General features: G+C 38.1%; 2 protein-coding genes and 2 long non-coding RNA genes across 13 annotated transcripts; 1 reads left to right on the top strand and 3 right to left on the bottom strand.

The window, feature by feature from the left end:
• Positions 1-21,087: 21,087 nt before the first annotated feature.
• LOC113313344 lies at positions 21,088-22,884 on the bottom strand. Of its 2 annotated transcripts, none has more exons than XR_003341796.1 (3): positions 22,767-22,884; positions 22,591-22,647; positions 21,088-21,352 (listed from the first exon to the last, which is right to left on the bottom strand). It is a non-coding gene; the product is annotated as an uncharacterized LOC113313344 (long non-coding RNA). The 2 variants fall into 2 exon arrangements; XR_003341797.1 differs by having other exon boundaries at positions 22,595-22,647.
• Positions 22,885-33,261: 10,377 nt separating this feature from the next.
• Positions 33,262-39,934, bottom strand: LOC113309398 (inner membrane protein PPF-1, chloroplastic-like). 9 transcript variants are annotated; one of them, XR_003340570.1, is made up of 14 exons: positions 39,447-39,934; positions 38,576-38,686; positions 38,365-38,439; positions 37,831-37,891; positions 37,578-37,651; positions 37,277-37,381; positions 36,902-37,009; positions 36,704-36,807; positions 36,373-36,522; positions 36,169-36,292; positions 35,915-36,052; positions 34,992-35,061; positions 33,579-33,689; positions 33,262-33,371 (listed from the first exon to the last, which is right to left on the bottom strand). XR_003340570.1 is itself a non-coding variant. In XM_026557822.1 (12 exons), the coding sequence occupies exons 1-11, from the start codon at positions 39,792-39,794 to the stop codon at positions 35,951-35,953; spliced, it is 1,362 nt and encodes a 453-aa protein (XP_026413607.1). In that variant the 5' UTR covers positions 39,795-39,934; the 3' UTR covers positions 33,661-33,689; positions 35,915-35,950. The 9 variants fall into 9 exon arrangements, 6 of the variants coding, with proteins under 6 accessions (XP_026413607.1, XP_026413612.1, XP_026413608.1 ...); XR_003340572.1 differs by lacking the exon at positions 34,992-35,061 and having other exon boundaries at positions 33,579-33,686; XR_003340571.1 differs by lacking the exons at positions 33,262-33,371; positions 33,579-33,689 and adding an exon at positions 34,360-34,696.
• Positions 35,110-35,616, top strand: LOC113309399. Its single transcript, XR_003340573.1, has 2 exons — positions 35,110-35,247; positions 35,328-35,616. It is a non-coding gene; the product is annotated as an uncharacterized LOC113309399 (long non-coding RNA).
• A 13,911-nt stretch (positions 39,935-53,845) lies between the features above and the next one.
• Positions 53,846-54,592, bottom strand: LOC113312677 (uncharacterized mitochondrial protein AtMg00310-like). Its single transcript, XM_026561412.1, has one exon. It carries the CDS (start codon positions 54,590-54,592, stop codon positions 53,846-53,848), a length of 747 nt encoding a protein of 248 aa, XP_026417197.1.
• Between the last annotated feature and the right edge of the window lie 17,497 nt (positions 54,593-72,089).

Genomic DNA, 72,089 nt, shown 5'->3' with positions numbered 1-72,089 from the left:
CAGTATTGGGGTTTAGCTACTCATAATAATCATGTTCTCAAAATACATACTTGATGCTCAAAATATGATTAAAAGAGTAAAAAATATAATACAGTGAAACTACGACCCTCTTTAAGTGTCCAGAGAAGAACGATACTTTAGCGCTGCTGTTGAATAACGACGCAAGTCTGCTGCTGCTAGCACTGTTGAAGAACGACGGCCCTGGAGGGTCCGTTCTTCATCTTCTTCTTCCTCAACCCCAAGAAATCCCGCAAAATCTTCTCTTTTTTTCCTTGCTTCCAAGTTACGTAACTTCCCTGCAGTTTGAGAGAAAATCTCTCCTGTTGATTTTTGTACGCGTCTTCTAGCTATTTTCTTGTCACCAAACTCTCCAGGACTTGAACCATACTAGATAGACGTCTATCCAGTGTGAGACTCTCCCAAAAAATCTCACAAAATATTTGAACATGAACAGAAAGAGGACGTACTCTGTTTGGAATTTGATTGCTTCCTCCGACTTGTCCAACCCAATTGGTTGGATCTAAACAATCCCGTAGACCCTGTTAAGCTCTAAGAAGACAAGCCCAACCAAATTTAGCTATTGAATCTCCATGAAAATCGTTCAAATCTTCAATCCAAAATCAACAGTGTCTGCATGCATTTTTCCCGCCAAAAACCATTATTTGAAATTTGAAGAAGACCTCCCCCTATCCAGTTCAGGGGTACGAATAGTAAGTTGGGCTGAAATATAATTCCTGGGGTGGAAATAAACAAATCTTGGGTGCCTTTAGTAATTTTTCTGGGATGTTTTCGGGACTTTTTCGGGCTTCCTCCGGGGTATTTATGGGGTACTTCCGGTATACTGTCAACGGAGCTCCAAACGCCATATTTTAGCCAATTTCGCCGCAAAATCTTATTTCTCCAAAAACACCTACAAAGACATAAAATAACCAAATAAGTACAAAATCGAGCACTAACAATATATACAATTGGGACAAATTAGACGCATAAATGCGTCTATCAAATACCCCCAAACTTATTATTTGCTAGTCCCGAGCAAATCAAAACTACAAAATAAAATCCTAACTCACTGTCGCAGGCATCGTCGATTGCATTTAGCGTATGCAATAAGCCTTTAAACCCCTAGGTGTCCCTAGTGGCCGAGTTATAGTCTCGGGAGGGCTTACTAGAGATATACCCACAAAACCTTAATACTCCAAACCCTAGCTATCTACAACGAACCTTGGAAGGCACTAAAGAATCTCCTTGGTTGGCATACTTATTGACTACAAGAGGAAGTACTCTGATGCGAAATTCCAATTGATGTACACGAGTTTGCACTCAAGCATACTAAAATTCATATAAAGTGACAGATCTCTACTCAGATAGTCGCACTATGGACATCAATATCCGGAGTCAAAACTAATCACATGGATAGATTAAGAGATGGATATAGAAAAACATAGATGGTTTTGATGTTTACTAAGTGAACGGCGTTTCCCATATCTGTCTGAAGGCCTCCGCCAAAATGAACCTATCCTAATGGATTGAGATACTAGTCTGACTAATATCAACACACTGGCATATACAAGGGTACCAGTGGTCGATAACCTAACTCTAGGTCAACACAACTGGCATATACAAGGGTACTAGTGGTCGACTTTATTGAATTTATTCCTTTTGGTCGAATGGTCTGGTCTCAAAAAAAAATTTTCAACTTTTTTTTTAACCTTTTTTTTGGTAACTCAATCACTCTAATTCATCCTAGCATTGGTAACAACTTGAATCGTGGGCCCCACCTATCACTTAAAGAAACATGGTTTAAAAACAAAATAAAATAAAATAAAAATAGAAGTGAAAAGGACTCAACGAGATATGGTGAAACTATCATGTTATTTCTAACACCTGAGCTCTGTGCTTTTATGAATAGACTCTTTAGATGTTTCCATCTATTCAGATTGGTTCCTCAACTTCTACAACCAAAATGCTTCCATCCACTTAGATTGGTTAGTGCCATCCTAAATACGCATAAATTTCTAGGCTATGGAGTTTATTTATTCATACTGCAACTAAAAAGTTTCTCCCATACCCCCAAACTTAAATCTAACATTGTCCTCAATGTTCTAAAGATGAAATTAAAAGCATGAACAAGGAAAAACTGTTACCAATGAAGCAAAAGAGATAAGGAAAGATATTACCGTGTTGCATGAGCATGGGATACCTCCCAAGAAGTACTAAGTTTAAAGTCTTCATCCAGACTTAGGAAAGGATTAGTCAACTCGAACCATAAAATAACAGTCGAAATAACTGTGGATCTTCAAAACTAAATAGAGCTGACCAAAGGAAACTGCAATGAACCAAGAAAGTTAACAAGACTAGCATGCCCTTACTTAGTTTCCTGATTAAGAAATTTATATATAATTGTGGTTCAGGTTCAGGTTCTATGAAAGGGTTTAAATAGAAAATTTTCATTGGCTGCGTTTCTTCGTAGGTGGGATCCGAATCATTAGGTCCTAAAGTCTGGAAAAACTCAAATATGATCTTAGAAGCGCACAATAATAACCTAAATAACTGAGAATCCTCTAAATCAATAAGATTTTACTTACATAATTGACCAAAATGAGAGTAGTGTCATTCTTAAGCAAATGTGTCGATTCTAATTTCCTAAAGCATTTAGGTTTAGTCTCAGAACTTAATATTCGACTCATTTGAAACGTTCCCACAGTTGGAAGAAAACTATTTGGTGGGAAAACAAAGTCAATCTGGGTATCATAGCCTGGGTTAACCACATCAACCAGAGGATGGGTTTCTAACAACTGAGCTTCTCTCTGGACATCATTAGGTTCAGGTAAAAGTGTACGAAGATAATCTTGTAAGATGGTTGAGGCACAAATGTCAAGTCCTACACGAGGGAACTTTCTAAGAGTAAAGAACCCGGATACTGATAATCACCCCCAAACTTAGAGTTTTCTGTGTCTCTAGAAAGACTAGTCACAACTTCCCTAATTTCTAGGTCATCGGATTCCTGAAAATGGTCAATTGATTCTTCTAAGTCGGGTTCATCCTCACTCATTTCTACGAGTTCATTTTCTTTTTCTAAGTCTAATGTTTCTAAATTTCTAGACTCTAAAACAATATTCTCCGAATAAACTCGTTCCTCAAAACTATCATCGGCTTCGTAGACAGGAAATACTACATCGTCTAAAACGAGGGTAGCTCTAGTCAAATCCTTGTCCTTTTGAATAGGTGAATAATTATTAAAATTATTTGGATTTGAAATAGAAATAATATTATCATTGTAAAGCTCAATTGGAGTATCCATTTCCTGATCACTATTCCTACATAAGTATGATTCTCCATCAACACTATCCTCATCATAATAACATGAAAAAGATCGAACCTCATCAAAACAAGTAGTGCTACTAATTCTAACCTTGTTATCTTGATTATGTAAATAACTATCTTCATTCTCAAGGGTATTATTGGATACACTATATTGGCAATTCAAGTAATTTCGAGCAATTTTTTCGTTCATCTCAGCTATCCGCTTGAGGTGGTCTTCTAAAGAAGGTTCACTCATTATTGTAGTTCTTTCGTCTATAATTATATTATTCATCTCAGCTAACTTACGCGTCGACTCAGCTAACTTACGTGTTGACTCTAGTAAAGAGGAATTATCAGAAGGATCATAAAAAGGACTACTTTTCAATAGTTTGATTGTATCCTCTAGAGACGAAGAACTAGTACTATAATCTTCTTGCTCGTAAGACTGATGCATGTGTGGATAGTAATTGGGCTCACCAGGGTATGACCCATATCCTTCCAAAGGATGGCGTTCCCAACCACTATTCCCAACATGGTCATAAAAATGATGATGTTCATATTCAAATTCAGATCGATACTCATTGTATTGGCTTCTGTCATACCATTTCGACATTCTTAATTGCAAGGGAATTCTACACAATCACAAACAAGGATGACTCGACCAAATCAAACCTACAGAATATAGCAAACAAAAAGCATGATGGCTCCACTTAGATTGTTTTCTAGACCAGCTTCTATTCCTTCGAAAAGGAATTCGTTACAATTTGAGCACACCCCTCTGGAATCAATCCGAGATAATGTAAGTTGAATCGAGGCGAGGGAAGCTCGGTGGAGCTTTGATACCCAAGGCCTCACCGCTATCACAAGGAGGCGCAGTCACGCATTCAACTCACAGAAACTATCATGAACTTCGAAGTATGCTAAAAGAGTAACCAATATTTTTCGAAAGATTTTCTTACCAAGCTCGTTACCTTATCGGTCTCGTTCTAATCAAATTTTAAGCTTGGGTTCGCGTTAGGTTTCGTTTACCTAAGGCGGGAAAGAAGGGAACGGTGATGAAATCCGAACCCTTATCTTGTATTGGCCAAGCCTTGCCCTTTACTAGGAATTTAAAAACAGTCCAAATTCGTCCTCAATCAATGAATCACCTTAAGGAATACAGTAAACCCGCTGACAGGGGATTCGCGAGTGTTTCGATGGACTTACCTCCCGTACCAGACGGGGGATGAACCGTTGAAGTCGACTCGGGCCACGACTCCTATGTCATGTACGAACCCGAGGGGCCGAGACGATATTGTAATCATCGTCCTTCCCTGCAAACAGTTTATATTTAATTTTTTTTTATATAACCCTTCCGTAGGGTTTAAAATTAAAATAAATTGTCCAAAGTCCAAATAAAAAGTCCAAAAATTACAAAGATTATGACAAATAAAGCCTATTTACAAATTCTAAAAAATAAATAAATAAAAGCTATATACAAAAAAAATAATAATTATAAAAATTAAATCCTAAAGAAATTATGTCTTTTTTTTTCTTCTCTTTTAGCTTTTAGCTTTAAGCTTTTTGTTCCCAAGTCCTTACTATTCCACTTCGAACCTGTAAATCAAAGACACAAAAAGAAACGTAAAAAGGAACAAATAATAATAAATAAATAAAAAATTAAACCCAAAAACAAATCTATATACAAGTCCGTGTCGGCGGCGCCATTTAGTTGTAGTATTTCGATTGCGGTAAATAAGGATTCGTTGCTCGGACTTGAAAAGATTTTTAAAACAAAAATATATACAAAATTTGTCACAGGATCAAGAGATACTAGGACTCAGGATTCCACCAATTCTTATACTCATGCGAAACAACTATTAATTCTAGACAATTATAGCTTATAATGATAACAAATATCGACTCTTTTCTTTGCGAAAAATAGATTTTATAAAGTATTAGATGTAAATCATAAGCATGATGCATCAAGAGTTCCTAGACTAAGCATACATCATCATATAAAATCACAAATTATCAAGAAAAATCATAAATCAACTTATAATAGTGCAAATAGTCATAAAAGAATTAAATAGAATTACTCATGCATAAAGAATGATTTCCTTCATCATCCCAGTATTGGGGTTTAGCTACTCATAATAATCATGTTCTCAAAATACATACTTGATGCTCAAAATATGATTAAAAGAGTGAAAAATATAATACAGTGAAACTACGACCCTCTTTAAGCGTCCAGAGAAGAACGATACTTTAGCGTTGTTGTTGAATAACGACGCAAGTCTGCTGCTGCTAGCACTGTTGAAGAACGACGGCCCTGGAGGGTCCGTTCTTCGTCTTCTTCTTCCTCCTCGAGCAGCAGCAGCAACAGCAGGAAACTTTTCCTGCAACTCCTGTTCTTCGCTCCTCCGGTCTCTCTCTGGTCCCTGCTCGACCCCAAACACTTGATAAACCTTATCTCAATTCTCAACACCTCTTATATACTTCACAACCCCAAGAAATCCCGCAAAATCTTCTCTTTTTTTCCTTGCTTCCAAGTTACGTAACTTCCCTGCAGTTTGAGAGAAAATCTCTCCTGTTGATTTTTGTACGCGTCTTCTAGCTATTTTCTTGTCACCAAACTCTCCCAGGACTTGAACCATACTAGATAGACGTCTATCCAGCGTGAGACTCTCCCAAAAAATCTCACAAAATATTTGAACATGAACAGAAAGAGGACGTACTCTGTTTGGACTTTGATTGCTTCCTCCGACTTGTCCAACCCAATTGGTTGGATCTAAACAATCCCATAGACCCTGTTAAGCTCTAAGAAGACAAGCCCAACCAAATTTAGCTATTGAATCTCCATGAAAATCGTTCAAATCTTCAATCCAAAATCAACAGTGTCTGCATGCATTTTTCCCGCCAAAAACCATTATTTGAAATTTGAAGAAGACCTCCCCCTATCCAGTTCAGGGGTATGAATAGTAAGTTGGGCTGAAATATAATTCCTGGGGTGGAAATAAACAAATCTTGGGTGCCTTTAGTAATTTTTCTGGGATGTTTTCCGGACTTTTCGGGCTTCCTCCGGGGTATTTATGGGGTACTTCCGGTATACTGTCAACGGAGCTCCAAACGCCATATTTTAGCCAATTTCGCCGCAAAAGCTTATTTCTCCAAAAATACCTACAAAGACATAAAATAACCAAATAAGTACAAAATCGAGCACTAACAATATATACAATTGGGACAAATAAGACACATAAATGCGTCTATCAGGCATAGCCGGCCGGTTGGTGCTCGGTCCCGTGAGACCTTTCCCTAATTTTATTATTTTCTTGACATAAGTAAATATCATGAGATTAGAGAATTTCCTTGAATCGAAGGAGATTTACTCGAACGAGATAATTTTCATGAGATAAGAAAAAATAATAAAATATGAAAAAAATATAAAATTGGGCGTGGGACTAGTCACGGCATGACCGGCCGGCTGGTGAGCCCAGTCCCCGGCGCCTTTGCTAATATTTTTATCATTATTATTTTTCCTTCCTATTTTGCATAGGTTCATCGTTCATTCGTATTTTTGAAATGCTCGTTTTCACATTCAAATGCTGGTCTGTGCATTATTGCTAAGTACACTTGCACCATTTTAGTCAGGGCTTATTCGATGCTCAGATGCCTGTTTCGTTGAATATTTATCACTAACCCGTGGAATTTTGCTGGGAATAACCACGAATTGAAGTGACGAAACATAACGAAGAATCGTAGAATATTGCTGGAATTTCAGGCGATTAGAGATAATTAACTGATGGCTCTATACTAGCAGGGCTTCCTATCTAAGATCATTAATTATCTGAGAGTTGAGCAATATGAACTTGCTGGAGTATCATATTTCTCCTATATAGTCAGGGAAAACCTGGTTGCATCCTGAAGACTTTGTCGCTCTATACTAGCAGGCATGCTGTCTAGGAGCCTCCCAATCTTTCGATTCTATATAGAAATAATTACTGAAATTGCTCAGTATTCATGAGATGTGTCGTGGTCTCAGCTGGGATACTACACATTTACAGATACTCTGAGAGACAGCCTTCTCAGTCAGAAGTTTTATGGCATGAGCTTTCATGCTTTATTGAGAGACATGAGTCTCAATACTCTTCCAATTGCCGGATCCGGAGCATAAATAATTACTGAAATTGCTCAGTATTCATGAGATGTGTTGTGGCCTCAGCTGGGAGACTACACATCTACATATACTCTGAGAGACAGCCTTCTCATTCAGAGGTTTTATGGCATAAGCTTTCATGCTTTATTGAGAGACATGAGTCTCAATACTCATCCAATTTCCGGATCCGGAGTATAAATAGTTAGGATTTTACAATTTTACCCTTGTCGAAAATCCACCATCTACAAACATTTAAACTTAAACATAGTATGCGTACTTGCGTGTGTTGATCCAAGATCGGTGTAGTATGCATACCCATGTTCGTACCGGCAAGGTCAGGTGAAGTCCGGGAGCTAGATTATGCGTACCCGTATGCGTAATGACTAACTCAGTTGAAGTCCGAGAAATTTGGTATGCGTACCCGTACGCGTACTAATTTCAACTGATGTTTGGATTTGTGACAGTATGCGTACCCGATTGCGTACTGTCGAACACAGTCCAAGTCGGGCTACTTAAGTATGCGTACCCGTTTGCATACTTGAGTAAGTTATGTTCTAAGATCGGTTATGTCATGAACCAATACGCTAATGTAATATGGAATGCATTCTTTTGCAAACCGTGGATATAATATTCATGAATCGATTCGAGTGAATCAAACCAATTTTGTTTCAATTGTGTCGTGTATACTTCTATGAGAATATAAACAATTGAACAACTCTAGAACTAGTTCCATTTGAGTCATTTGAAATAGTTGTGGTTAAGATGAATAAGGTCGATATGAAAGTGTTCATATGTCTAACTTCGGTTAAATATTATTGAGCCAACAAGGTGTACATGTTTAGGTACGCTTACTCAAATATAAGTGAAGGTACATTTCATTTGTGTATAACAAGCTAAGTTCGACTAACGGTTGAAAGATATTAGCTTGAGTCTAATCAGGTTTTCATCTAATGATGTATATTGAATGCTTTGTTACCAAGGTAACATTGATTGAAAACCCTAATTTGAAAACTATATAAGGGAGAACTCTAGCAACTGGGAAACCTAATCCCTACACCTCCGTGTGATACTAGTTGCGACTAGAGTCGATTCCTCCTTTAACCTTAGGTTTTTTTTCCAAAACCTCATAGGTTAACGACTTGAAGACTTCACTGGGATTTTGAATCCAGAACCAACTATTTTCTCTGTAGTTGTCTGTTCTGATCTTGCAGGTTTCTATTGTATCGAGTACTATCTTATCTAAGATTTGCTCGAGATTTAATCTCCGATAGGCAAGATAAAAAGTAGTCACAAATATCTTCGTCTCATCGTTTGTGATTCCACAATAACTTGTTTCGCTTCCATACGATTTAAGATTATTGTGAGGTGACTGATAATACTAGTCTGTTCTTCGAGAATATAAGTTCAGTTTATCAATTGGTTCCTTTGCACCTTGATTTATCAAAAGACGGAACAAAACTCATAGGTATTTCTGTGGGAGAGAGATTTATCTATCTCAGTAGAATTTTCTGTGTGAGACAGATTTGTTTATCAAGTCTTCGACTTTGGGTCGTCGCAACTCTTAGTTTTGGGTGAGATCATCTAAGGGAATCAAGTGCGTAGAATCCTACTGGGATTCAGAGACGTAAGGAGCACAAATGTACCTTGATCAGTGTGAGATTGGTTAGGGCTCAACTACATTCCAGTGCGAAGTTCATTGGTAGTAGGTCAATGTCTGTAGTGGCTTAATACAGTGTGGTGTCCAAAGCTGGACTAGGTCCCGGGGTTTTCTGCGTTTGCTGTTTCCTCGTTAACAAAATTTCTGGTGCCCGTGTTATTTCTTTTCCGCATTATATTTGTTTATATAATTGAAATATCACAGTTTTTGCGTTAAGTTCAATCATTTCTTGAATCCGGCCTTTGGGTTGTTGATTGAATTGATTGACACTTCGATATTGGTTTGTGATACCGTCCAAGTTATTTCTCTTATTCAATCGGGCTCGCAAATTCCTAATTGTTTGATTGCGGATTGAACTGAGACATAAACTCTTTGATATACTTTTCTAAAGATTGAGTCTGACTGTCTAGTTAATTCTCTTGAAAGTATATTGGAGTTTGTTCATACAGATTGCTAAGCGAAATATTGGGTGTGGTTGTTAGACCCCCGCTTTTTCAGAAACACACATAGAGTTTTCCACAATGCCTGTATCCATGTGAGTTCGCTACAAGTATGAGCCATGGAACGGTTCTCGGCCTCAGCAGAAGAAGGAGATACAGTGTGTTACTTCTTTGTCTTCCAAGATAAAGATGAGCCTCCCAAAAAAATAAAGTAATCAGTAAGCGAACGACGGCTAAGAGGGCAGGATGCCCAATCAGAGTCACAATAAGTAGTAAGCTGAAGAGCACTATCCTTGCGTAAAACAATCCCTTGACATGGATGACCCTTTAGATAACGTACAACTCGAAGACCAGCTTCCCAGTGAGACACCCGAGGAGACTGCATAATTTGATCCAAAACATGCACCGAGTAACACAATTCCGGACGAGTTATGGTCAAATATATCAAACATCTAATAAGCCGACGATATTGTGATGAATCAGAATAAAGAGGTTCATCATCTAGAGATGAACGATGATGTTGATCAATGGGTGAAGAAGCTGGTTTGGCTCCAAGAAGTCCAGTCTCAGACAAAATATCCAAGGTGTATTTCCGTTGGGATAAAAACAGACCATTAACTCCTCGAGACATTTCAATTCCAAGAAAATACTTGAGATTTCCCATGAAAAAACGTCTTAAATATGCTTTAAAAACAGTAATATCATCGTAATTATTCCCAGCAATAATTAAATCATCCACATAGACAAGAACATGAATGGAATTCTCACTTCGTCGTAGGCTAAATAGAGAATAATCAACATAAGATTGTACAAACCCAAAAGCCTTGAGAGCACCTGCAAGCTTAACAAACCAATTACAAGGAGCTTGACGAAGGCCATACAGATATTTATGAAGTTGACACACTTTAACAGGAGAATTAGTCGAATATCCTAGAGGAAGTTGCATATATACTTCCTCATCAAGATCCTCATGTAAAAAAGCATTGTGAACATCCATTTGATGTAACTCTCAATCACGAGCAACGACGACTGCTAAAAATATTCTCACATAAACTATTTTAGCTGCATGAGCAAATGTTTCATGATAATCCATATCTTCAACTTTTCTATTACCGAGAATAACCAAATGAGCCTTATATCGCTCGACACTATCATCACAATTATATTTATTTTTGTAAATCCATTTACAACCAATAGCCTTCTTTCTCTGGGGGAAGATCAATAACAGATAACTTGCCATTTTTATCAAGAGCACTAATTTCCTTGGACATAGCTACACGCGAATAGGGAAGACGAATAACTTCAGCATAGCTAGTAGGTTCTTTAAGAGTAGTAATCGCCGCCAAAAAAACGAGTATGATTAGCCGAAAAATTTGCACAAGACACATAAATTTGTTATGGGATAAGGAATACCTGAAGACGTTGACGAGTGAGGAGTGGAGAACCCAGGGTCTCTTGCTTCGACAGTATTATAAATATAATCCCTTAACCGAGTATTAAGCATCCGGGACCGAGTACTTCGTTTAATATCCGTGCCAGAAATGTCACTGAAAGCTACTTGACTTTCTGTAGCAGGTAATAAACTTTCTGGAGCAGGTAATAATTCTTTGTCAAAAATCCTAATATTATCGAGCAATGCTACACTCACCGGGATATAATTCCGTGTTATATCCCGAGTGAAAGAAAAAAATGGTAGGCCCTACATGGGGATTTACATGGGTACAATTAAGGATGGGGCCCACCTCTTTTTCACTTTCACTCGGTATATACTACGAAATTATCTCCCGATATACCAAGTATTATTGAATATTATCAGGTGAAGCACCTGTTGACAGGTTATGTATACCGTCAGAATGCCCGGTCCTGCATTTCTGGAGCCTTAAAGCCAAAAAAAAAAGTTAAAGCCCCTTGTTAAACAGAAAATTTATAAATAAATTTCAATATTCTTTTGGTCCCTCATAAATCTGTTCTTTTATTAGGGCCCCTTGCAAGTTTTTTTTTTCATTTTGCCCCGTTTATATTATCAATTTTACATGATGTCATTTTTCTATCATTTGAAAATTTTGAGTTTTGCGGCCTCATTCTTTGTGTGGCCTCAAGCGCAGATTATCCCGCTTATATGGCAGGGCCGACCCTGGTCAAACAAGATAAAGTTGTCTGAACCTGACTGCCTTTCTGCCACGTCTGAACTTGACTGCCTTTCTGTACATGATCACTTTTCTATCCCAGAACTGACACCTGAACACGTTATGTGAAGGCGACAATTCAACTTCTGCATTTTCCTGGTCTGAAGTCCCGCCTGATTCTCTTTCTGTAACATGCATTCCTGTCACGTTTTGTGACTTAGTCTTCTGTCTGTCACCCGTCACATTATTTTCTGTCAGCTTTATTCTTCTTTATTTGTTTGTCACCTTACTTTTTGTAGCTCTAGACGAGACAACATTATCTGAACCTGAATTAACCTTCGTCACGTGAATATCAGTCACATTCTGTAACTTATTCCCAGAACTTTCGCCTGTCATGTTCTGTGAATTACGTGACAGTAATTCAGGGACTAAACCCCCACCGGAATTCCTTTCTATCGCTGTCCCATCTGAACCTCCGCCTGAACTTTTATTATCCCTTGAAGTTGCTGACACACGTTTAGTACTGCCCTGGTTCACTGTGGATGATATTTGAGGACTGTCAAACGCTAAAGAATAGATTGTGCTGCAGAAATCACTGACAAGTCATCCACCCCAACTTCATTCTTATTATCCAAAAAAACAACATTGTAAGGAAATTTGTTTTCAAAGAAAACTACATCACGAGACACAAAAAATTGTTTCGTTTCCAAATCAAACAACCTCCAACCCTTTTTTTCCATAAGGATAACCAACAAAGATACATCCCCGACTTCGTGGATTAAACTTATTACGATAGCGAGGCACAATACTTGCATAGCACAAACATCCAAATACCCGAATAAGATTATAAATATGAGGCTTTTTATGTAACAATTCATATAGAGTTCTCCCATTGAGCAAGGGAGTAGGCGTGCGATTAATAATATAGGCAACACTTAAGATACATTCACCCCAAAACCGAAGAGGTAAATTAGCTTGAAATCGTAAAGCACGCGCCACATTCAATATATGACGATGTTTGCATTCAACTCGCCCATTTTGTTGTGGCATATCCACACATGAAGTTTGAAATTTTATACCCTGTGTAGTAAAGAATGAAATTAATGGAAGAAATTTCGTACCATTATCACTGCGCACCTTCTTAACCTGTCTATCAAATTGCGTCCTAACCATAGCACAAAAATTCTGAAAATTTTGCATCACCTCAGTTTTATGTGTCATCAAATAAACCCAAACACAACGAGAATAACCGTCGACAATGGTAAGAAAATAATGCGCACCACAAGAAGATGCAGTATGATAAGGACCCCACACATCACAATGAACTAAATCAAAGAAGTCATAATGTAATACCCCGATATTCGGCAGTGGTTGGCCGAATGAAATATAAGTAATGATTTGTCCTTTCCTAACACCGAGGCCTTTTCAGCACAATTGACTCCAGAGTTGGCAGAAAACTCTGCAGTTAAGCGTACTCGGGCGGGAGCAATCCAAGGATGGGTAACCTCCCGGGAAGTTGCTGCTGGATGACCGCAGCAACACCCGTTGAAAACCCCACACATCCGGACCACCGCAGTGGCTAAGTGGGGACAGTATCGGTGGAGGGACGGGTCATTACACATCAGCTTTATTCTCATTAAAAGGAAAAGTAGTCCGAGTTTGTTTAGCTTTAAAGCAAATATCACACGGTTCATTAAGAAATTTCTGACAATCAATTATATTCATACCCGGAAGTAAAGAAACAACCTTATTAGACGCATTACCTAAACATCTATGCCACAAACAATAATCTTCCCCAGTAGATACTCGATTTGTCGTAATGAGCATTCCAGTGTGAAAAATATAGACCCCGTCTCGTTCCTCACCCACACCAATCAACGTCCTCGTAGTACGATCTTGTATCACACATAACTTATCAGTTAAAGTGATAATACATCTTCGATCTTTAATTAAACATGCTAAAGAAATTAAATTGCAGTGTAGATCAGGAACAAATAGAACACAGAATAATTTCATATTATTTTCAAACACCACAGTGCTTTCGCACGGAGCATGAGAGTATGTGCCGTTAGGAAGCTTTACGGAAGAAAAACCTATTTCATGAGTCTTAAATAAAAATTCTTTACATCCCGTCATATGTCGTGAAGCCCCTGTATCAAGTATCCATTTATCAGAAGCTTCTCCTTCGAATCATTATTTGAAGTTTCAAGCATTTGTATTAGTAAGAGTATTAGCAAGATCCAGTCGATCTTGCGATTATAGAAATCCTCTACCAGAGTTGGTTGTTGTGATCGCTAAATTAACTGTCATGGTGTTAATCTTCAACACAAATTAAATCTGAAGATTTTCTTATTATGAAAAAACTTGGGTTATAAATCGTTTCTTTCAAGACTAAATAGGTAGATCCGATTAGCATAATTACACAAATAATATCTTTCCTAACTAACCTATTAGTAACCATATATACAAAATATACAACAATATACTCCTTCTGTCCTAAAATTTCTGTCTTCTATTATGTTTTCGTCTGTCCTAAAATACTGGCCAACTTCTGTTTATAATCATATTTTTTAGTCAAACTCTCATATATATCCATCAGTTTTTTATAATTATAAAATTAATTTTAAATATAATCAATCTTAAATCTTAAATGATATCTTATTGAATGGGAAACAAATCTACTAAATCAATAAAGATTTTTATTTTTATCTTTTATTTTTAAACATTTCTATAAATAATAAAATTACCAAATATTTCTTTTAATATTAATGTTTTTAAAAAAAAAAGTAATAATATAGTATTTAATAAGGATAGTGTTGTACACTCCTCCGGTCTCCTTAATATCTTGACTTAGTCAAAGCGGACTAATAATTTAGGACAGGGAGTACGTATTTCCTAATAATTGTGCTCATTGTAACTTAGTGACTTCAACAGTATTCTACAGTAAAAAAATCTCCGACTATCAACATTATACGAGGTAAGACATGGGTTGGAGGAGTCTGCCCATCACTGGGACGTGCACAGAGCTGCAATAGATAGGCCAAGCAATCCGTGCCCCGTGAGTTGACACTAGGTACTACAATAATTTTACAGTAACGAACATATTGTAACTTCTATCCTAGTCATGTAGCCAAACTGACTTATCGTGAGAGAGATTAGCTCTTGTGAAAATGTTTGTAGAGTTCTCGCATGTTGTCAAGAAATTGGACACGAGAAATATGCAACATGGCATGAATATGTTTACCATTAGGCAATAGTCATCCTGGTCCTAGTGGATGTAAACTGTGCTAGTCCAGTGCATTAATGTTGATCTGTAGAGACGATTGTTTTAGGTTTGTTTAGGACCAGGTAGCAGGTTCTCTTAATTCGGTATAGAGCCGTGCTATCCCACAGTGTCACTCGGGAAGGAAATATAAGCTAGCACCTTATTAGACGTAGGATCATCTAGTCAGCCGTTAGATTATAACTAATGTAGCTTTTCCAATTAATTACAGCTGTCAAAATTAATATATTAGAAATAAGTCCCTACACAAAATGATTTTTTTAGATAAGTACCATCAAAAACAACTTAAGAAGAGTAATTGTCTTCTTTAAAAAAAGTGAAAACCCTCTTTCTTCTTTGATGGTTCGTAAACGATGAGTCCTCGGCGAAATTTATCAAACCAGTTTGATCTTAGTTTACTGAATGAGTTTGATCTTAATTTACTAAATGATTTTGACCTTAGTGAATGGAATGCTCATCATAATAATCTGGAGGAATCCTGTGCAAAGAAAGGTATGGTTCAAACAAACTTCTTAATAAAAACTGATAAAAAAAAATCTTCTTACGTCTTGTTGCTTTGACTGATTATTTTGGTTGTTTTTTTTTCGTCAGTTTAGTAATTGGATTATTATCCTTTTAATCCAACTATATACTACAGTCTTTTTAAAGAGCCTAAACCCTAACCCTTTTTTGTTTCTTTTAAGATATATGAATTAGGGCTTTGGTTTGATAATAATTAAGTAATCAATTACTAAATAAATATTTTACAACCCAATAACGTGGTTAACCATGATTAAATGCAGTTCAAGCAACCAGCCGAGTTTCGTATGAAGAAGAGGTAGATTTTTATGATGAAGACAAGAATAATAATATGGAAAACAATGAGGACGTTAGTTCGGCAGATGGAGAACAAAAAAATGTGATTGACGATGAAGTCATTCCACCCAGTACTGCAAAGGAATTCCCTTGCTTATTATCATGCTTATGAAGATCCCTACTTGCTATCTGATCAGGAAAAAAAAGAAGAAGATCCTACTAGCTAATATTGCTATTTGCAGGGGTGGAAATTACTTGGTTACTTCTTGTCCTCCCATTAATCTTATGTATTCTCGTCACTCTCTATAACGTAGTCACGCACTTTTCTCGATCAAAAGAAAAAAAGGAATTTAAAGATATAAAGTCTTGAGTCAGTCCCCGGAAAGAGTGGATGACGCCTATCGGACTGACTGCAATCTGTACAAATCAATTTAGTTAAGAAAAAGGAAGATTTTGAGAAAAAATAAATTCAAAGGGACTTATTTCTAATATATTAATTTTGACAGCTGTAATTAATTGGAAAAGCTACATTAGTTATAATCTAACGGCTGGCTAGATGATCCTACGTCAAATAAGGTGCTAGCTTATATTTCCTTCCCGAGTGACACTGTGGGATAACACGGCTCTTCGGTATAAATGGGATGATCAGAATTCAAGTTTCATCAATTTTTTAATCCAGTATAATTGCATAAGTGATAATGCAGACTAATATCGTTCATTCTTGTTAGTGATAGGATTGTGTTGGGGCCATTGATAGAACTCATATTAGTGCATCTGTTCCAACCGGTACAGCACAAATATCATATTTTTTTTTGAAAATTATTTATATTGAAAGAAAAAAAGTTACATAGGGGTATCCAAAATGTTGGTTTCTCTTATCTCATTAAGAGGATTTGAAATATTGGTGTCTACCAACACAATGTTAACTCCATTTTGTAAGCTAGAAATATTAGCTGAATTAGAAAAACAAACATATGATAGTAAAGCAGAATTTAAAAAATGTGGCATCAACACCCATTGTTGTTTATGAATTCCTTATTTACGCGCTTCTTTTGCCAAAAATGTCTGCCACTTCGTTGCCCTTCCTGTTCTTAAACATAAAACCCAAAAAAAATTCACATGTCTTCAAAATCTTCACAGCTTCAGATACTATTGCTTTGTTTCTCCAAAAGATGTTGCTCTGCTTGTCCTGAGCATAAAGGATGAGCCTCTGACAATCACCTTCCACTGAGAAGTTCTTTAGGTCCATTCTTTTTGCCCAGTTTGTTGTTTCCAGCATACTCAGAGCCTCTGCTTCTTCTGCTGTGGAGGCCCTGAAAGTCCCAGCTGTAGCTTGGGTTGCACCACCTGTATCATCTCTCATAATTATACCATATCCAGCAGGAGTAGAAGAATCAAACCAAGAAGCATCGAAGTTTATTTTGAGTTGGTTTATTTGGGGTTTTGACCATCTACTAGCATATACATCAATATGACTATGTAACACAAAAGTGGTATTATTTATAACTCCCTGTTTTAATTGTCTCAGAGGAGACCAAAAAGGAAAGTGCCTCTGAACAGCAAGAGATAGTTGAATGCTTGTTATTGATTTGGATTGAAAGATTCGTAGACATCTTTCTTTCCGAATCAACCAACATTTAGTAGCCATGATTTCTATCTCAGAGTTTTCATATATACCTGCTATCCAGTTAGAATACATTTGTGCAAAAGAGTAATCTAAATTACTACTATGATTTATACCCACAACAGGAGGCAGTAAAGCCACAGATTTAGCATAAGGGCATTCAAAAAACAAGTGCTTTAAAGATTCACATTCATGATCAAAGAAAATGCATTTTATATCTATATCATCCATATGTTCACTCAGCTTTTTCCTAACAGGCAAGATATTATGAATACACTTCCATAAGAAGATTTTTATTCTTTGCGATACATTCAACTTCCAAAAACATTTCAAAAAAACAGTTATATCAGTATTAATGGAAGCCAAAGAAGGATTTTTAAGTTTTTTGTACGTTGATTTAACCGTAAAATTTCCATCATTTGTAAGCAGCCAACATAATCTGTCTTGTTTCAACGTACCATTCATATTTGTGAAAATTCTAATTCCTAGAATCTTATCAGCAATTTATGAAGTAAAGTTACTTTTAACTTTCGTTACATTCCACTTTTTGGTATTTGAGTCTAACAACTCATATACAAGTGTTAAGAGATAGTGTTTATTACCACAGTAAGATATTAGGTTTTGTTCCATACTTGGTATCCAAATGTCAGTCCAAATGTTGATAGACTTACTGTCGCCTACCTCCCAGCAACTGAATTTGTGGATTAGAGAAACCTCCTGCATAATACATCCCTAAATCCACGAAGCATTGTAATGTTTTTTGGCGTAGAAAATAGTTGAGTTTTTAAAATATTTGTTCTTAAGAACAATGCCTAATAGAGTATTCTGCTGTGTTGCCATCCTCCAAGCTAGTTTAGCGATCATTGCCTTATTCATTTTATTTGCTTCCTTAAAGCCTAGACCACCTACTTCGACTGGTTCACACATAAAGCCCCAACTAATGGGATAGTAACCCTTAGAGTTCTTTTGTTTTCCCCACCAAAAGTCCCTTTGTACATCATCTATTTTGTCAGTGATTTTTATAGGCAAAGAAAAGCACCCCATTTGGTATACGGGCAGGCTAGATAAAGCAGATTTAATAAGGACTTTTTTACTTGCTTGAACTAAAGTTGTGCCATTCCAACTTTGCGCTCTGTTTTCCATATTGCTGACAATCTTATCAAAAGTCTTGATTTTTGATCTATCAATAAATAAAGGATCTCCTAAGTAGGAATCTGTAATGCTAATTTTCTTAATCTTCATAAGTCTAATCATAATCCTTTGAAATTTTGAGTGAATTCTTTTGCTAAAGAAAATGCCTGACTTAGAAAAATTTATGAGTTGACCAGATGCATTACTAAATTGATTTATGATATTTAAGAGATTTTTACAACTAACTAGACTATCTTTAGAGAACAACAGACAATCATCTGCAAAGAAGAGATGAGAGATTGGGATACTATGCCTAGATATTTTTATACCAATTATATGCTTGGTTTTTTCTTTTGCTGAAAGAAGCCTAGAGAAAACATCCATATATATTAGAAAGAGGTGAGGAGATAGTGGATCTCCTTGCCTTAATCCTCTGGTAGGGGTGAAAAACTCACCTGGTGAGCCATTTAGAAGCACTGCAATTGATGCAGTAGACACACACTGATGGATTAAACCACACCACTCCTTACTGAATCCAAAAGCAAATAGGGTTTGAAGTAAAAAGTTCCAATTGACCCTGTCAAAGGCCTTGGACATGTCAATCTTAATGCCTAAACCTCCATGTTTCGTTTTCATTTTCTTTATTGAGTGAACCACTTCATGGGCCACTACAATGTTATCTGCAATTTGCCTAGAAGACAAGAAGGCCGACTGGAAATGGGAAATCATCTTTTCTAAGTGAAGTTTCAACCTATTAGCTATTAGTTTACAAAGAATTTTATATGGGGTATTACTCAGTCCTATTGGTCTGAAGTCACTAGGGGATTTAGGTTGTTTGATTTTAGGAATTAAAAAGAGAAAAGTCTCGTTTATCTTTGGGTCAATTGTTTTTGAAACAAAAACATTTTGGATTAAAGCGACAATTTGGTTCCCGACTAGAGCCCAGTTATACTTGAAAAAACTCACCGGGAAACCGTCTGGTCCTGGTGATTTATTAGATTTCATGGATTTTACTACCATCCAAACTTCATATGAAGTTGGGATTCTTAATAAATCCGCATTATCCTGGTCAGAAATGACTTTAGGAATGAGATTCATTAATTCTTGGTCAGGCACTGTAGGGGAGACAGTACAAAGGTTTTGAAAGTGCATTTTCAATTCCTCGGCAATTTGAGGTTTTTGTTTCAAAATTTTCCCATTTTGATTTAAAAGACAATCTATCTGATTCCACTTTCTTCTTTTTAAAGTTTTCAAATGAAAATACTTTGTATTTCTTTCTCCAAGATTAACAAAGTTGTCTCTTGACAATTGTTTGGCGATTTCCTCTTGAGTATCATATAGATTTTCTAGCTCTTAGAGTTTCTGATTCAGATGTTTCTGTTTATTATGAACTCTACTAGACGACTGAATTGAATCGATGCTTTGTAGGAGTTTTTTAATCTTCTTTTCAGGGACTCCGAAAACATTCTTACGCCAAGACGTAAGGTTTTCACCTAAGATTTTTAGGTTGTTAAGCACTACGTCAGTCAAATATCATTAGCATTCAAAATTTGTGTTAAAGCAATGACATTCACTTATAAAAGAGCGTCGTTTCAGACAGAAGCACTGTCTCTAGAACTAATGTAAACGAGACCTGTGGCTTGCGGACGCCTAGGTTCACGACCAGGTGGATAACCATGTTTCTCCCAGGAGCGTTCCTCAAGATGTCCATGATAGCCACAAATACTGCACTTCAACGGTGATCGGCCAGATTTCAGTCCTTGTGGTATACTATCACGAACAGCAAAGGCCATTGGAGACGCTTCCTCAGTCGTTCGTTGAGTATAAAGGTGAACCTCTTCCTCTTGTGCAATTCTTGAGTACATAGAGTGAAGAGATGACAATGGCTCGATGGATAAAATATTGGAACGTGCGTAGCATAATAAGATTCAAGACCCATTAGAATTAAGATTCAAGACCCATTAGAAATTCACGCACCTGATCCGTTTCACGTCTATTACGAAGGATTTGATTCAAATCACAGTTGCAACCGGAACAAGAACAAGAAGGCAAAGCATCAAAGTCATTGATATCATTCCATAATTTATTTAATCGTCCATAATAGTTCATAATCGACTCACCAGATTTTTGTTTACAAGCAGCAACATCAGACTTTAATTGAAAATTTTTAATACCGTTTCCAACAGAAAAATATAGAGAAACTTGGGAAAATGCCCAATATGGCTTGCAATCTTGGACATCTGCCCTAACGTTAAAATGTGTTGGGAAAATACCCCACTGTTAGAAATTGGGGTTAAACCCACATGTGCCAGTTCCTACGTGCGGAAAAAGACATGAATGCCCTAACTTGTCTAGATGCTGCCACGTGTTTTGGAATCCGATGGTCTGATTGCTAGACTAGACTCGCGTGCAATTCATGTGACTTCTAAATTACCTAAAAAATAACTTTTTCAAATATTATTACTTCTGTGTCCTTCTCCCAGATTTCTGCAGGTGGACACTTAGACACGCATCTGACCGTCTATGCTTAAAGTCACCCAGATTGCGACACATGTCACTGAACTAAAGTAACCCAGATTGCAACACATGTCACTGAACAGAAAAAAACGCCACATCGATTTTTTTCCACTGTTATAAACTACAAATTAGTATTGTAACCACCGAAATAAGATAAAGGTTAAGGTTAACATGTCTGCCACCATTACATAAGCTAAAAATACATGAACACATTGTATGTCACCACAACATTTTACAGACAAGGAAAAAAAAGGATTATTTCTTGCTAGAAGCTTTCCCAATTTCTCGGTCTTTCCTCACTGCCAATATATTATGCTCTGGGATGTTCTTGTTATCCCGAGCTGCATTTCCAACAACACCAAAACATAAGTCACCAATTTAACCCAAAAAAACAAGTCTGCTCAAATGTAACTTATTTGCTTACAGCACAACAAATGCAAGATAAGTTTCTAAGCCATTACAATCATTCACTACTACCATCAAGTGTAAGAATTTAACTAATTAACTTAGTTCCAGTTTATATTTCAGATGCTAGCCGTGAATCAAACACCCAAACTCAACATTATTTATATATCTAGCAACAAGAACTACAAAATAATCTGCATGAGCACTATATCATACCCATATCAGCACCGATGTATATTTGTTCACCACAATGAATGATTTTTTTTATCATCATGACTAAGTACAGATATCAACAATCCAAGTATAACCATATCATATCAAAGAGTTAAGTTACAACTAGACGAATTACGAAACGGAACTCCGATAGTATGTATCCCACAAATCAACAAATTTGTTGCAAGTATGTAGCCAAGCACATAACAAATGTATTCACTGATTGGAAATGACAATAGGACAAACAAATTGTGAGCCTATATCCCACTTATCACTAAATTTGTACCCAGTAAAATACAAAATTCACACAAACTGAATCTTAGTATTAATTTGTAAGACACGAATACAAGAAGAACCATAAAATTTAGCACCAATCGATTAGATTGGGACAACAATCATTCATTATTATATATCAAACAAGGATTAGGTCAAGTATATGAGCCAACATTCTAATAGTGTCATAATTAACTTCTTATAGTAATCATAATCATGGTTGTTATGCAATAAAAATTTAAATATGAGACATCAAAATGAACAGTTTACTAACCAATGGTAGCAAAACTTTCTATCATCTGGTTTATAGCTCAATGAGCAGTTCATGCTATTCCAAACAAATTATGTTAACGCCACAAGAAAAATCCCAAATTTCAGAAACAATTTATGCTAATCCACAATTGCTAAACCTAATTTAATACACTGATTTCAGGAAATCCCCAATTTTGACTGAACCATAATTTTCCAAATTTCAACTTTAATAAAATCTAATCTTAGAAAACCCTAATTTCAATTTCACAGTCATGAATTCACGATTTCAATGGCGATTTCAATTAAACCATAAATTACAAAAATAGCTTAAATACCCCAAATTTATGTAAACCCTAAAATTAAAACTACTTCCAATGGAAAATGAACACAACACATCATGCAGTTCAAGTAAAATAATGGATTGGGTTATACTTACTTACTTGTTTTGACAATCGAATTAACCCCAATCGCCTTCGTCTTCAACTTTCCTCGTCTGCAAATAAAGGATTCTTAATCATGAACCAGTTATTATCAATCTGAAATCAACAGTAAAGTGAACAAAGGGTGAATTTAAGGCATAATTATGAAATCATCAATAGTAAAGTGATCGACCTATCTTCTCTTTTCTTTCTCTCCATCTTTCTCTTGGTTCGCCTGTTTTCTTTTTCCTTCGGATCTAGGAAATGAAAAATAAGAACATGTTCGAACAAAGGGTGAATTAGGGCATAATTCCCACGCGTGGGTTGCTCACATGCGCTGTGTTCTCATTTCAATCCGTCGGATTAATTATGTGCATACGTGGCATGATCGTAGCAGATGTGAGTATTTATGTCTTTTTCCCGCACGTGAGAACTGGCACATGTGGACTTAACCCCAATTTTTAACAGTAGGGCATTTTTCCAACACTTTTTAATGTTGGGGCAGATTTCCAAGATTGCAGGTCAAATTAGGGCATTTTCCCCAGTTTTCCAAAATGTAAACTAATATCTTCCCACAACTCATACGCCGTGTCTCGATAAGAAATAGTAGAACGAATATTCGGATCAATAGTATTAAAAATCCAAGCTACAATCATATAGTACACCAATCCTCAAGATCAATGGAATCATTTGCAGGTTTAAGTATTTTACCATTGATGAAACCGAGTTTGCGTTTTGCTCCCAACGAAACCCGAATCGCATTAGCCAATTCCTCGTAGTTGGATCCCTTAAGAACAACGTGCGTGATGACTGTCCCTGGACCATCATTCGAAGCTAGAGCATACAATGGAATGGAAGAACGTGAATAAAATGATGATGATGAGATCAGCGCATCCGAAGAGGAAGAAGATGTGGAAGAAGATGTGCCCATTGTGTTGCTCAAAAAAATTTCAGAGAAAAAATTCTGGCTCTAAAATACCGTAACATAGACGCGAATGAAATTCAAAATATTCTCATTGATTTGTTGGAGAATTAGGCATGGCCTTATACACATATTGAGAGTTACAAAAGATGTCGACATACATCGTAAAGAAAAGATGTCGATATTCATCGTAAAAGATGTAAGAAAATATTTAAAAAGTAAACAAGAATATGTTATAAATATATTTTAATCCCAATAAGAACTCTCGTCTTTAACGCCGGTGTATCGGCAGGTACGGATACACAAGTATATAAATCTTGATAGAAATGAGAATGATAGTTCCGTGCCACTTAAATCCGTAACATTTTATTAAAATGGAATTTTGGATAACCGTAATGGCCTCTTCATTTGTAGCAGTCGCCAATGTGATGGTAAGAAACTCTTTACCATCTTAGATGTATATGCATGTAACTAATCTGGTCTTAGAATTTAGCTTTGTTTTGTGGACTTCGATGTTCATTTTTGTTTACTGCTTGGTGTAGAGAATATTGCTGGGCATAGAGAGTTGGAATAGGGTTTACAATGCTTCAAAAAAAAAAAAAAAAAAGAGTTGGAATCTTTTCGGTAAACTGTTTAATACACTGTGGTCACTTATGCAGTAAATTGCTAAATTCTTATTCTGTTAAGAATGATACTGATGGTGTTTGTCCATTAAATTTAATTTGAATAGCTTGGTTGGTATTGCACTCTGAATTTTATTATTTAGTCCTGTAGCTAAATTGTGTCACTTATGCTTACGACAATTTATCTGCTAGTGAGCTCAAGAAAAACGACGTGAGGGACAAACAACAGGTTCTTTGGCCAAATTTCAAAACTAATAAGAAGAGATATTTCCATCAACAATAAACATGATGATTTTGTTATTGCCAAATAAGATAGATTAATAAATACATAAACAACACTAATTTACAAATACAAATATATTTTAATTTCCACCAGCTTTGCGGTGTTGCCAAACTTATTTATTGACTTTTTAACTTGGAGTTTACTGGTCGGCAAACTAACTTATCTACATTTTTACTTTTTAGAAATACTTCTGAGAAGACTGGAAGCAGAATCACTTATGCTTCTAATATCCAAACAAACTATAAATAAGGTAGGCCCCACGTAAGATAAGTTTGGTTCATGGCATGTGAAGTACGTGCACCCAAAGACTCCCTGACAAATGCAAAAATGATGCATTATTGGCATTTTTATGGGAAATAAAATCTTAAATGTAGTTATCACTTAACTTTTTGCTCTGGCGCTTCTGGATCATTTTGATCTAGCAGCACCTCAGCCTACCATTTGGTATTATATGACGTCACTTAATTTGGGTATTAACCGTATAGTTATCATAATCATAGAGTTATGTGGTTTCATCTATGAAAACAAATCTTTTTTTTTTATCTTGACCGATGATGACGAGTCCGCACCGGTAGTATCCATTTTGTATTCTCCATCCTGTGGATATACACCATACGAATTTCCCTCCCAGTATCCATTTTGTATTCTCCATCTTGTGGATATACACCATACGAATTTTCTTCTCCACTTGTAGCTTTTGCTACCGATGCTCCGGGTGTATGTCGTTAAAAACTTAAAGATCACGAGATAAGGTCTTGGGATACAGACAAGTGTTGGTCAAAAGAGTTTCCAATAGTTACGCCCAAATTTTGATCGGAAGCTATTTTCTGTTTAGATGGATAACCCGGTAAGGCGGTATCCAATCTGTATTCATCGCAGCGAAAATTTAACCAATAAAAAAAAATGTTAATTTTCTTTTGGGAAAATTAAGGGGAGACAAAAAAAACTAATATTCTCATTGTCAGGCCCACAATTAATTTTGGGTACCGTGACACCCATAATCATTTCCGTGACACCCATAATTATATGAAATTATGGAAAATGTCTGCATGACGGATTATGCATCCGCATGACGGGTTATGCATTAAGGGTATAGTTGGCAACGCAACTTGGATATAACATATCTAAAAATCCGCGCCTTAGAAATTTACAAATTTTATATCGTTGGAAATCTTTTAAAGAGAGCTACGCAACGAGTACAAACGACAATATCAAATTTTTGTTTTTCACGAAAAAATCGGAGGTGATCATCGTTTTAGGGAAAATTTTCGAAAACTGACTGCATATTCATTATGCAGCCTCCAAAAAATCTGCATAACACATTATGCAACCATTTTTTCGACTGCATAACAAAGTTATGCATCTATAACAAGTTATGTAGCCATTGTTTTGGTTCATTTTGGTTCGTACAGAAAAAATTGATGCATAATGCGTTATGCAGCCATATTTAAATGATGCATATCAGGTTATGCATCAATTTTCTCGATGCAAAAAAGATTATGCATCGAAACAATTTTCTCGATGCATAATGCATTATGCAGTCATATTTTCGGATGCATAACATGTTATGCATACACTTTCATGACTGCATAACATGTTATGTAGATATTATTGTAGTTGCATAACAAGTTATGCAACTTTGTTTTTTGTTGGTTTCAATACTAAGAAAAAAGTATCTGCATAACGTATATATTATTGCCTTCATCAAACCACTCATCTTTATTCTTTTAATAGTTTGTAATCATTCATCCTTAAAAGTGCGTGGCAACCATTTACAGTCCCTGCAAATTTAACACCAAATTCAACAAACAAGTACTACACTGTAAAAAATAATAATCAGAAAACAACACTTCACATATATAGTGTTGTTTCGAATCGATTACCTTGTGTATTTATATCTCCCGACCTAATGATGGATCTTGTTTCACAGCAAAATTGAAATGCAATAATACAGATCCTTCCACTTGTCTAACAATTGAACTCACTTTACTTAATCCTCCAAGAAATCCAATAATTCCATCAATCACTTCTCATTTGCTAAAATCATTCGAAGCTAAAATCAAAAGTTGGTAAATCAATGAAGGCAATTCATGTAAATCAACTTCTCTCATTCTAATAAAAACTTTATCTAGAAATTCTCTCGACCTAATCTTATCGAGAACTGCAAAATCTGAATCAATTCTCTCGACCTAATTCTCTGGACCCTAATTTTATTTTTCGATTCTTCCATCAATCACAAAATCTGAATCAAACTTGAGTGATAACCAATACCCACTCTTCTTAATCGACCACAACTCATTGGGAATTCACGGTAGAGTGGAGAGGAAGAAGAAAAGGAATTGAAGATGAAGAAGAAAAAGAAGAAAAAAGAACGAAACAGAATTTGATAAAACATGGGTTTGAGAATAATTTTTTCCTAGAAAATGGGTGCGCGCCTTCAGATTTCTGGACGTGGGTTTCACAGTGGGAAAGATCCGAAGAATGGGTCTCCATGTAATTTTCACTTTTCTTTTTATTTAGTTTTATTTATGCAAACCTAATATGAGGTATAGTAATTGTTCGTTTCCGTGATCGAATTGTGAAGATATTGAAGTATGATTAGATAATAAGTTGGTTTGTTTCCAAAGTTTTCTTTAATCCTTTATAATTTATAAAGCTCTTATTCATTTTGGGAACATAACTATGGTGAACTCCTCAATTTTGCTAACGTTTTAACATGCAAATAGTAGGCTGAGGTCCGGTCCAAGAGCATAGCTCAGTGGTATCCCATCAATTCCAGTAAGGAGGAAAGTCAGGGGTTTAATCCCCGCCAAGATTTGTAATAAATTAGTTGTATAGTGGGTTTGGCGGTGTTGGGTCTGGCAGTTGGGCCAGTCCAACTGGCTGGATTCGGGTGGGGACCTGGGTCCGGCTTTCGCGTATAAAAAAAGTAGGAAATACCATATAGTCCTAAAAATAATATTTTAGAGAGAGTCTAGTCCAGTTGACTCAGTCATGTGTCTGTTTAGTCCTTTTTGGGAAAATATATTATAGTTTGGTCCTAGAAATTATGGTTTGGTCCTAAGATGATGTCATGGATGATGTAATTGTCATTGTGGGGTGACAGAAATATCCTTTTGGGACCACATATATATACAAAAAATCAATAGAAAATATCTCATTCTCAGATTTACTTTCTCTCTCCTCTTTATTTTCAGATCTAGTTTTCTCCTCTCCATATTTTTTCTTTTCTTTTTTTTTTGCAGATGATGAACATGATGATTAGATGAAGATTCGTGTGTTTTTCTTCTTTTTTGTTGCTGTTGGTGTTGTTGAATATGATGGAGACGATGAAGACGGAGAACATAATGATGAACGATGAAGATTTGTGCGTTTTTCTTCTTTTTTTCTTGCTACTAGTGTTCTTGAAGATGGTGGAGACGATGAAGATGATGAACATGATGATGAACGATGAAGATTTGTGCGTTTTCTTTTTTTTTTCTTGCTGTTAGTGTTGTTGAAGATGGTGGAGACGATGAAGATGATGAAGACGACGAAGATTTGTGATGAAGATGTTGTTGTTGAAGATGAACTCGTGTTTTGTTGTTGAAGACGACGAAGATGATAATGTTGCAGTTCATTCCATAAACGAACTCTGTTTTTTAGGTTTTTATAGGGAGTTCATTTCTGGAATGAACTCTGTTTTTTTAGGTTTTTACATTGAGTGCATTTCTGGAATGAACTCTGTTTTTTTTTAGGTTTTTACATGGAGTTCATTTCTGGAATGAACTCTGTTTTTTTAGGTTTTTATATGGAGTTCATTTCTGGAATGAACTCTGGTTTTTTTAGGTTTTTATATGGAGTTCATTTCTGGAAATGAACTCTGGTTTTTTTAGGTGATTTCTGGAAAAATAAGTAGAAATTAACAGGAGTTCATTTTGAAGAATGAACTGCTACAAAAAAAAGAGTAGAAATTAACATGAAAGGGTACTTTTGTCCATTTAATATTTTTAAATAATCATGGACCAAACAGTAAATGCGTTTTCCCAAAGGACTAAATAGACATGGGACCACCTAAAAGGGGACAAACGTTTTTCCCAAAAAAACAAATGGTAGGCTGAGGTGTCAAACAACAGTTTAGATGGCAGTTTGTTGTTCCAATTAAACTACCAGTTCAGATCTAATAGATAGAAGCCACTGAGTGCGAATTCGTGCACACTCCTTAACGAGTGTATATTTCACATTTTAATCTCTACCCTTAATTTAATTTAGGGAGTTATGTAACGAGGGTCATGATTCTAAACATGGAGGGTAATGGAGCCATCAATTAAATAATCAACCAATTAGAAAAATATGTGAAATATACACTCGTTAGAGGAGTGTGAACAGATTTGGACTCGAAGCCACTGGTAACAAGACTTGACTAAGCTGATTTCTGAAGACAACAGCAGCCGCTTTATTTGTAGAACTTTTTGTTGCCGCTAAACAGCATCAAACAAACGTTTGGGCGCTGCAGTGTTCAGATTTGATGATGACAATCATGAAACTTTTAAAAGCAATTAGCAAATTCATTCTAGACCAACTAGTGAAACTTATGATGGGTTTTCAAGCATCAAAAACTTGTCATTAATACGTTATATAGAGGTGAGGCCCTTAGGTGAGTTTTTGGTGCCAGAGGAGGGTACCATTTTCCTTCCAGGTGTACCGGAAAAAAAAAAAACATAAAAGGAAGACGAAACTGTTTTAGTATCTAAAATGGAAAATTTGTTATTTGGTCAAAAGCCCAAATAAATAGTTATAGGAGGGTCCAACCCGAAATAAATACTAATCTAGGGTCCAAATTTGTCTTATAAGTGATCATTTACCGATTTATCCCTGGATTCATACGTGCGGCATAACAAAAGCTTAAAAAATAAATTTTCTCTCCACTAAATCTCTCTCGTCTTTCTTTCTTCTTCTCCATGTTGCAGATCGGCGATGGAGGATTGAAGATAACAATTACGCTGCAGAAAATGAACGGGTAATGCAAACATCTTTAGATCTGTCATAGTTACATATTCATCTCTAGATCTATCGTTATTTGTTCATTAAACATAAAATTGAGTTTCAAAACCTACTGAATACCTCAATTTCTAAAAATTTTTTTTACTAGAAACCCTTATATACGAATTCAAGCGGTAAACAAAGAAAAACCAAGATCTAAAGAACTAAAAGCAAAAAAATCTCAGGAGAAGAAGAACGAACTACTAAATCAGTAGAACAAGACCATTCTGAAGAATCTCAAGCAGCAAAAGAAGACCATTCTGAAGAATCTCAAGCAACAAAAATGGTGTTTGTCGATATGATCCAGCAGTACATATACGTTTTACCAAAAAAAATTGGATTGGATTTTGCTATATTAATAGATTTGTCTTTTATTTTGTCATGCAATTTGATTTTTACAATACGAACCAGCGGTATTTATGTTGTACTAAAAAATAACTGGTCTGATTTTGTTATATTTCATACATTCATCATTTCATTGACATTGTAGTTGAATTTTACAATACGATCCAACAGTATATATATGTTGTACTGAAAAACATTGGTTCAATTTTGTGATTTTCGTAGATTCACCAAATGATGTAGCAGGTAGTGGTACCAGAAGACATGATTTAGTAGTAGCAGTGGTGGTTTTGGTGTTAGTGGCGTTGTAATGGTAGATCGAGTTCTACGTTTCAGTTTTTTTTTCTCTGTCTGTCTTCTATTTTTCTTCTTTGGTTCTACGTGTAAGAAAGAACATAAATAATACGATGAACAATACTAATTTTGTTGGAAAAGTCTATAAATATTGATTTCATTAGCATGTTAGGCTAACATAATCAAATACTGCAATTTACAGTACATATATGTTGTACTAAAAGTACATATCAGCTGTACTGAAAAGAATACTGTCAAATTACATACCAGCTGTACTAAAAAGAATACTGTCAAATTTGACATTATCAAATGTCAGTACATATTGGTTGTACTGGAAAAGAAAAAAAACAAACTAGATCGACCTTATCAACTGATCAAGAAAAAAAACAAAGATTAATGTACACTATCAACTTTTAATACATATTGTCTATACTGAAAATAATTAATCAATTTATTATAAACTTGTTGGGTACATAATGGCTGTACCAAAAAAGAAAAAGAAAAAACTAAAATCGATATTATCAACCGCCTGAACATATTGGTCTACTTGACGTCTTGGAATATCCAGGTGACACCCCTGAGTCCCTGACTTTCCCCTTTCCTTTACTAATTCAAAGTGTTTAGAATAAATAAAAAATGGCATGCTTCAAAAGAAGAAGAAAAATGGCAATTGAAGAATTTGACCAATATGCCAAGTTCAAGCCTGTGTAAGCAACCAAAATGATCTTTGATAAGCAACCAAAAGGGTCTGTCGAGACTTCAACACTGGATTTCAGCTGCAATATTGAGTACATATCTGCTACACTGCTTACAAATTTGAGTACATATCTACCGCACTGTTAGTTGAGTACCTAAATTCCTCAACACTGGATCGACGCTGAAGTCTTCTAAGTTTCCAATGACTTCAAAAAGCATTAAAGGAGAGATATCATTAACACCATTACTACACCTCCAATCCATTTCTATACAGGATTTAGTACATAGTTACTGCAGTGCATGCAAGATATACCGAGAAAAAAAAAGATTAAATTGCAACAGTGCATATACGTTATACTGAAAATTTCAGTACAGATTTACTACAGTACATATATGGTATACTGAATTATCCAACAACACATATATGCTATATCGAAAAATTCAGTGCATAAGTACTACAATGGATACATTCCATAAAGAGAGAAAAAAAGCGTAGAAATAAACACTCATTCCAATCTGATACTGCTATGAATGATTGAAGAACTGAACTACCAATAACTACTAAACTGCCTGGTTGTTTTACGGTAAAAAACACCAAAAATGATTTCCTCCGAGTATATTGTTTATGTACCGAGATTTTCACAGTGCATATATGCACTGTGATATCCTAAAGTAAGGGTTTATACACTGATTATTTTGAAGTGCATCACTCACGTACTTTCAAAAATTATTATTAATTAAATTCATTTAAAAAGGATGAACGTAACCTTACTTGTTTAAAAGGCTATCATGATGAGATGTTAACAAGCAACTTAAATCCAAACAATAAAAGTGGCACTACGGATTCCTAATTTTCTTAAATCCATGTCCATGCTTTCCTAAATGTCTCAAAGCATAATATTAATCCAAACACCAAATTACCCTTACACAACCAACTGTATCAAAGAGTAAAGAACAAAGGAACATGGCATAAGAACGCACCTAATAAGAATCTAGAGCACAAAGAGTAAGAGATGCTCTTATCAAATTAGTTGCCGCATTGCGACCCTTCATTGTACCTCTTCCTACAATAATTAGTTGCAAAAGATACCAAAATAAAAAGAAGAAGCTAATGACAAGTAATTACTGCAATATCTAATCAACAATTCTAATAATATTACTAAATAGCAGATAGTAAAACACTAATTTTTGTCGGTATGACATATATGTACAGTTGGATCATGTCCACAAATAAACAAAAAACAATATGTGAATTAGTAAAATTACCTAGAGTTTTTCTAGTTAAGCATATATGCACTCTCGGATCATATTCTCAAAATTCATCTAGGTTTTTTGTCAGTACAACCTATATGTACTGTCGGTTCAGACACAAAGATAAACTACAAGTAATCAAAAAGTAAAAAGACATTGATGAATCTTAGGGAAAAAAATATATGCCACATTAATAACCACAACTCTGATTAAAACCCAATATAATATAATACCTATAATTCCATATGAAGAAAAAAAATCCTACCAAAATCTAGTTTGAATCTTCATCTGTAGAAACCAACTCCATTTGTAACTTCCCTGCCTGATACACCCATCCATTGTAATATCATCTCAGAACCAAACCTAAAACCTATAGTATGAAACTAAAATGATTAAATCTAGCAACAAAAAATAAACACAAAAAAATTCAGATTGCAAGGTTACCAAATCACCAAATTACCAAATTGCATTGACAAAAAACACAGTACAACGTTTATACACTGAATTTTCCTGGAGTGAAGCGCTTATAGACTGACGTTTTATGAAGTGTAGCCTTTATACCCTGAGAAAATAACATTGTACATCGTTTATACACTGATTTTATGAAGTGCAACGATTATACACTGAAAAAATTACTTAACAACCACATTGCGATGATTCTAATCGACCATCTACAATGGATACCTATGCACAAGTTACCATTTTGATAGTAAAAAACGTATTAATTCACTGATTTTGTATCATTATCTTAATACTGAGATGTGAGAAGTCTCATTACATGAAATATATACTCACTAAGATACAAAAACAGTGGTGCAACATTGCATTTAGTATGATACTAGTTCATTATTTAACAGTACATCAATTATGAACTACTGGATCATATCCCAAAACAGCTGAAATCAACTTGAAGTTATCTTATACACAAGAGATGAATATTACAATTTTTTGTTGATAAAAAATGAGTATACTATCTTGAGTGCAACATTTATGTACTGCCATATCAAACAAAAACTCAAAATAACAAAAGCATGATTTTAATAAATATAAAATAAAACAATAACAAAAAAGACAATCATTTGAAAGCTAAATAAAGTGAAAATATGATAACATGAATAGAAATCAGATTCAAAACAAACAAAAAAAAAACATACCTTATAATTGATTTGGTCTTCTTATAATCGATTTGGTTTTCAATAATTTTGATTAGTTTCAAAAGTTTCAAAAAAAAAACCCAAAATGACGATTCTATATCTTCTTTTTCGTTGATCCATTTTCGATTCATCTTTTTATATTTCTTCACCATCAATTGCTTGTATTCTTCAGTACAACGTATATGTACTGCTGGATCATACAATCACGGATCTACAATCAAACTTTAAAAACTCAAATCTATACTACCAATTTGTAACTAGTGAATCTAATTACATAATCAATCATTCAAGTTTCAATAGGAACACCAAAATAAACTAATTATACAAATAAACTAACTCTTCTAGTGAAGAAGAATAGATTGAAAACAAAATTAAAACCCTAAAACAGGTAAAAATGAGACTAAAACAAGGATCTCACCTTTGTTTTGGGTGTTCTAGATGATCAATAGAAAGAAAAGCTTGATGATATTTGATCAATCGATGAAAGACATTTTTTATTGTTTTTGTCGCCATCGCCAGAGCTCTTCTTCTGAACAGAAACAAAAAAGGAAAATGAAGAAAATGAATTACGATTTAGGAGAAATGTTTATGTATATCTAGGGTAATATGCGTATTTTAAAATTATGTATGTCTAGTGCCGCACGTGTATAGGACCTGGAATTAAAAATTTGGGTCCATTTTTCTGTTTTCTTTTAATTATGGACCTCTGATTACTGGGCTTTAGTTTGTGGACCTGCCACTAACTAAGAACACTATAATGGTACCTATTGGTAATTCCTACATCTAAAATCCCCGAAATCAGTGTCTAATCTCCTAACCATAGACGTTATAATTGCATTTTTATAGGTCAACCAAGCTGGCATTTGCAATCATCGTAATACCGTCGGTAAGGATTTCTTTATGAGTGGTATCTACGGGTCACAAGTGAATAGAAGATGAATAGAAGAATAGTGAAACTCAAGGCCTAGATGATATTTGTGAACCATCTTTTGCTTAGACTAGATATACATAATAGATAGAATATCCATTAGTACACCCAGCAGACGGAAGATCATAATTGCCGACGAGGAAAATATGAGGATTTCATGATTTAAAATGTCTTTCATAAATATTGTCCAACTTCCACGGGGAGCCGGAACCTGACGACCATAAAGCTCATAAACCATATAGTTGTAACAAACAACAGCATAAGCTATCCATGATTAAAACCCTACTGCATTAACAGGCAATTCTAAAGCTTGTGCAAAGTAATACTCCCTCCCTCCGTTTCTGGAAAAGTAGTCCAAATTGAAAAAGTGAAAGTATCTCTTTTCCAGAACGGAGACAGTAGCGAACAAGAATCATAAGCTACTAAAGCATAGAAAGATAACGTGACACCAGTCTTCCTTGCCCAACGGGAGAGTACCTTCTTGAAGTAGGTGGAATTGAATACATTAAAATTTGCAGCAGTACTAGAAAGTGTAGTTATTCTCAGAAGGTTTCTCTTTCATGTTCGATCTCTGGATTTCTAACGCCAATGAGCAAAATTTCTATTACCTACACTTAAAAAAAAAAAAATCTATTACCTACACTTCTTATTTCTCTCATAGCCGTTGCAGCAGACTTATCATGAATACCGCGTAGGTGGGTACTCATCAGAGAATCATGAAGGAGATGATAACTTTAACATGGTTATCATGATGGTGAAGAAGTCAACCCACGACCCTAGTCTTATAATTTGCAATTTGTACAACATAAGATTCCCTAGCACCTTTAGCAAACATTGCAAAGATTTTTCTACTTATTTGATAATTATCCAACATAAAGCGTTTTACTAGAAACTGTAACCTACCTTATCCTGGCAACCCTCCTCCTTGCGGTTTCACCATGTTATTACTTCACAACTCCCTTTCTTGCTCAAGCTACAAAATCAGGCAAGCTACTTAACTTTCACTCTTTGCAGCTACTACTCATCTGAGTTGAAATAAGATTAAAATTCTGACTCAAAACTTCTAATATGTTCATCTTCTGTCTAATTAGTTGATTTCAAGGTCAAACCTGCAGAACCCCGATTTGAATCAGAAAGTAAAGTTTTTTTAGATACTCAGGTGAGTTTCATGAATATATTTCTATACTAGACTCTTTACATCTACCTTATATTTTACTTAATCCAAATAACTTACACCAGAGCTCTTCCTCGCAACTGTTTCGTGGAAAGAAGAATACAGAAATGCAGGCATATGTAAGCAAGTATCACAAGGCTCGATCTGGACCCAGCCCGATAGGGAACCGGAACCCACCGTTCAAGCCGTGATATAATAGGTATGAAATTTCTTCATGCAAGTGAAAGTGAGTGGGTAGTGTAACAATGTAAGTTCAATAAGGTTGCATGTATTTGAGTCGGTTTGCTGACTTGATGTATGGGGTACATAACTTTATTCTGAGTTTTTAATAATAGAGGAAAGAACTTATGGAGACTCGGAGTTTACAACCATTTAGTTGACAGGTTCCAGCGTACATGATCTATAATTGCTGTATAACGTCTGCATTCTAAAGATTCATATGAGATAATATTAGATTGGCTTGATGTAGCTTATCATCTTCTGGCATGACTGAAGTTACAATGGACAATGTTGAGTTACGGTTTCTTTTGGGTTACTTGTACCAGTTGAATTTAATGAATTTGTAGGAAACCCCAATGCAATCAAATAAGCCAACATAAGAATGGCCACTATACTATTAAAAATACAATACGTTGAGATATACAGGACTCACCAGTAGCTACAAGAAGGGATACCATACATGACATGTTCACACAGTACGCTTCCTCTTTGATCGCTTGCTCTTCTTTGGACCTGAATAATCGGGAATCTGTGTACTGCCACTAGAAGCTAATGCCTCTTCTAGAGCATCCTGAGATAAATGATTTTCTTAAATCAGTTAACAGAAACAAAAGCTGAAATCACTTTAAATTGGACGACCTTAGCGTATTTTGCACATCCAGAAATATACAGAGGGATGCAATTTACCTTGCTGTCTGTCTCTTCGTCAGAGACGTCATCAGCATCAGACACAGAGTCCAAAACTTGATTGTCCTCAGATAGCAGAGCTTTGTTCACTTTTTTCTTCTCTTCTTCTTTCAACTGTCGAAACCTATTGTCATGATTGGCATACCCGCAATTAGTGAACTGCTAAAATACAAAATTGTTCCTCATTTTAAGCATAAGACCAACCTTTCACCGGCTCGTGATGGTTGAGATGTCGATCTTTTTGCTTGACCTGCACTAATGATTCCGCTTGCATTCTCACTTACAGCAGGCTTTGCACCACCTAACTTACGTAACCACACTTGTTGTGCAGTGGAGAGGATGTTGTTCGTAAACCTAGGAACCCAACAAATAACTTAAAATGCATGCAACGAAGGTAGATCGAGGTGAAATTAAAGCAGAATAATTCATTTCAATGAACACTTTTATCCAACTGAAATAGTGAACTGCTTGATAATCTCTAACCATATCATTCCAATATTTTATGTATTATAACGCCATAGTATTTGAGACCTACCAGTAAATTGACAACCCTGATGGGACGGATAAAGAGAAGTAACCAATCATAAGGGGAAGAAACTTGAAAATAAGTTGTGTGTTCTTCATATTGGGATCGTCTGACTGAAAGAGGAAGACATTAGTCATATTGGAAGCCTGGTAAATTACTTAGCAGTGTAGAGATGACAGCGCTAAACAAGCGAAGTTAATAATCCACCTGTGGAGGCTTCATGATCTCCATAGAAACAAACTGAGAAGCGACTAGGAGGACGGGTAAAACCAGGTAAGCTGCAGTATCGGACCAGCCCAATGGTGGATGTCCATCCTGCACAACACATTCTGTACTGTTATCTATACAGATTGCATGAAGCGAAATAAATATGAGTAGTGCTACCTCATCAGTCTGTGGCAGTTTTACATAAAGTGTAAATTTTATTTCAAGCGTATTTTGGATAAGAAATAATGGGACGTGAATGGAGTACGACACATAATTGAAACATGTCTAGGGAAATGTTTCTTGTTTTTCACGCTTTCCAAATTATCAGCTAACAAATAAGAAAAGCATGCATGACTTAAATCTAAAGTTGGTTACCACAAATGGAAAAAGCCACGAAATGCCAGATCCACTTTGTCTAGCAGCAATACTGGTAGGGCCCCCCAAAGATGGAATCCAAAAAAACCCTTCAGTCAGCAATCCCTGAAGATAAAGTTGATGCATTAGAAATTAGTAAATTACCATACAATATATATGTAGTAGTGCGTTGTTGGAGCTTAGCTTGTTAGGCTTCTAACTAGTTTCTTGTAATAATATTTATATCTTTATCCAATAATTTTGAAAAAATAAATAATCTGTTTGCCAGCAAAGACCATCTACAATATGGTTATCTCATTACCTCATTTGCTACATTTGAAAGAGCTTGATATAACCCAATAAAGACCGGTATTGTAGCCAAAGTTGGGAAACACCCTGTTTATCAGCAACACGAATCCAAAGATTATCAAAATGATGATCAGGTATTATTAGTATTCAGGGATGAAGATAGCACGTGACAGTAAGAGGTAAGTGAATTAGGAAAACCAAAAGACCCAACCATAAAAATGCTTATCATTGATTCCAAAAAAAGAGACTAGATGAGTAAATATAACCTGCCAGTGGATTAACCCCAGCTTGCTTGTAAAGGCGAGATGTCTCAAGTTGTATTCTTTCCTGAAAACAGATTATCAAAATGAAAGAAAAAACTCAGAGAGCTTCAAATATCATGTCTAAAATGAAGTCCACATGAGCAGTTTTGAATCACATGGTAAGTAATTTCTAATGAATGCATGACAAGTGCTCCCACATCTTCATGTAAAAAATCAAAAAAAAGAAGAAGAGAGAAGCAAGTTTGGGGTATGGCATAAAATATCGGCAGCGCACCACTACTTTTTTTAGAACAATCCAACTAAAGCCAGGCAGGAAAATAAAAGACATAACTGGGTTCTTACAGTCTCCTTTACATTATTTTTCTTTTTCAAAAGATACAGAAAATTTGAATAAGTTAACTGAAATAAAGATTGCATAAACCCAAGAAAATCAAAAGGCATGCATGATCTAACATATTTCTAGAGCTACTTTATTTCAGCGACAAAAGAATTTAGTTCTAATGGTTATGCACTTGGCCAGAGAAATATATGTTTTACCTGATTGCCCGCATATCTTGCTTGAATAGCTTTGATCTTGGGCTGAAGATTTTGCATCGCCAATGTTGACTCAACCTGCATGTCAAATCAACAAAACAAATTTAAGGTTGGGGACACATATTTTCTTAGAAATTAAAAGACAGTAGACAACGGCCCACTAGGATAATTACATTTCCCTCGTTAAATCACTTAGGAAAACGGCCAAACTTACCTGCTGCTTCGTCAATGGAAGAGTGACTGCCTTAACAAGTACAGTGAGCAAGATAATCGCAAACCCATATGAGTAGGGAACATGTACAGCTGTCAGTCCATCCTTCAAGACCTGTAAATAAAACAATAACTCATCTCAATTCCTTGATCACAGTGGGTAGCAACAAGAAAAGACAATATGTAAAAGGCAAAAACATAGTAATAGAAGAAAAACATGAAAGCTAAAATATAGAAGCATCTCGGTGCTCCTCTAATTAAGTAGTAAATTCATCTGGTGTTGACAGCCCCACAACCTGGGTTCAAAACTCGTAAGCACTCTAATTCCTACCGGCCAATCAAAACAATAAACTACAGAAACATCAACCATATGTAGCATTAGAGCATAAATCAGCTCGAAATCCCATCAAATTATTTACTTTGACATGTTTTAGATTCCCAAACTAGCAAAGCTAAGGCCACGACAATATTAGTTACCTACTTATCTTTGGTGTACTCATTTCCAGTTCCCATCAACTCATTTCTTCCCAATGAACTATCACATACATTAATTCCTCCTCAAAAGATACCTAAATCAATTCTCTAGTATCCAACCCAGACCCGAGGTTAATAGAGCTGTGATTAACTTCCACAAATCTCCTCCACCCATTTCGAAACAGTACCTCACACTATATTATCCTCAATTCTCTGCAACCACCATAGCATAGCAATAGGCGATAACACAAACTATAGGCTATAGCACAAACAAACATAATATATTACATTTTTCAGCTAAAATTCACAACAATTAACAATATCATCTACACCCACAAGGACATAACAATCATATAACTAACAAATTAAGCAAAACCATGAGCACCCTTTAATAATATTACCTTGAGAACAACTTCCATAGCATCTGAAATGAAAGCAAACCAACCACCACTTTTCTGAACAGCAACATCAGTAGAACCAGAAGCATCTACACTAGTTGTAGCTGAATCAGCAGCAACAACAGCTGCATCAGCAAGTGTATATAATAATCCTCCAGCTCTATTATAAATTGCCTGAAAATCAACAGAATGAATTGGGGGAATTTCTTGTAAGCTGAATTTGATTCTGTTGAATTTGCGACTAGGTGTTGTAGTGGATAAAGGAAATATGTGGTGGTTACTACTATGATGACGAGAAACAGAAGGTAGTGAATTACTCAGAAACGGTGAATATATTAAGGATTTCGCCATTTTTGAAGATATTTTCTGAGGAATTTAATTTCAGTTTTTTCCTTTTCCTTCTGTTTCAACTCAAGGTGGAGTTGAGATGAGGGAGAGAGTTCCAAAATCCCACACAGAGAGTTTTTCAGATTTTTTTTTCTTCTACGTATTATCCGTTTCCCATGGGTCATGTATTTTATTACCAAAGCCCATGAGAAATTCCTTGGCCCGAGATTTTGAACACTTACTGAAGCCACGTATTCGTATACTTGTTGGGAATAAGGTGGTCGGCATTTTTACACGAGGTTGACACTTGACAACCGAGAATGTGAGAGATTTTTTTGCTTTTGTATTTTTTTTTTTTATAGAAAAAAGTGCATGAGACCTCAACAGAGCTGTCTACTCAGGTTTACAGTAATGGGATCACCTGAGCTAAGTCTAGCATCAGGGTAATCCTTCAAAATAAGAGTGGCATTATTACAGTTATCCTTAATAATAATATGGTTTGTAGGATACTGTAAGGCATTCCATAGAGACTGGAGATTAGGTCCTTTCCAGTTAAAGTTTTGAAATAAGAGAGAATGACTAGCAAGTCTAGCTAAGTTGGCTGCAGTAATGTTTTGTTGTGGTGCCAGCTTGATTAGTCTGCCTAAAACAAAATCAATTGGTTCAATGTTTCTATCAGTGCTTTGATTGTTATGCCCCTGAAATCTTTCCTGAACTTGTAGTTTATATAGAGACTGGATTATTTGTAGAATTCCTTCTTCCTCTGCTGCATAGTCGATATTGTTCTGGCGCATTCCTTCCCCCAGTTCAGTGTCAGTTGAGCTCCTCTACTTGCTCTTCCTGCTCTGCTGATTCCAGTTGTAATGTCTTTGAAGTTTCGTGCTCCCATGCATAGACCTGTGGAAGACATTGCCATAAACGCAAAGTTAGGATAGGATGGTATATATGGGTGAAAACTATTTCTGCTGATTTTGGTAATTTTGGGTGTGTGTGGATGAGAAATGAATCTAAACCCTAAACAAATGCACTGCACGAGAGTGCTTTTTGATTCGAGAGATCAATCTATACAATTCTGGCCTAAACCAAGAAATGACTGTTCCAGACTTGCTTCGGTCACAAAGTGAAGGAGATGGGGTTGATCTTAGGGAGGGAAGCGAAGAAGGTGTTGAGATTGTGAAGGTGTTGGCTGTTTATGACTTGTATCAGAATGTTGAACTGGCTTGCACAATGTAAGCTATCAGTTCTGGGTGTTTTCTGAATATTATGACAACACTTGATTTCTATGTGTGTTTGAGAATAGGTGAAGGACCTATTTATACAAGTCATTGAGCGTAAACCTTCATCTCGTAGGAAGTGGAGGAAGTTGAGTGATGGAGTAGTGGGGTCGTGTAGGTGGTTACACGATCACGTCTTGGCCCACTTCCCTCATCACCTTAACCGTCCATGTCTCCTGACACGTTCTTTTAAATGGGCGCGTTGCACGTCGCACGCTGTAAACCGCCAGACCAATACCCCAATAAGTATCCCCCAGTTTGTGACATGCTTGATGTCTCGAATGAGTGGATCGTGGGACCCACATGAAGTAGCATACGGTGCTAGGTTAAATAATTGAGTAATTTAAGAAATCGATATTCATGAAATATCGTGTATACTTTATGCGTGTAATACATCGAATACAATCAATATGTATGAAGCATCGCAGTTTTAAAGCTTAACGAAGTAAGTCGTGGATTAAGCGTCTTAAAATAGCTGCATGCCCAACTATCTTCGAGTGATCATTTGAAGGCCGCATGGACGGGCCATCCCTTGACCGATCACTCCTTGTGGTAGAGTGACGGACGGTGATCACCAAGGTGCCTCATTGGCCGTTTAACTCTTAGCCTAGGTTGTCTGACCAAGCTGGCAAAGTTGGACGCGGCGACACACGTTTACGACCGTTGATGGATTTTAGGGTTTTAAAGAGGTGCACAAGCATCACTCTTTAGATTGACCGAAATCAAGCATGGACAAAGCTTCTGGTGGGACCGACTGGGCATGCATGTAAACGACTTTCCGGTGTACAAGTCCGTACCACTTTGTCTCATGAAGGTGCGATCTAGGCCACTCAAGTCGACTGGCAAAGATGAGTGGCCGTGATCGATTTGCGATAGAAATCCTTTGTCGCAAAGGATTTGGGAATCGCGTGATATGCCTCTTTGGGGAGTGCATTTCGAGGCGCTCAACCATGGTTGGCCTAGGCCGATTGGTCACACGCATAGGTGGGCCCACGGTGATCACGTTGATACTCTTGGTACCTCTTAAGTCTATATCTACACCCTCCGTTTAGGATGGCGAAGATGGATGGACGCGATCGAACTGCGGCAGTTATGCAGCGCCGCAAACCCTAATTAGGGTTTTAAAACGGTCACGTACGCGTGACTTTGGCTAAGCGGTTTGGCAAGCTATGCTCCTCCTTTGGGGAGACCGACCGTGTGGGTCCCATGTTGGGCCGACGGTGAACATATGTGTACCTGTCTGATGGTCCTAGGCGCGATCTAAGCCATCCAAATATGCCGACAAAGTTGGATGGTTGTGATCGATCCACGACCCTTTAAGCATCACGCCAACCTTACTTCGAGCAAGTGTTTTCTGCTCTATGGCTAGGCCGTGAGAGAGTCGACCGGGTAGGTGAGGAGTGGGCCCGCCAACGTGTGCGCTGACCATTCTCTGATCATTCATGGGATGATCTAATCCGTCCAACCACGCTTGCGAAGTTGGACGGTTGCGATGGTTTAAGACTGCCCTGGTGTTGATGGTGGTTTTTAGCTTAGGGATAAAATCGTAAAACCGTCTGACATGACGTCACTATGACCAGTAGCGCATTTATTGAATCAATCAGCGTGCCTACGTAAGAATTACCAGGGTTCCTTTTTTAATATACATGTGTCATATTCTACAGCAGAACCCTTAGTATTGACTGACATCATCTTTGTATATAACAAACCTTAATTCTCGCAACACCGTGCCAATGGCAAACCATGCCAGCCACGTCTCCGTGCCAAGGCATGCCAACCATGTCAGCCGCACCACCGTGCCAATGGAAAATTATGCCAGCCACGTCTCCGAGCCAAGGCATGCCAACCATGCCAGCCGCATCACCGTGCCAATTGCAAACCATGCCAGCCACGTCTCCGCGCCAAGGCATGCCAACCATGCCAGCCGCATCACCGTGCCAATGGCAAACCATGCCAGCCACGTCTCCGCGCCAAGGCATGCCAACCATGCCATCCGCACCACCGTGCCAATGGCAAACCATGCCAGCCACGTCTCCGCGCCAAGGCATGCCAACCATGTCAGCCGCACCACCGTGCCAATGGAAAACCATGCCAGCCACGTCTTCGCGCCAAGGCATGCCAACCATGCCAGCCGCACCACCGTGCCAATGGCAAACCATGCCAGCAACGTCTCTGCGCCAAGGCATGCCAACCATGCCAGCCGCACCACTGTGCCAATGGCAAACCATTTCATCCACATCTCCATACCAAAAATCCATGCATCCATGCCGCCATGCCACAGGCGCGGCTATGCCACCTCGGGATCGCAACATCCCTCCTGAATTCTTCCTGAGTCTTACTGTCGGGCTGTTTTCACCTCCCGAACGAGCTCAAAACCTAAATATCCCCGCGTAGGGAGATAGGAAATTCATTCGGTCGAATGAAGTGGCGTACCATCAAAATCCGAGTCCGTACGAGAATTCTACAGCGATTCTAGTAAAGGGTGCTAATTAAGGTTTCAACATGCCAAACTCTAATTTAGACAAAGTTGTCAGGCTACAAACGGAAGGTAGCCACGATCAACGGTTACCCTTTCTCCTGGGATGCAGATCTCAGCCTTCCAAGTTCGCCACCAAACATATGGAAACTTGCGTCCCAAAGCCAAACATCTAATTTTGGTCGCGCCTAACACATGCCAAAGCCATGCACGACGCTGGCTTCCAAAATGAAGGGTTGCAAAAATCAACGCCTTCCCTTCCATATGAGATGAAGATCTCATCCGTCCAAGTTCGCCACCAAACATATAGAAACTTGCGGCCCAAAGCCAAACATCACGGTTTGTACTAAACCCTAATTTTGGTCGCGCCTAACACATGCCAAATCCATGCTCGATGCTCGCTGCCAAAACGAAGGGTTGCAATAATCAACGACTACCCTTCTCTTTGAGATGCAGATCTCGACCATCCAAGTTCGCCACCTGACGCATGGCAACTTGCGTCCCAAAGCCAAACACCACGGTTTGCACTAAACCCTAATTTTGGCCGTGCCTAACACATGCCAAGGCCATGCTCGATACTGGCTGCTAAAAACGGAGGGTTGCAATAATCAACGGCTATATCTCTGAGATGCAGATCTCGACCATCCAAGTTCGCCACCTGACGCATGGCAACTTGCGACCCAAAGCCAAACACCACGGTTTGCACTAAACCCTAATTTTGGCCGCGCCTAACACATGCCAAAGCCATGCTCGACATTGGCTGCTAAAAACGGAGGGTTGCAATAATCAACGGCTATCCTTCCCTCTGAGACGCAGATCCCGACCGTCCAAGTTCGCCACCTAACGCATGGCAACTTGCGGCCCAAATCCAAACAATCACGATTTGCAGCTAAACCCTAATTTTGGCCACGCCTACTCTATGGCAAAGCCATGCCGACTTTACCATGCCGCTAGTTGCCAAAACGGAGGGTTGCAACAATCAACGGCTACCCTTCCTCCTGAGATGCAGATCTCAACCGTATAAGTTTTCCACCAAACTTGTGGCAACTTTTGGTCGCAATGCCAAATTCCATGGTTTATGCCAAAACCCCTAATTTGGACGCGCCTAAAATATGCGCGAGCATGTTGGCCATGCCGCCATGCCACATCTGCTAGTACGTCGCTATGCACAGCTGCTAGCACGCCGCTATGCCACAGCTACTGGCACGACGCCATGCCACAACTACTAGCACGTCGCTATGCCACGACTACTGGCATGCCACCATGCCAAAAATACTAGCGCGTCGCTATGCCACAACTACTAGCACGGCGCCATGCCACAACTACTAGCACGACGCCATGCCACAGCTACTAGCACGTCGTTATTCCATGGCCACTGGCATGCAATCATGCCATACGTAATAACATGCTACACGTTTTCTCATGAAAACACTCAAGACATCTAACACATGTCACAAACTGGGGGATACTCATAAAGGGTATTGGTTTGGCGGTTTACAGCGTGCGGCGTACACTACGCCCGTTACATGAAAGTGTCATAAGAATGAGTCGGTTAGTAAATACAAGGAATAATGGTGAAATGCCCCTTTCATTATGGAACATCAATTCCAGGCGTTACCCGTGACCACCGCCTTCCACTTTACTCAGCCGTTTCCATTTCTTACGAGACCAGAGTACGTTCTGTTACGACTTGTATAAATAGGTCTTACCTATTTCCACCAGACAACAAGTTTTGGTCAGGAGAATACGACACTCAGAAATTACTTGCTAGCTTTCCATCTGTTAGCTTTCACTTTCTGATACAAGTCAAACAACTACTCTTCCAGAAGCAACTATTCTGGTCTCAACACTCTCTTCGCTTCCCTCCCTAAAACCAACCCTTCTCCTTCACTTTGTGACCGAAGCAAGTCTGGAACGACCATTTCTTGGTTTAGGCCGGATTTGTACAGATTGATCTCTCGAATCTAAATTACTCCCTTGCAATACATTGTTTATGGTTTAGACTCGTTTCTCATCCCCTCACGCGAAATTACCAAAATCAGCAGAAACCGTTTTTACCCTCAAACACCTGGACAGTCTATGTTCGATCGAACCTAAACAAAGCAGTAGGGCCACCCTACATAGGGTTGGCGTTTGACGTTGCTGGGAGGTGTTCGTGTGATGTTCGACCGGCTAGGGCACAAGTGGGCCTGCCGGTGGTCATCACGTCAATCGCCCATTCTTGCCAAGGTTTGGCTAGGCTTGTTAAATTGCGCGGCCAACTTGTGTAGCCGCGATCGTTTCTGAGACTGATACGGACAATCCATATTTTCCTTAAGGAAATTAAATTTGTTCGATCGAGTTGAAAGTGCATCGATTCGAAATTCTCTTTGTCAGAGAATGATGTAGCATGTACGGGTATTTCGTACATGTCTCAAAATTGGCACTTGGAGATTCATGATACTCTGCTGAGAGTGAACACTCAGTCGTCATGTCATGCTAATAATGAGAGTTCGGCGAGGAACATCACAGGAAATACTAGGCAAATCATGCATTAATTAATAATGCTAAAATTCACAGAATATTTGGGATTGTTGCTACATGCACCATTCTGGGTGAATTTTGTGTATTTATTGAATTGCTTCAAATAAATAAAGCGAAGAGGTACTCATGACTTATCAAACGGCTTTACCCTTTGCAGGATGTCAGCACATTAAATACTGGTTTTACAATTTTAGCCCTAAACTAAAATCCACCATCAACATTAAGTCCCCTGCCTAGCACATAATGGTTGCATTATTGTGGGGTAAGCATGAGATGGTGACAAATAAAGATAAAACTTATGAGACAAAGTTAGATGTTACCAGGAGAGATGGGTCGTCCTGTCCTCGGAACATGTCACGTTCAAGAGGCGTCCAGGTAAGCGTTCCCCTAGCATGATGTAGGTTTATGTCATAATCCTCGACTTTGATGTGGACGAGCCCTATCATGAGGAATATCCTTAAAAGGATGCTGATGTAATTTTTGAAAAGATGTTGAAGCATCTCCCAAAGAGAATGTTGATGTAGCTTCCGGAAGGCGTGTTGAAGCGTCTTCTGGAGAGCGCTGAAGCGGCTTCTGGAGCGAACATCGAACCGGATCCTGGAGAGAATGTTGAAGCAGCTTCTGAAGCGAACGTCGAGGCGGTTCCCTGAGAGAGTGTTGAAGCAGCTTCTGGAGCGAACGTCGAAGCGGGTCCCGGAGAGAGTGTTGAAGCGGCTTCTGAAGCGAACGTCAAGGCGGCTCCTGGAGAGAGCGTTGAAGCGGCTTATTCTTATGGAGAGAGCGTTGAAGAGACTTCTGCTGGAGGGAGCGTTGAAGCGTCCTCTTCTTCAGTTTGACTTCCCCTTGCGAATTACATGTTTCTTGATTGGCCATCTCTCTTGTGTTGAAGAAGTCCTTAACTGACGGCGCAGGAATTTCATGCTGAGCCTCAGTCCCCAAGCGTGATTTATATGGTTCTATCTTGTATGGTCGGTGGGTTTACTATAATAAATATATCGCCATCTCGCCTCCGTGACTCTATTATTTCTCCATGGGAAAATAAAATATGCAGAAGTTCGGATTACCTCTGTCTGTAGTGGTTGTTGCTATGGTGAAGCTCGGGATTGGCAGTCTTCATATAGTGGTAGAGCTTGTCTCGTTATTAGAGGGAAAATCTAATGATGGAACCGATAACTTCCTTCATGTTGCCTCATAGAATGAAAAATAGGGAGACAGTCCCCTGCCCACGAGTATCTAATGAGCCTTCGACTTGATAGACGTTGTCACGCTGGGTTCATGAGGTTATCTTTACGTCTGCATTGCGTTTCATAGACTCCCAGGAACATCACTGGTCTTTGACAATACGTCTGCTCTCTTGAGTATATCCTCGTCTTTGGACATCTTGGAATAATAATGAGTGCTTGCATCTCTCTAAATTCACCATCTTTGAGATGGGCAGTGCTAAGCAGTCCCCAGTCACACTCCTTTGCCATTATCATCTTTGGATCGTGTCTTTGAGGAGTAGGGAAGTTCCTTCATGCGAATGACTTAACTAATAGGTTCTTCAAATATGATGAAACTGGAGAATCTGTATGTACCTCTCAAGTCTCAGGTGCAATCTCCTTTGGTAACGCAACTACTTCTTTTACGGGAGACGAAATTCTGAAAGCGTCTCTCATTGATGCTTCTTCCATCGATACAAATATGGAGTATCTTGGACGTTGTTTCATCATTGTGGCAGTCGTACATGTGGTACTGGAGTTGGAGTTCGCGATTTTGGACGCGTAGGATGTTGTATCTCGGTGGTTTTCCTCTTGCTGCTTCAGCGAAACTGCTTACAGAAGGCTGAAGGTTGTATTTCCTGTTGGTGAGATGTATGCTTCCACGAACATCATGAGGCTCTTCATTACTGGCAGGCTTGTTCTTTCTAGCAGGGCAGGTGCTGTCGTAACTGAGCGCTTAGCAGCTTCATGGAGTTCATAGGATGTCTGAAAGCGAAAAAGCGCAGGTTCTTCGACAAAGCACGATAGACAGGTACCATCCTATTGATGCACAATTACACCACTTGTTGTTCAGTCACATTTGGACCGCCATCCTCCAGTGCCTGAATTCGGGACATCTTGATATAATCATTTGGATATTCGTTGTTTCGCTAAAGCATTCCTCTTAAGTCTGACAGAGTGATTCGCCCAAACTGCGGATTCTTTCTCGACATGATTATGTGGACATCGCTATCTTCTTGAGGCTGCTCCTTTGAAGTGTCGGCTTCAGTAGATCTGAAGATGTCTCGGGCTCGCTCTCGTCCGGGCTGACATAATAAGCTAACCCTTTATGATGATTTGGAGATGACAATATTCGTTGGATCTTCCGAAACTGTTGTAGTGTGGTCCAGACGAAACTCGCTCCTTTCTTCAGCAAGGGGGTGAATGAAGCAACAAGCTGGGCTAAACCAGGTATAAAACGTCGATTGTAGTTCACCTTGCCTATGAAGCTTTGGAGTTCCTTCACAGTTCGAGGAGGCGGCATCGTGAGGATAGCTTGGGTCTTGGATGGGTCCACTTTGATTCCCTCAGCAGTCACCTGGAATCCCAGAAATTTGCCTGAAGAAACGCCGAAAGCGCATTTCAAAGGATTCATCTTCAATTTGTATTCACGACACCTTTCGAACACTTGCCGTAGGACTCCTGTGTGGGCCGCCCGAGCTTTTGATTTGACTACTATATCATCCACGTAGTCTTCAACTTGCTTATGCATCATATCGTGGAAGATTTCCGTCATAACGTGTTGATACGTTGCACCGGCATTCTTTAAACCAAATGGCATTATAGTATAATAAAATTTTCCGAGAGGAGTTCGAAAAGCTGTCTTACTTCCGTCATGTTCATACATCCTTATCTGATTGTAGCCGCTATATTCATCCATGAAAGAGAACATGCCGTGTCCGCTGGTTGCATCTACCAACATGTCGATGTTATGTAGAGGAAAATCATCTTTGGGGCAGCATCTGTTTAAGTCTCCGAAATCCATGTAACACCTGATCTGTCCGTTTTTCTTTTCCACCGGAACCACATTAGCCAACCAGGTTGGATGATGAATGGGTTTAATGAAGCCAGCATCTAGCAACTTCTGAATCTCAGTCTTGATTTGCTCTTCTACCTCGTGTCTGAATTGCCTCGGAGATTGTTTGACCGACTTGGATCCAGGTATGACATGTATATGATGGGTGGCCAATTTTTCATCTAAACTGGGCAGTTCGTCGTATGTCCAAGCGAATATGTCCTGGTATTCTTTGAGAAGTTCCACGAGTTCCGTGCGTTCATCCGTGCACAAGGTTGAGCTGATGGAGATAGGTCTAGGAGATTCCTCACTCCCGATGTTAACGACTTCGAGCTCATCGGTTGTGGAGTTGGTGCCATCTTGCAGTTGTCGTGGGGCATCCAGCACTTCCCCTTGTGGGTCGTCGTTTTTGTAGCATTCCGTTGGGCGGAGATACTGGGTAACAGTCTCCCCTTACACGGTTTTCCCTTTCTGATCACGGTTCTCCACAAAAGTTCGCTCCCTCTTAGTGTGAGCGTGGGTCGCGGATTCACATGATGAAGAAGAATTGGTACGCTTTGTCAGTGCATCGTGAGGCTTAGCCTTCAATGATGCAAGTCGGTCCTCTTCCTGTATTGACGCCCATGTGGGGAGTGGGGTGCAATGAACTTTGTATGATTCTTCCCGCAGCGCTTCTCTTGGTTCAAATAATTTCACTCCACATATTGGTGCGTAAGAAGACAATGATGCAGGAATACGAACGACTTCTTTATTCAGCATAGTCTTCAGGCATTGGTGATACGTCGGGGGGACGATCCTATTTTCATGAAGCCATGGTATCCCCAGTATCATATGGTAGTACGGCTCATTTTCTATGACTTCGAATTTCACCTTTGATTGGACGGGCCCTACAGATAAATTCAGATTGACATACCCGTATGTGTTGGTTTGGTTCGCTTCAAAGTCTGGTAGGCTGTCGCACGATCTTGCTTGGGGAACCTTGGCCTTCCTGAGTGTCTTGAGAGTAATCACATTCGAAGACGCTCCCGTATCGATGAGGGCCCTCTTGAACTCTGAATCCTTGATGCGTGCAGTAACATGTAAGGCCTTGTTGTGACCTTCTTCCGGCATCATGTCTTCTTCTGTAAATGTGACATTATTCACAGACATCTCTGGTGTTTTCGAGGCTTCTGGACGCAAAGGAGTCAAATGCACGTCCAGGGCTATCCGGTTGATTGCAGCAAACGTCTCCGCCCGCTGATTCTTCGAGAGGTGTAAAAGTTCGCATAAATTTTCCACTAGAGAAGCCGCTTCCTGATCCACCGGCCTCTGGTTCATAGTGAACTATTGACTTGAGGATGATCATTGTGAGGATCAGTCCCCAGTGTAGAAATCTCAGTGACAGGATAATCGCTCATATCTGATGCCATCTTGATGAGGAGATCGAGTATGCCGTTTATCGTTTCTTTGATCAGGTCCATGTTCTTCGTGTGAATCTCCTGCACTCGCGCTAACACGATCAATATTGGGATTCTTGAAGTTACACCATCAGATACACCATTAGGAAGGGGGTATCTTCATTGGAGGAACTTCGACCGGGATTTGAAATTGTTGGGGGAGTCCTAAGACCAGCCATCTTTAAAATCAGCCAAATGGGATTGGGTATTGAAGAGATTGACTTCACAACCGAGAGATTAATCTCCCACCGTGGTTGCCAATTGTATATGGGTGAAAACTATTTCTGCTGGTTTTGGTAATTTTGGGTGTGTGTGTATGAGAAATGAATCTAAACCCTAAACAAATGCACTGCACGGAAGTACTTTTTGATTCGAGAGATCAATCTATACAATTCTGGACTAAACCAAGAAATGGCCGTTCCAGACTTGCTTCGGTCAGAAAGTGAAGGAGATGGGGTTGATCTTAGGGAGGGAAGCGAAAAAGGTGTTGAGATTGTGAAGGTGTTGGTTGTTTATGACTTGTATCAGAATGTTGAACTGGCTTGCACAATGTAGCTATCAGTTCTGGGTGTTTTCTGAATACTATGACAACACTTGATTTCTCCGTGTGTTTGAAAATAGGTGAAGGACCTATTTATACAAGTCATTGAGCGCAAACCTTCATCTCGTAGGAAGTGGAGGAAGTTGAATGATGGAGTAGTGGGGTCGTGTAGGTGGTCACACGATCACGTCTTGGCCAACTTCCCTCATCACCTTAACCGTCCATGCCTCCTGACACGTTCTTGTAAATGGGTGTGTTGCACGCCACACGTTGTAAACCGCCAGACCAATACCCCAGTAAGTATCCCCCAGTTTGTGACATGTTTGATGTCACGAATGAGTGGATCGTGGGACCCACAAGAAGTAGCATACGGTGCTAGGTTAAATAATTGAGTTATTTAAGAAATCGATATTCATGAAATATCGTGTATACTTTATGCATGTAATGCATCGAATACAATAAATATGTATGAAGCATCGCTGTTTTAAAGCTTAACGGAGTAAGTCGCGGATTAAGCGTCTTAAAATAGCTGCATTCCCAACCATCTTCGAGTGATCGTTTGAAGGACGCATGGGGGGGCCATCCCTTGACCGATCACTCCTTGTGGTAAAGTGACGGACGGTGATCACAAAGGTGCCTCATTGGCCGTTTAACTCTTAGCCTAGGTTGTCTGACCAAGCTGGCAAAGTTGGACGGACGAGATGATCTGCGGCACACGTTTACGACCGTTGATGGATTTTAGGGTTTTAAAGAGGTGCGCAAGCATCACTCTTTAGCTTGACTGAAATCAAGCATGGACAAAGCTTCTGGTGGGACTGACCGGGAATGCGTGTGGACGGCTTGCCGGTGTACAAGTCCGTACCACTTTGTCTCATGAAGGTGCGATCTAGGCCACTCAATTCGACTGGCAAAGATGAGTGGTCGTGATCGATTTGTGATAGAAATCCTTTGCCGCAAAGGATTTGGGAACCGCGTGATATGCCTCATTTGGGCGTGCGTTTCGAGGCGCTCGGCCATGGTTAGCCTAGGCCAATTGGTCACACGCATAGGTGGGCCCACGGTGATCACGTTGATACTCTTGGTACCTCTTAAGTCGATATCTACACCCTCCGTTTAGGCTGGCGAAGATGGATGGAAGCGATCGAACTGCGGAAGTTATGCAGCGCCGCAAACCCTAATTAGGGTTTTAAAACGGTCACGTACGCGTGACTTGGATAAGAGGTTTGGCAGGCTATGTTCCTCCTTTGTGGAGACCGACCGTGTGGGGCCCATGTTGGTTCGACGGTGAACATATGTGTACCTGTACAATGGTCCTAGGCGCGATCTAAGCCATCCAAATATGCCGGCAAAGTTGGATGGTTGTGATCGATCCACGACCCTTTAAGCATCACGCCAGCCTTACTTAGAGCAAGCGTTTTCTGCTCTATGGCTAGGCCGTGAGAGAGTCGGTCGGGTAGGTGAGGACTGGGCCCGCCAACGGGTGCGTTGACGCTTCTCTGATCATTCATGGGATGATCTAATCCGTCCAACCACGCTTGCGAAGTTGGACGGTTGCGATGGTTTTAAGACTGCCCTGGACATTCAATGTTCGATCGAACCTCTACAAAGTTGTACGGACACCCTACTTAGGGTTGGCGTTTGACATTTTTGGGAGGTGTTCGTGTGATGTTCGACCGGCTAGGGCACAAGTGGGCCCTCCGGTGGTCATCACGTCAATCGCCCATTCTTGCCAAGGTTTGGCTAGGCTTGTTAAATTGCGCGGCTAACTTGTGTGGCCGCGATCATTTCTGAGACTTATATGGACAGTCCAGATTTTTCTTAAGGAAATTAAATATGTTCGATCAAGTTGAAAGCACATCGATTCGAAATTCTCTTTGTCAGAGAATGATGTAGCCTGTACGGTTATTTCGTACATGTCTCAAAATTGGCACTTGGAGATTCATGTTACTCTGCTGAGAGTGAACACTCAGTCGTCATGTCATGCTAATAATGAGAGTTTGGCGAGGAACATCACAGGAAATACTAGGAAAATCATGCATTAATTAATAATGCTAAAATTTACAGAATATTTGGTATTGTTGCTACATGCACCATTCTGGGTGAATTTTGTGTATTTATTGAATTGCTTCAAATAAATAAAGTGAAGAGGTACTCATCACTTATCAAACGGCTTTACCCTTTGCAGGTTGTCAGCGCATTAAATACTGGTTTTACAATTTTAGCCCTGAACTAAAATCCACCATCAACAGATGGTAAATCACTATTAGCCATATTATTTTTGACTTCTAAAATGTGAATGCTAATAGTGATTCCAAATTTTCCTCCAGAGTTTCTGTTCAGGTTGATAGAGCTTGGATTCTGAACACTGGTGTCTCTCTGGTAGTAGAGATTGTTTAAAATATGTCCTGGATTATGATTTACTCTAGAGAAATTGCATAGATGTTGGGTGCTTTTCAGGGCAGTAGCTGTAGCAGAAGGGCTTATATTCCTGAAAACCTGATCACATCTAGCCTTCCATATGAACCAACAAATGGTAGCAAGTTCTAACTGACTGTCGGATTGTTAGAAATAAACCAGCTATTGAACCAATCATGGAATGATCTGTAAGCAATAAACATTTGGTGGTTTTCCCCAAAAATTTTAATTCAAACTTCAGAGGCAGCTGGATAGGCTAGGAGAACATGGATGATGTCTTCAGAAGATTTTTTGCAAATGGAGTAGATGGGATCAATATAGTTCAAAATGCTAGCAGACTTAGCATTTGTTGGAAGAATGTCATGTGCACATTTTCAGATGAAGAGTTTGATAGTTTGTGTAGTGTCTAGTCTCCATATCTGCTTCCAGTGAGCTATAATAGTATCATTAGCATACTTTTCATTGATCTGCTTGTCATATAGAGATTTGACAGAGAATTTCCTTGTATTAGTCAAGCTCCAACTTATAGTATCTTCAGAGGTAGGGTTATGATGAGTTTGGGTTATGAGGTCTTGAATGTCTTGGGTAAACCAGAGAGCTAAGATTGTGGTGTCCCACTCTCCATGAACATTGAAAAGTTGATTAACTGTTTTGAGGTTAGAATGGCAATGAGGGGGTTTGTGAATGATGTCAGGAAAGTTTGCAATCCATCTTTCCTCCCAGATGTGAATTTTAGTTCCATCCTCAATCTTCCATATGTAGTATTGTTGAATGTAAGATATGCCTTCTAGAATTCCTTTCCATATCCAAGAATCAGTTGTTTTTGGTTTGGTATCTATTCTAATAACTTCTTGATTTGGATAATGGGCTGCTTTCATAGTACTGCTCCAGAGAGAATTTGGTTCTTCAATTAATCTCCAAGCAATTTTGGAGGTCATAGCTAGGTTGAAATATTCCATGTTTTTGAAACCCAAACCTCCTAGTTCCTTAGGTTTGTTGACAACATCCCAAGCAATGTAGAATAATCCTTTAGATTTGTCTTTATCTTTATTCCAGAAGAAATCCCTTTGTATGGCATTTATCTCTTTGCAGGTACCTTTTGGGATCTTGAAGCAATTCATTTGATAGATGTTGTAGGTTGAAGTGACAGTTTGGATGAGAGTGACTTTTCCAGCTGTAGATAAATTAGTTTTCCAACCAGCAAATCTGTGTTTTAACTTATCAACATATGGCTTGAAAGCTTGAAAGCTTGAATCTTGCTTCTGTTGGTGAAGAGGGGGGAGCCTAAGTATTTGCCAGTGCTGCTGATCCTTTGAACATGCATGGCATCACTTATTCTATCAACAATGTCTGGGGAAGTGTTTTTACTGAAGAAGATTCCATATTTAGCAAAGTTGATCAGTTGTCCAGAGGATTGACCAAAATCTTGAAAGATCTTGATGAGATTGTTGCATGCTGTCATGTTGGCTTTGCAGAAAATCATGCAATCATCAACAAAGAAAAGATGGTTAATAGTAGGGGATTCAGTGCATATTTTGGTTCCATGAATGAGCCCTTGAGATTCAGCAAATATTAGATATCTAGATAAGGCTTCCATGCAAAATAGGAATAGATAAGGTGATAGAGTATCTCCTTGTCTTAGTCCTCTAGTAGGTTTGAAGAATTTTCCAGGTGATCCATTAACCAAAACAACAAGGTTGGTGGTAGAAATACATTGGTGTATTAGGTTGCACCATTGAGTACTGAAGCCCATCTGAGTCATAACTTAATTAAAAATTCCCAGTTGACTTTGTCAAAGGCTTTAGCCATATCAATCTTAATCTCAATGATGCCATTAGCTCCTTTTTCCCTTTTCTAGTGTTCATATGGTAAATAATTTCATGGGCAATTGCTATATTATTAGAGATTTGTTTGCCATGGATAAAGGCAGATTGAAAGGGTGATATGAGTTTGGGTAAAAGAGGTTTGAGTCTTTGAGCTAGCAATTTAGATATGATTTTGTAAGTGGTGTTGCATAAAGATATAGGCCTGAATTGAGCTGGGGTATTTGGGTTATCAGTTTTTGGAATGAGAGAGATGAAGGTGGAGTTCATCTCTTTGAGAATGAAGCCAGAAGTGAAGAAATTTTGAACCATGTTGATTATGTCTTCTCCTACTACATCCCAGTTAGCTTGGAAGAAGTTTGGTGGGAATCCATTGGGTCCTGGAGCCTTGTCTCCTTCCATGCTAAATAGAATGTTTTTTATTTCCATAGTATCGGGAATCTTTAGAAGGTTAATATTCTCTGTATTGGTTATAGTGGTGGGGATGAGATCTATGAGGGATTGATTGATGGTCATAGGTTCAGCAGTAGCCATAGTAGCAAAATGATTGGTGAAGCTGAGAGTAATTTCATTACTGTTGTGAAGCTAGGTGTCATTTTCTTGCTGAATTGAGACTATTATGTTTCTTCTGCATCTTTTCTTGGCAGAAATATGAAAGTAGCTGGTGTTTTTTATCTCCCAGTTTGATGAGTTGATCCCTACTTTTTAGTCTTCTAGAACTTTTCTTGAATGTCTTGCCAATGTTCCACTTTCTGCTTAGCCTCTCTGATGGCCTGACCTCTATTAGTGTTGAATTGATTCTTAGTAACCCATTCCAAGTGTTGAAGACCGTCTTCTATATTTGTCTTGATATTTCCATAAATTTTCTTGTTCTATTTCTTTAATTTGATTTTTACATCTCTTAACTTCCTAGCTATCTAAATAGCAAGAGAGCCTTTGTGTTGAGTCTTCCAACATTCAGCTATGATTTCCTTACAATCTTTGTGATCAAGCCAGGGACCAAAGAATTTGAATGGGATGTGACCTTGTTTCCAAGTTGGGTTGGTATTGAGAAGAATGAGATTATGATCAGAGCCAATGGAAGGTAGGTTTGAAATGGTGGAATTTAGTTGAGTTTCAAGCCAACTCTCAGTTGCTAGGCCTATGTCTAATCTTTGTTTTGTTAGCTGGAGGCCTACTCTTATGTTAGTCCAAGTGAGAGGACATTCAGTGTAGCCTAAATCAGTGAGATTAGTTGCTTCCAATTTCTCCAAAAAGATGTTAGCTTCATGATAATCAATAGGATGTTGGCTGAATTTTTCATGATCATGCAAGACAAAGTTCATATCACCCATTATCAACCAAGGGAAGGTGTTATGAGAGTTTATATTTTCTATCATTTTCCAAGAGTGAATTTTATCTAGAGTAGTATAAGGACTGCCATAGTAGCCTGTGAATAACCAAGGTTCTCCATCATTAGGATAAACAGTTGCACTTATACGATGGTTAGAGAAGTCCTGAATAGTGACATTAAGGTTGATTTTCCAAGCTAGCACAAGGCCCCCTGCAATTTTAGATTTGCCTCTAGGTTTTACAAACCAAATATTTGTGACTCCTATGTTGCTAAGGATGACTTTCAAGTTTCTGGTTTGTTGTTTGGTTTCAGCTAAGAAGAATATGTCTGGATTATGTTTATTTAGCATATTATTTAGGTGTCTACTAGTGGCTGGCGGGCCTAAACCTTGGCAATTCCAAGCCAAAATATAATAAAATCGCCAGAAATAGGAAATAGAAGGATATGTGAAAATTATAATTATGTATTCTAAGAAAGTAACTCTAATAAACATGTGATTGATATGGATCAGAGCAATAATAACTTTGAGAAAGATGTAACGTAAGCCTTGACAGAGATAACTGGTTATAGAAAAGATTACCTGAGGGGGTAGGAAAGGATTAGCTCCCTCAAGGCTTCCAGTAGTCAAGTTGTTCAGGTGATCCTCCTCCATTTGCATGCAATGGTTGTTACTTTTCTTGGCAGGTTGAGTTTGGTCCCAGTGATGTAAGAGATGATCAGTGGTTACATCTGAGATGAATAGCTTCCTTTTTGGGTCAATCAACTGAGGATGTAATTCAGTGTTAACAACCTTGAGTTTAAATTCATGCTTTCTTCTTTCCTAAAGAAGTTTTTTCTGTTTGTTGAAATCCTCATTGATTTGGTTTTGTATTTCAGACAGGGAAGGATGGGTTTCAAAGAAATTTGGGATAACATTATTGGGGTTTGGGTAATGATGCTGGTAATTGAGTTTTGGGAAAATATTCTCAGGGGTAATAGTAGTTTCCATACCAGCTGCAAAGGAAGAGTGATGTTTCCTAGCTGCAGCCTTGATGTTGGTGCCTTTCTTCTTCAACAACTTATCTTTGTTCTTAGTATGCTCAATGAGTTTTTTGTGCTTCTTTTGGCAAGCAATAACTTCAGTGTTAGTGGTAGGAATTTCTCCACTGATGGGTTCTTTTGCTTTTGTATTTGGAGAATGTAATTCGTATTTTCTTTTTCTATCTTGCTTTTTTTTCTTCCTTTTTTGGCTTGAAATCGTGGATCTAACATATATGTATAAATAAATAAGTTAACTTTGTCTTCAAATCAAGTTTCAAATTATAATATTGAATTACATTTTAAATTTCAAGAAACTAGTCAGAAGCCTGACGACAAGCTGTGCATTAATCCTTTTTTGTATAACAATCCCTAGTAAAAGAAGTAGTTACATTTCTTAGCATTGATATCAACTCTAGATAGGTGATTATTAAGACTTTTAAAGAAGTCCACAAAATCATCCCTAAGTGCTCCAAGCATAGAGAAAGCCAACGTGTCGAAGCCATAACCATGAGCCAAACATTTGTCAAAATATTTATTGTGTTTAAGGTTGACCGCATTGCTCAGCGCTAAACCTAGATGGAAAGTGTGGATACCACCAAAAATGAAACATGAAACCTCGGTGACATCCAAGCACACGTCTCTACCATTATCCCAGTTGTAGACCAGATTGTCAGCAGGTCGAAGTGCACCCCCATCATGAAACAGAAAACCCATTGAAGTTTCTTTTCTCACTGCAACGTCTGCAAGAAAATACATGTCTTCTATAGTGTCACGGACAAGGTCATGCGGAATTTGAATCCTACCTCATGCGTATAATGTAAGGCGTGGTCTCCATGGCAATCCATGTCTCTGCTACAAAACACATATTGGCTTCTTTCAGTGAATAAAGGAATACCCAACCTATATTTCAACACATCACTAAATTGTTGAGGTCCAACTTTCTGATTAATCCCCTCAATCGCTATTTCCTTAAGAAAGTCCTGATCATGGCCAGTCTTGTTGCATTGACACAAAGCTAGATCACGAGTACACATTTCAAATTGGGCATTTCCTTCACGACAACATCAAATACTTTACTGCCAAAGTCTTCATGGGATGAGGGGAAGTAAAATCGATATTGGCATCAAGACTACACACACTAGAGAATAAATCTAAAGCATGCTGCATGCCAAGACCATGACCTTGCAAACCGGTGTTACGCAAAATGACGGACTGGAGATACTGGGTCTGAATGCAACACGCAATATAACAATATTTCGCCGCATCAAAAATAAAATATATACCTAGACTACCCCACCTAAAAGACAAAGGGGTTAAGAGAAGTTGCAGTAACGTTTCGTAATCAAAAGGAAATCAGATCGACAACTATCATTTGGTGGTTTTCTTCAACATTCGGATCTGATAGTTGTGAATCTAAATCTAAGTTACTGATTTAGAATGATATTACCCGACAAGGGAGTTTACTGGATTAAACATAAGAGCCTTTGTCAACAACTCAACATATCTTTATACTGAAGATTGAATAAAGTGGTTGCCAAACGATTTGTTCTTTTACTTTTTAGAATACGATCAAAAGAAGTTGAGTACATAAGACTTTACTTTGTAAAGCAACTCAAGATACTGATTTGAGATTCACGTGCGTGACCAAACGGTCGAAGACGCAGGGATACTGAGTGAACTAAGTAACTTGGGGTAGTTTACTTGGTCTCAACTATACGAAGTTCTCTTTTGTTCTTTGTATAGCGACTTAATTCTGAGAGTATTCAAAATTGTACTAGGTCCCAGGGTTTTTCTGCATTTGCAGTTTCCTCGTTAACAAAATCTTGTTATGTTATTTATTTTACTTCCTTATTATAATTGTATATTTATAATAAAGTAAATATACTTGTACGTTAATCCATATTACTTGATATTGATCCTATAGTCAATCGATTTAAGTACCGTAATTATTGTCGAGTAAATATCATGTTGTCGTATTGTCTCGACTTTGTCCATAGACGGTCACACAAGATATCGTCCTTATAGGTTGAAATGAAATGAATTGTGGTGTATTTGTATACCCTCGTCATTTCATCAGCTATTATAAGGATGCGACATATAAGTAGAGTTTATGAGCCCATATGGTTCTTATTTAAGACGTCATCAACAGGAGTTACTATATACTTATCCGTATACGACTCAGTTTGCATATGGAGGTGATGCTATGAGGAAGGATAATTCTCTTTTATCATTTCATATTTTGTTTAGTTGTTGTTAAGTAGTTAAATCTATGTGATTTTTATCATGTCTAACTTGGTTCCTATTTGATTGGGACTTGTTAAAAGATAGGTCGATTAATCTGACGCACAGACTAATCTCCACCGAGTGATTCAGAAAGAAGTTAGACATTCAACCGTATTTTATATATGCTAATTAATGTTAACGTAAACATTTGTTTCGGTATTAAAAGAGATATCCAAATAGGTACATATTTAAAATAGCTCATATTTGTGATGTTTATTCGATTTTCAAATTTAACCAAATATTTGAGTTTTGCAACTTTTGTTATTTTCCTCATTAGTTGAATAATCGAAAAAAATTTACCGTCCTTTCTGGATGGCACCGAAAATAAAATTTTATTCGTTGTTCACGACTGGTAATTTGTAAGAGTATAGTAGTATAACCTAAATCACCAAGGATCTTTGACAAATCAAACCTAAAGTAAGAATTTTAAATGGGCAGCAGGTCTTTAAGAGTTGATGTTAACTGTTAAATAAACTAACCACCAAACATTTTGAGGTAAAAAAAAAGTATATATTTAGGTATAAGAAAAAGTTGTATGAACCACTTCAAGCCTTCTGTTTTTTCCAAATCTGTTGCAAAGGCTGTGCACAACAATCATCTCCAACACCTCAATAAGACTTGTGTTTCACAAGGAAATAAACATATTATCAGCATTCCACCAACGATAAACATCCATATGAGACCAATAATCAACATAATGGGTTACTGCCTGAATCGTTTGGCAGATATGAAATTTAAAGTTCTCATGCGGTAGACAAGCAAAAGAAAAAAAAATAACGATATTATAACTATCCATTAATATATTTAAGAAGATATGTTACTCAAACTTCTTTATGTCAAGGACGGTGGCCTGAGTTTGTTTATGTGCTTGTCTGCTCTGTTGTTGGTGGAAAGTAAGGAAAACATTTAACTTTAAAGGAATTAAACCTTTCATCCTTGTTGTGCTTAGTGAAGTTGCTAGTATATTTGGGAAGTTTGTGCATGCCACCTATAAGGGACCGACCCATGTGCAGCTAAGTCGTATGACCGGTGAAATTACAAGAGTACTAGCATACCACAATCTTTCAACCTATGCATACACACCTTGTATAACCTTACCTAAACAATAAGTTAACAGCCAAAATCAAGGTGTGCTTTGGAGATAGTCGGAATTCGAACTGAACTAACTATGTGACCGGTACCAAGTTGATTAACGTACACGTGCAACTACTAAATTATAATTATGATAATAATTATAATATAGAAAATAAAATAATAACATGACATACAATATTTTTTTTAATTAGGAGAACTTCTTGTAAGAAAAACTTCAGGACCTAGTTCAGTTTTGAATACTCTAAGAATTAAGCCGCTAAAAATTGACTACCGCAACTTCGTATAGCTGAGATCATGTAAAGACTCATTAGTTACCACGTGCCTTCAGTATCCCGCGCCTACAACCAATCTGGTGTGCGCATGTGGATTCAAAGGTAGAGTCCACTATCTTGAGTTGCTTCACGCTGTGAAGACTTCCGCTCTCAAATCCTTTGAATCATAACTCGAAACAACAAAAAACTAAATCTATTTCAATAACCAACTACGTATCGATAACCAAAATCAATATTTAGATCAGTGATATATTAGAGTAAAAGATCTTTCACATATTCAATATTTAAACTCTTTTGGTCAAATATTAAACCAAGATAGTGATTACCAAAATAATCAATCTTAATGAACAAGCTTTACCCAAGCAACTTAATGCAACTAGACAGTTTGTTCAATCTTTCTGCAAGTTTTATGTTTATCAAGATAAACAATTTGTTGGATCCCAGAGAATCAAGTTTACAATAAGTAACGCAACGATCAAAAACCAAAAAGAAACGTCTTCAAATCTTAAATTTTCAAACTTCAAAGTTACCGCTGCAAAAAACTTGATGCCACTATTGATCAACACACAGGCGAAGTCAATTAACATGGATTGAACAACATTTCTATCTACAGATCTTGAATCGCTAAATCTGTAATAGTCAAATCCTTAAACAAACTTGAGTGGCATTGTATTAGAAGAATAGGACCGTAGAATACACAAATATGATTTATCAAGGATATTAATTATACCATTAGTTCCTAATTAAATAATTAATCAATTAAAAAACTAAAATAACAATACGGTTTACTATCCCGCCAACGGTACTACTAAAAGATTCTTGATCCCAAAGAAGACTTTAATCGAAGGTAAATGCAAGATATTTCACCTAATTAGATTACGTCTTAACAAATTGCTTCTCATACGATCAATCAAGATGTGTGTCAAGGGATGAGTTTGTAAGAATACAAGACTCATTATATATAGTGTTATGACCGAACCTCGTTTGGAAAACAATATATTACCAATTTCGGAAATCCTTAAGATACGCAATGAATGTTATTTCTGAAATTGACAAATACCGAATGTATTCCAACTATTAAACCGATATCTCTCATAGATGACTGATGCATGATAAGTGCATAATTCCTATGATTTTAGTTCAACTCCATACTTTTTTTAGATATTATTCTTGCATGTATTTGTGTTATTACTCTTGTTTTATCTAATTTGTCTCTATTGGGTGAATCATCCAAAAAAGAGCTACAAAATGCTAAAAAGATCTAATAACCAAGTATCCAAGTGCCCAAGTCCAAGAGAAGTGGAAGAAGTGCGACGAAAAGGAGCAAAACGCTCAAAATCAAGAGACGGGCCAAAGACCGAGATTAAATCATTCAAATTCAGGATTTCTCATCACCATATTGAACAGAGTGAGGTTATTCCGAGTTCGAACGAAGAATTTGTGGGAAAAAACAAGTTTTTATCAAATATCGAAGACAGGGAAAGTATGCAAATGGGTATGTAAACGGATTTTCAGTATGCAAACGGGTATACATACTTATTTCCATCGATTTAACTGAAATTTAAGTATGCAAACATGTATGCATACTGTTGAAGGCCAAAATTCACGGTTAGGGTCTTTATTTTGTATTTTCGGGTCGGGTTCTTGAAACGAATTAGATACTTGAAGGTCAAGCAATGTAAACCTATATAAATAGGTATTAGTCCTTTCACATCATATATCATATCATCTCATATCACAAGCTAGGGTTTATTCTACATCAGAAACCTAGGGTTTACCCCTTTAGGGGGAAACCACCATTATTCATCTTTTTTGTAATATGAGTAGCTAAATCCTCTGTTGATTAAGATGAATCCAATGTTCTAAGAGTGAAGCTTTATTATTAATACAAACCTATTTGAAGTTTTTATCATCATCGTTTGTTTTCATTATATCTAGGGTTTATGATTGATTCTTAGATTGGTTTGGGTGCGCAACCAGATTACTCTATTGATCATTCTATTGCTAGTAGAGAGTTGAGCGATCTGTAATTGTCGATCATCTCCTACACAAGTAGAAAACATGAGACCTTGCAGAGGGATTCTGTAAAGCAATCGTGTGTGTGTAGATGGGGAAAAACGATTTGCTGGTTTTTAAGGAATTGAGGAGACGACCTTACGGAGGAGACTCCTCGAACCGAGCGAAATGTTAAACCTCACACATATGCACCGCCGCAAAAGGGGTGCTTTAGATTCGAGAGATCAATCTGTAGTACTCCGGCCTAAATCAAGACAATGACCGTTCCAAAGTAAATTCGGTCACAAGAGAGGATGGGTTGATCTGTAGGAGGGAAGCTGAGAAATGTGTGGAATCAATGGTAATCAAAGATTGTGGGTGTATGTATTCTGAATATGATAAGCTCTGAGTGACTGAAATTTCTCAATTGAGAGTAGTTGCTCAATTGATGAGTTGATGATCTCGTGTTGTCAGTTTGACGTGAGATTGATGATACTAATGATGCCGATGATTCAATCATGATTCAGAGACTTATTTATATTGCTGGAATTTTAGACACCATGATTCCATGAAGTGTGATAGTTGATGGAATCAAGGAGTGGGGAAGTGGAGATCGTGTTTGAAACCAGTTGCTCAACGTGTGGAGACTTGGTCGATTTTACACCCACTACCTCGTTAATTCCTTCAAATGATTGTACGACTTGCTCATATTCCATCGTGTGTTTGAACACACGTGCCATAGACCACCAGACCAAAACCCTAAGTGATATCTCCCCAAGTGACACGATTGACGTCTCGTGGTTTGTTAGTCAGTTAATGACTTCGTGTTTTGATGGGACGATGAGTCCATGTAGTTGCTGAGTTGAACATGATGTTCTGAAACTCATGAATTGAACATGTCATGAGACAGAGGTATAGTTCTTACGATGAAGTGAGCAAGTATTGCTCATTCGATGGATCGTTGAATATTGATTGTTGAATCAATATTCCTTGGTTTGAGCAAATATTTATCATCTGAGCAAGTGTTTCTCATGTGATGAATTGTTGAATATTTGATCGTCTGAGCATGTGTTGTTCATCTGATGGCTTATTGGCAGCGTACCAAAAATATTAATTAGAATACTGGTCATTGAACCGAGCATAATTAATAAAATTAATGACCATGAGTCCGTCGTAAAATTATTAAGGTTGGAATCTGGAATGATGATCCTTGGATTCAGAAACCCTAATTTGATCAATTCATGGTTCGTCAGAAGTTTAACCATGGGACGAAGGAGGGAGCGACTACATGGGACCGTGGATCAACCATGTAGTGTCCATATGCTCACGTGAGAAAATACGAAGAACTCCTGAAGAGTTGAAGATTTGTTGGTGGAAGAATGATTAAATGCTGGCTTAATCATTTATTCAAAAATGCTCGTCTGAACCTTAGGTGAGAAAACCTAATTAATTATGACGAGGCGAGGGACCGACCATGGAGTCACGAAACCGGCCCTGAGTTGTCACGTGACCGCCTGACGATCACTTCATGAAAATCCAAAGTGTTTGGAAGAGTTTTGGACCTAATACGAGCAATTGTGCAAATTAGGTCAAAACTGTGAAAATTGATGGGACCGGCTTCCGTGAGCCAAAGAGCCAATCTTGGTCGGTCAAGATAGCGTTCTCGTGTCCCCAAGGCGTCCGCGTCTCAGTCCTGAGAATTTTGATATTTTCTGGTGTGCAATTGAGCATCCATTCGATAAAATATGCCAAAATTAGGGTTTCGACGAAACTGAGGAAAACACCATGAGATGATGAAAAATAATTATAAAATAAGGAATGAGGAGGCGTGGGACCGCCGTGGTCAAGGCATGGTCGTCCGGTCGTGACCACGGTCCCGTGGTGCCTTTTCCTTAATTTTATAATATTTTAATGATTTTATGAAAAATTCATGAATTTTGAGAAATTTGATGAATTTAGGGAGTTTCCATGAATTGAAGGAGTTTTCATGAGTTCAGGGAAGCAAAAAATATTAAAATAATAAAAACAAGGGCGTGTGGGACCGTGGAGGCGCGGCCGGCCGGCTAGGGCCCGGTCCCACGAGTTTCCTTAATTTTTTAATATTTTTAGCTATTTTTGATGATTTGAGGGAATTTTTCCTAATTTGAGAGAAATACCATAAAATCAAGGAATTTGATGAATTCAAGGAAAAATAGGATAAATAATAATAAAATAATAAAGAAAAGGGCGTGTCGGACCGGCTAGGACATGGCCGACCGGCTAGTGGCCCGGTCCCACAAGTTTTTATAATTTTATTTTATTTTATTATTATATGATGATTTGTGCAAAAATACCATGAAATCAAGGAGTTTTTTCATGAAATTTGAGAAATAACAATAATAATAAAATAATAAGAAACTGTGGGGTGTGGGTCCGGTTGAGACCAAGGCATGGCCGGTTGGCCAATGGTCACGCCCCGCACTCCTTTTCTTAATTTTATATTATTTTCTATGGATTTATGGAAGTACCATGAAACCGAGGAGTTTCCTCGAGACGAAGGAGATTTGATAAAATGAGAGAATTTTCGTCAAATCATGGAAAATAATAAAAATGCATTAAAAATATAAACTGGCGTGTGATTGACCAAGACACGATCGGTCGGTCGTGTGTCCGTGCTCTCAGCACCCTTGTCAATATTTTTAATTATTTATTATTTTCTTCTCTATTTTGCATAGGTTCATCGTTTCGTTGTATTTTTGAAATACTCGTTCGTGCGGTGATTATTAGTGTATTGTCGTTGAATACACCTTCACCATTTGAATCGGGGCTTACTTAGAGGTAGCTCAGACGCCCGGTTGTTGATTATTTATTACTAATTGTGGAATTCGGTGGAGAATAATTCACAAAATTGATCAATAAGATGTTTATTATTAATTCATAAGATCAGCTGAGGATTCGAATAGGAATTCAGAATAATAAAGTGAGCATTACCATTCCATGGGATCGTAGATTCGACCATAGAATCGGAGTAATTAAGATTTATCTATTACCATTTATGAGACCAGTTGTGGATTCGATCACGAAATCGGAGTAATGAGATAATATAGTTATTGCTATTCTATGAGATCAAGATGTGGATTCGATCATAGAATCAGAACAATTGTTTATTTCCATTCCATGGGACCAGTCGTGGATTCGACCGTGGAATAGGAGCAATAATAGATTATTTTGGGAATTCAGTAGTGAATGTCACGACAAAATTAATCTTAATTAGGAATAATTAACTTTGTGGCTATATACTAGCAGAGCAAGCTATCTAGGAGCATTAATTATCCCGATATGAGCTTGTCGGTAAGTCATATCCTTTATATATTCAGGGTAAACCGTGTGTTTGTTCCTGAAGACGTTATCGCTCTATACTAGAAGAGCAAGCTGTCTAAGAGCCGTCCATCTCGTGATACTATATAGAAATAATCACTGAAAGTATTCAGTATTCATGAGATATGTCGTTGTCCAGTCGTGAGACTACATATCTACATGTACTCTGAGAGAAAGTACTCTCCATTGAGAATTCTATGAGAGACCCGTGTCTCGATACTCACGTCTGATTGCTGAATCAGAGCTTCGTATAATTATGAGTTTATGATTTTAGCCTTTGTCGAAAATCCACCATCTACATTAAGTCCCCTGCTTACTGAGGAAAGCTGTGTTCCTCAGTCAGCATTAAATGGTGATTTTCCGGCGATAAATAATAATACCAGTAATTGAACTTAGTCGTAAGTTGAGACATTACCGGATTTAGAGAACATGAGCAAACCACGACTTATGAAGGCTTCAATATCATGATTGGAGCGTCGTTTGATGAGCATAAATTGGTGTTGAACCGCTGGTTTGGACGACGAGTCCGTGGTCGGTTAGGATTTGCGGGTCGGGCCCAATAAGGAAATCCGTAGAAAATTAGGTTTTGGAAATAAAATTGATATAAAAGGGATTAATCCTTTTTTTTCCCACGACCAGCTCTCCATCATCTCTGCACCTTCACGCCAGTAGGAGAAAATTCCCGCCGCTGCCGGGCCACCACCTGCCGCCGCCGGCCGATTTCCGGCCAAACCGACCAGGTGCGGTTTTTTTTTGATGTTTGCTGATGTTGTGACCTTCATGAGTTGTTCATGTTTTGATCATGATGAAGTTATATACATGTGTGTATATTAGTGTGAGTTTTATGAAAAACCCTCGTTTTTTGGAAACGTTCGTTCGATCGTTAGTTTTGCAAACTAACTATAATCCCTGATTTAGGAGAGATTTTTTTTTAGTATATGAACCTAGGTTCAGTGATAAAACTTAGTTTATGAGCTTTCATGTGTACCAAGGTTCTATCATAAAAGAAGTGGATTTTCATGAAATCGGAACAATCCTTCGTTTTAAAGACAAATAACGATGACACGAAGGAAAATATGTATGATAAACTTGTGTCCAGTGATAAAATTTTGCTTATGAGCTTTCATGTAAATACAAAACTTTATCATATGTATGAGATGTAAACTTTCACAATATTTTTTTAAATAAACCTTCGTTTTAAAGACAAATAATGACGATACGAAGGAAAAATAGTTTATATATGTATATATATATGCAGACGTGACATATATTGTGCAAAATATGATGATATATTTTATTTGCATGAGTTTGTTTTCGTTAAATAAAATCCTTGAGAATTTATGTATGCAAGTTGCATTAATTGTTGTTTTTTCGAAAAATCAAAACGTGGGTTTTGAGGATTCTTCAAAGATAGACAATATATTTATGATAGAATACTGTATTGTTATGAACTTCATAGGTCAGTTGTGTGAATGTTCACATTATGAAAATTGTGTCCGTGATTTTATGAAAAATCAGTTTCGAAATTAATAAAGTTTCGTTCGTTTTTGCAGTTTTCGAAGAGACGAACGATTTTGAGGTGTTAACTCTATCGTTACTATCACTATTGTTAGTGGAAGTACAAAAGGTAAGAGTTCAGAGTTACCATTTTTGCCGTATTTCCTTGATTCATATCTGGACAGCATACTGAAGTAGAATGTAATGTGGACTTTGCAGTTGTTTTAGTAAAAATGACCAATTCCTCGACCAACGATACTTCAAGGGACGAATCGCATACTGATGATGACATCTCCAGGGATGATGCATGCATGGACGAGACCTCCATTGGTGAGTAAGAGGAGGATGACACTGGCGTGAAGAACATTCCTAATATAGACGACGCGTTTTTTGAGGAGGATCCAAAAGGAGCTGAAGCATATCTCAAATCCCCAGTATATCGTCTTCTGATCAACCCTAGGACTGTGACTCAGAAGAAATTGGTGACCCCGAAGATGATAATATGGCTTTGTCTCGAACGAGGGATTTTCCTTGCATCGACCATAGATTTTAAGCTTTCTCGACGCCCTTTGGAAAAAAATTCTGGATGGGCGAGGCATATGTTGGTTTTCCCTCATGTTAGGGCTATGCTCAACCAGGCACGAGTGACGAGAGCTATTCAAGCTTCGGGAGATTTGTCTATTAATTATGATGTGAAAAGTATCGTGGATTTGCTGGCTCGTTGGTGTGTTCCCACTCACACCTTCATATGTAGATGGGTAGAATTTACTGTTACCTTAGAAGATGTGGCTGCTTTGATGCATCTCCCGATTACAGGTAATTTCTCTGGAGGTCTTTCAGATGGGGAAAAAGTGGTTTTTGACACTCTGACAACTGCGATGGAAGAAGTGAACAAGGCGTCTGGTAGTAAAGGTTGTTATTCCCATTGGTTTACACGTTGGTGGCCAAGAGATGAAGTTTCTGATAGTCCCATCACCGGTATGTTACCTATTGCCGCTTTCTTATGCTTATGGTTATCCAGAGACATATTCGAAGACAGTGGACATTTGTTGAAGACTTTCGTAATCCCTTTTGCTATTAAGATGGCTCAAGGTGAGCAACTCCCAATAGGTAGCTTATTCCTGGGTTCCTTGTATTCTAACTTAGACTCCTTGGTGTTAGATTCCAGCGTGTCGAATGGCTTCATGAAGATTGAGTGTTATGTTAACACGATGTTTCTTCAAGATTTGATGTGGGAGCACATCAAGAATTATGCGCCTATCCCACGTAATATCCTGCAAGGACCAAATACTGATGCCCGTCACATCTTCGCCGAGAAAGATAATGCCCGAATCATGCGTTGGTCTACAAAGCAGCCTCGGTCTAAAGCACGCCTTATTGATGTGTTGGATGAAGAATCGGAGTTCGACTTTCGTCCGTGGGTGTCGGTTCCTGATTATGTTTCTCAACCAACGACTTTCAATACTGGAGAGAGCACGACTCTGAAATCTGGTGTAACCCGAATGATGGTGAGAGATCCTTCATGTTGAGCTGTACTCCTGGTCACTTGTTATCCGTTATGCATGGAGAGTGGGCCGTAGAAGAATACAACATTGATAGGGCGGCTCGACAAATGGGTATGGATCAATGTGTTCCAACTACCGGAGAAGGAAACCATCAGTTGATCAGCTTGCGTCTCGTTTAGATCACACTCACGTGGAAGGGAGTAGTTACTGGTTTCCTGGTTCTGATAGATTTGCATATGTAACCCCAGGTTATATAGAATTCTGGCATCAACAATTTGAGAGGTTGCATGAATTCGTGACAGTTAGTCAGCCTCCAGTGAAGATTCCTCCATCTGCTGAGATGATCTCTGGTCGACCAAGACTGAAGTACCTTTCTGGTGATAAACGAAAATTATCTCCAGGATGTTCTCAAGTAAGATTCTCCACATGTCTTTTATGAAACCATGGTAACTGTATTCTGATCATGTTATTGAATTCTTTACAGGACGGTCGTAGCGTAAGACCTCGAATCCATGCAGATTTTTCAGATATTGGAGAAGTTGTTCACGGCGGAGAAGGAAGGAACAAAAGTTATAAGCTGTTACCTAATACCGTGAAGTCCCCAGTTCGTTCTTTGGTGAGTTCCCAATATTTCTCACCGTGACTTTCATTGCTATTAACATTAGAATCATGAAGCCAATGTTGTTAATTTTGTTGCAGAATTTTACTCCATCAAGTCTTGAAGGTCTTCAATTTTCTGCTACTGAACAAGCAATCGCTGATTTGAGTGACGAAGAAACTGTAAGTATTTCTTCACATGTTCAAATGTGGTGCTTCATAGATGAAAATATTGATTGTAAAGGACGTGTACAGGAGGATGTCGTCATGGAGATGGAGAATTCTGGAACTCAATCATCCTCTGGGAATGGGAATGGAGGTAATTCCCAAGATTCGGAGCCGGATGGAAGTGATGTTCCTCTTGTCGTTGATGTGGACAATTCCAACCCCTTGGACACTTTGGAGACTCCTCAAGTAAGTATATATCGTATATTCTTCATAGAAGTATAAAAGTGCTGACTTGTGAATGAATGAATGAGAACCCATGTGAATATGTGAAAACTTAGTCGAATTTGTCGTCAGAAAATTCAGAACCCAGCTTTTTAGTAGAAACGCTGTAGAATCTTCGTCCGGAGTCGGATTTTGATGATCTGCATGTGCAAATTCAAGCCCGGAAAATTTCCAACAAGCTTTATCAAGAATTTTAAGTTTTGAGCACGTTCAGAGCCTGAAAAAGGCGAAATAGTAAACTTCCAGGAGACTTCCAGAACTTTTTCAGATTGCGTCACTTGATATTTTGGCCACATCTACTCGCTCGTTCATCGGATTGTCATGAAATTTTGACATGTCATAGAGGACATCCATACGAAGAGAATGGATATGAATCCTCAGATTCCTTGTATATTCTCCCAGTTCGTCTCTTAGTACAGGGCAGAGTTCAGTTTCTTCAGACGGACTCATCGTAAAATGTGTTTTCATGACTTTCATGTTATTTGCTCGTGCCTTGAATGTAGTATGATGAACTTTGATGATATTGCCTTGCGGGTATACTGTTTCATAATCTCCTTTGGCTTCGTGACTCTAACCTCATGTAATCTTCGTATTAGGTGCTAAATACCGAAGTTGAGGATACTGGAGCCAATGATGACAACTCTAACCCTTCCGAAGTTATTGATGAAAGAAACCATCCCTGCACTTCGAGGCCATGAGAGGTCGCTGCTGATATAAAACCAGATGGTTGTTGCCTCAGTGATAGAAGAAACCGAGATAGCAGCGGAGAATACCGAAGGAACTGTTGCTTTGGTCGTGGAAGCGCTCCAGTGACTGAGAACCGTATAATAGTGTATGAATATCCAACTGCAGGGGTTGCTTTCGATCCTCCCTTTAACACTTCACTCCCGTATCATGAACTGGTCGGTGGATTCAGCGTTCCCATTGGATATGCACGCTTGTACGAGACGATATGGAAGAAGTTTGGCCACATGATCGTTGACAGGAACTGGGCGTGCTTATGCTTTAACCATGCAAGTAGGCGTTATCTTGCGTGTCGTGAGTGATATGCATACGAGACCCAGGAATACCGTGACTCCAGATATACTCTTTGATTGGGAGTTTAACTTGGAGAATTCAGAAAGACTTGGCCTCAACGTGAAATGGCTTCGTAAGCAAATAAACGTTATCAAGGATTCATGTGAGAAGAACATACCCTTTCCCAATGATGCTGTGAAGGAGAAGGAGGACAAGATTGCCAAGCTGACCGAGGAGTTGAACAAGAGAGGGCGGCTTTGCAAATCTTGAAGGATGCTGATGAGCGAAACCTTTTCTTGCTGATCTCTTGAACTTCTGAACTTCTGAGAGATGTGAGGTTTATACTTGGGTTTTGATATTTAGATGGTTTTGGA

The sequence above is a fragment of the Papaver somniferum genome, chromosome 9, assembly GCF_003573695.1.
Source record: "Papaver somniferum cultivar HN1 chromosome 9, ASM357369v1, whole genome shotgun sequence".
Lineage (NCBI taxonomy): Eukaryota > Viridiplantae > Streptophyta > Magnoliopsida > Ranunculales > Papaveraceae > Papaver > Papaver somniferum.
Note: the sequence above shows the minus strand (reverse complement) of the source record. Positions and strands in the feature narration are given on the sequence as shown.

Coding starts and splice junctions, on each gene's coding strand:
- LOC113309398 (XM_026557822.1), bottom strand. CDS start 39,794: ATGGCGAAATCCTTAATATATTCACCGTTTCTGAGTAATTCACTACCT. Junction 36,808..36,901: donor AGATCATGAAGCCTCCACAG/GTGGATTATTAA, acceptor TTCCTCTTTCAG/TCAGACGATCCCAATATGAA. Junction 36,053..36,168: donor ACGAAGAGACAGACAGCAAG/GTAAATTGCATC, acceptor CATTTATCTCAG/GATGCTCTAGAAGAGGCATT.
- LOC113312677 (XM_026561412.1), bottom strand. CDS start 54,592: ATGAATTGCTTCAAGATCCCAAAAGGTACCTGCAAAGAGATAAATGCC.